This window comes from Aythya fuligula, chromosome 9, assembly GCF_009819795.1.
Source record: "Aythya fuligula isolate bAytFul2 chromosome 9, bAytFul2.pri, whole genome shotgun sequence".
NCBI lineage: Eukaryota > Metazoa > Chordata > Aves > Anseriformes > Anatidae > Aythya > Aythya fuligula.
In genome coordinates, this window is record NC_045567.1 from 23,755,191 (window position 1) to 23,827,279 (window position 72,089).

General features: G+C 38.3%; 2 long non-coding RNA genes across 4 annotated transcripts in view; both read right to left on the reverse strand.

The window, feature by feature from the left end:
- The window catches only part of LOC116492730, a 10,946-nt gene extending 8,511 nt beyond the window's left edge, over positions 1-2,435 (reverse strand). For both annotated transcript variants that reach the window (XR_004253619.1, XR_004253618.1), the window contains exons 1-2: positions 2,321-2,435; positions 1-163 (exon numbers count right to left, since the gene is read on the reverse strand). The exon at positions 1-163 is cut by the window's left edge and continues 41 nt beyond it. This is a non-coding gene — a long non-coding RNA (uncharacterized LOC116492730). The remainder of the gene's footprint in view (positions 164-2,320) is intronic.
- Positions 2,436-12,572: 10,137 nt separating this feature from the next.
- LOC116492731 lies at positions 12,573-31,636 on the reverse strand. 2 transcript variants are annotated; one of them, XR_004253621.1, is made up of 4 exons: positions 31,576-31,636; positions 26,942-27,068; positions 20,297-20,351; positions 12,573-12,748 (listed from the first exon to the last, which is right to left on the reverse strand). It is a non-coding gene; the product is annotated as an uncharacterized LOC116492731 (long non-coding RNA). The 2 variants fall into 2 exon arrangements; XR_004253620.1 differs by lacking the exon at positions 31,576-31,636 and adding an exon at positions 30,752-30,905.
- Between the last annotated feature and the right edge of the window lie 40,453 nt (positions 31,637-72,089).

Genomic DNA, 72,089 nt, shown 5'->3' on the forward strand with positions numbered 1-72,089 from the left:
GCTTGAGAACTGTACTCCAAAATATGAGAGAAACCTTTCTTTTAGTTATGCAACTTCTTTTGACTTGAGACAAATGCTTGCAGATCTTATTTTAGTGGCTTCAGGCAGTAAGATCTGGAAATCGCCACTCTGAAGGTGTGCCTGTCTACAGTTACTCGATCCACTGGAAAATACAGAAAAAAAAATATTAAGAAACAATTTTGAATATTTCCATTGTGTTTTATATTAATACTTTTTTTTTTTTTAACACAAAGTGAGTCTCAACAGTCCCAAAACACAGACTCACGTAGACACTTCTCAGTGCATGACATTCTACTGAATTTTGCTATCTCCTGCTCATGTTAACTTGTTGTACAGATGAATAATATGGCTGCTGTGATCTACATCATATTTACCATATGGAGAAAAATGATGTAACATTTGGCAAGATGCTCTTCTTACTAGCTTATTTTAAAAACTGTACCTTTAAAAAGAATACCTAAAGTGAATCTGTAAGGAAGCTAAATGACTGGATTTTACAGAAGTCTTTGGCTACAGCCCTATTTTATCAGGAGATGGTTCATGACATACAATATTAATGGAATTTAAAGATAAACCATTTGGTGATGCATGGAGGAGTTGTTGCATCTGCAGAGGATGTAACTCTGCGTCTGATTATAGGGAGCTTTTGATGAAGTATTAATACAAGAGAAGAAGTGAATACTTCTTTCCCCCCTTTGGAGTAAAATCTACCTTGTATGAAGGGAAAAAAAAAAAAAAAAAAAAAAAAAAAAGGTTTATATATATTTCTATTTTGAAATCACAGTTGGCAAATTAGATCCACATTTCTATGAGAGAAATTGCTTTAGCAAGAAGCATCACAAATGAGATTTCAAACACCTTGTGTTTCAAAGTTTTTCATGGTTGCTTATATAATACATTTACTGTATAGGAAGAGTTATTCTCTGTACTATATCTGTTGACATAATCTAGAGGTATCTTAGTAGCATATTTCACATTTTCAAAGATATTTTGACTACATGTGGTTATTTGGTGCACTTTGGGGACTTGAGATGTTGTATTTGACATGTAAACAGCTATGACTGATGACCAACCTTTAAAACAAGAGATATACAAAAATAATTACATTTTCCTTTGCTGGTGGACACTGGGAAACAAGAACCTTTTACCAAACTCAGTAATATTTGAGAAGATGCAGGCACCTTGGTTTACAAAGATTATAACAACACTACTAGAAATGCTTATCATTTTAATGTATGAGATAGAGAGAATGCTTGGTGCTGTCCAGAATCCTTGAGATGCTTGGAAAGTGTCACAGCAACACAGCAGAGAAGCAGCAGGAGTAAGCAGTTCACCCAAAGCCACACTTATGTCACTTACAGTGGGATCTCTCAGGATACAGCCATTAAATTTCACAGGCATGGATGAGTAATTAAAAACTCGGTATCACTTGGGGTCTGTTCTCCTGTGAGATCGTTTTGAGCAGCTATGGAACTATGCAGCTGCTGAATTTAATAGGTTTACACCTTAAAAAATAAATTCCTTTCATTTTCTTTTGATGAGTGAGCGGGAAGGTACCACGCAGAACAACCTGGGGGAAGAAACATCAGTTTGGCACTACCACTACCACTGGCAGACTGGTCACAGCAACAAAATGCAGTGGTTTACATGAGCCCTACAAACTTGAAATGCAGCCTGAACAACAGTTTGGCAACATATTTAATTATAAAGTCCTTCTTTTCTCCCTACTGCTGTAAATGGCCACAGCTGTGCAAGAGACCTTGGTGATGGCATGCTCTCTACACCTTCAGGGCTCCTCCACTTGCAGAAGATGAGCATCTGCACTGACACTAGACTGCAACCCCAGGCTTGGGTAGTTTGGGTTTAATATGCAAGATGAGAGGGAGGAGAAGGCTCAGACAGTTTTGGAGCTCATTCGGTTATCTGCAATGGTACGTGCTCATCGGTGTCCCTGGTGTTCTGCTTGTAAATGACTGGCATTAAACCTTGATCTGTCCCCATGGTACAGGGTCAGAGCCAGGAATTTATTCAGAGAGAGAATTACAGCTCTTGCCTGTGGGGACCATACAGAGGAAAGGGTTTGATTTTCCTTTTGCGGGCATGGGGAGAGGCTGCAGACAGCCGCCTCATTACTGCTAATGGGCCCTGCAGACGGGCAGGGAGTGCAGCACACTCATCGGAGAGCAGGCCCTCAGTCTGCATTGCACTCCGGGACGAAATCTGCAAAAGCAAGGGAAGGTGTGGAGGTAAGTGCCATGGTTTGGAGCTGCATTAAATGACCTGAGAAATTCTCGCTCACCAAGGACTCTGAGGAGCGTTCATCCTGAAGGAGGTTGGCAGCACTCTCATTCCCTCCGTTCCAGCTGGTGCTCCTCGGTCTTTTGCGTAAATGACACGACCATTATATGGTTATATTCAATTTACTGGGAAAGCAGATAAGGTCAGTTATAGTTACATCATTAACTACAACCAAATTAACATCCTGTATCTATAAAGACCTAAATGAGGGAAGTGACTAAATATCTTCATTTTATTTATAAAAACAAAGCGTACGTTTTCATTTCAATATCAAACTAATCGAAGAATGAATATCTTTTGATGTTTGCATCAGAAAACTTTCTTCACTGATATCTTAGGCTGAGATGTACATTTGCTGAAAGCCAATCTATTTCACAATGGGTTTTATTAAAATGATTTCACATAATTTAGAGACAAGGAAGATAAGTGACTAAAAGGCTGACAACACAGCTATGCTGTCTTCTATGGGATGTATTGGGAGCAACTTCTTGAACCATCAAGTAATGTTTTATAGCTTCCAAGATTATATTACTTCTGCTTGTCAGTCACAAGTACGGGTTAGAAAAAAAAAAAAAAAAAAAAAAAAAAAAAAGAGAGACACAGAGAGCACTAGTAAAGATAACAGGGATTTATAGGGTGATGCAGTGAATATATATACAGGGAATGCAGTATTGTATATGTGTATACTAATATTTCAGAAAAGATTTTTAGATATTTTATTGGTATCACTAAATATTATTTAGTAGCATCCCCCTAAGTATGCTGTTTATCTTTCTGAACATCCCCTCCCATCTGGTTGCTCCTCTTTTAGGTTGTTTATTAGCCCAATATGTTGGCCTAGAAAGCTACATGTCCTTCCCCTATCATTACACCATTTTCTTTTTACATGGATGTTATTTCCAAACCTTTTTTAGAAAAAAAAAAAAAAAAAAAAAAAAAAAGAGTTTCTGAAATATCATCAAAGCAGTAAAATATGTCATGCAGCCAGAATGTGTCGCCAGCCTCCCAGGAAGAAGCAAAACCTGCCTGCTTGGTTTAGTTGGCCAAGGTGAAATGGCACCATAAAATTACTGCTGCATCTTCTTCACACCATGCATGTTGGACTTGTTTTAATCCTCATTCATCTTGTATTTCAGAAACTGTGCAAAGCTCACTCAGGAGATACTTTGGTGTACTCCAAGGCAAAAGGAGACAAAGATTTTCTTTGGTTGTGCAGACATTTTCAGAGACCTTCTGCTTCCTCACCCATGAGCACCTCAAACTTGTGGGCTGCATCATTTATTGTGATCTTATCCCCTTGTGATCTGCTACAGTAATTTCCTGGGTTGTGCAGTCAGTACATAAAACTGGTCTGATACCAAGAGGGACCTAAAGAGTAAGAGAGCAGAGGTGGTTCAAAGCATTCTTCCACCCACCTCATTCTTTCTTGGATGCATGAATATGGAATAATTGTTACAGGAGAAAAAGCTCAGAATTTCACAGGTCAGCTCAGCAAATATTTCTTGTTCTCATAAACAATTTTTGAGGAGTGTACTGCATGTGAAGAGTTGTAAATGCCTCTGCTGTAAATCAATGCCTCTCAGGCATAAAAGGATATATTGTCACAGGATAATATCTCTCCCTTTTTCTGTGTTTTGTTGTTTCTCTTTCTTTCTTTTTTTTTTTTTTTCCTTTCTCAATACTGTCAAAACAAATGCTTTGCTTGAAAATAATTCTTACAATATTTTGGATTCCCATTTGTTTGATGAATATGAACAAGTCAAAATTAAAGGAATTTGTCATCACAGAATCAACTCCAGAAACTAAACGTGAGGCACATCTGACAGGAGTGCTTTGTGTTCTGAAGAACCATTTCCTACTCAGGGAATAATTGCCCATTTGGGGATGCTACAGGTGACACATTAGACATAAGCATTCAGACTGGGTATAATAACAGCATCCCTGCTAAGTGTGAAAACATTTTTTCTGCTTGTAAAAGTTAAGAGGAATCAATATCAATAAGCGTCATTACTGTGATTCCCTTTCCTGGCTGGATTTGAGTGCCCTCCTACCTCATGTTGCAGAGGCTAACCTCCCCAGCAGAAATGAGCCTGTTACATCTCCAGAGCAGAGCTGGCAAGGGGGATTTACAGGGTCTGCTCCTTCCCCGGCGTATATGTTACATGCAGGATTATCAGGTTTCCCTGTACCAGACCTGCTTGAAAGAGAACAGATTTATTGCACAATCAAAGTGCAATCTAAGAGTCTAGTCTAGTACATCAAACAATGGTCTCCTATAACGGAAGGCTTCTGGCCTTTCATGATTAATAAATTTATCAGAAAAAAAGTAAAAGCTGAGGAAAATGGATGTACGTCCAGAAGAAGGTTTAAGTGTGAGTGATAACAAGGAATAAAAGCAGGAACCATAAACAAGTAGAAAAACAGAGACTTGCACAAGAAATTATGTTGCCCTAGAAGTTCTAAATATTAGGAGGCCTGCCAACTGTTTAAAAGTAGTCCTTTGGTGTAAAAACAAGTTGCAAACAAAAGAAAATGCTTAATTAAATTTGCCTACACAAGGTCATTAAAAAAAATGTATTAAAATAGACTAATCATAACAGAAACAAAAGTCTGTAATTTTAGAAGATGATTACTAACTGCACTAATTAAGTGGCTTTAATTGACTCCATCGAAGTCAAGAGACAATTCATATGTATATTGCTGCAAGACTCAGTAATCATAATTTCTGCAAAGTAACTTTTAAATGAGTCCTGCAGCTTTTATTAGCTAGATAGCTGTTTTCAATCCATGATTTTCAGATCCCCAGGGGGCCACGGATTACTACCGAGGCTCTGGAGGTAACTAAGAAAAGCATGTTTACTGTCAATACGCTTCCCTGGAAGCTTTGAAGGATCCAAAAATTGAGAAAGATAAAGAAGAAAAAGGGGGAAAGAGGGAAAACATTTTTTTCTGCTTTATTACTGCTTCCTAACTTTCTGAGCACTTTCAAAATATGGAAAGATATCTTCTTGATTTCCCCTAAAGAATTGTTATTTTTTTGCCTTTCTTAATTAAACAGAAAGAATATTACAAATAATTTTAAGGCACACATCCAACACATTTTAATATGTGCAGCCACTGCTTCTAAAGAATAGCTTCTCCCTCCTTTAACTTCTTACCTAATCATTACTGAAAATGGGCTACTTCATCTAAAACTTACTGTTTAAATATCTTGAACCATACAATACAGTTACATCAGAAAATAATCTAATGCATGGTGTAACTATTCAGCAAAGCTCTTAATAACTGAAAACTCACTACTGTAGCAGGAAGCATCAATGCTTCTTGTTTGGCATTGCCAGGCTGCCAAGGTCTTCCCGGTGGCTCTCATGCTTCCTATTTAGAAGGACCTCATCATGTATTTTCGGCAGATATTTCCTATGAAACTCCCAGTTTCTCCACCTTGTTTGCCCAGAGCTAACCTCTTGAATATGGAGGAGCAGCAGGGAAAAGTCCCACACAGAATTAGGTTTTATGTTCTCTCTTTTAGTCCCATAATGCCTTTGTTTAACCTTGAAGACTGATGAGAACAATTAGTCTCTCTCCTCCCCGTGAAATCACTTTATGTATGTGCAGCCTGTTGATTTCTTGTCATTCCTCTTCCCTAAATTGAATATGTTCAGCTTTCCCACAGTCTGACATTATAAACCCTTCACTCTTTTATTTGCACTCTTCCAAACTCTCTTATTTATCTTTCTTTTTAGAAATATCATGCTCAAAAGCTTTATGTAGCATTTTAAATGTTGCCTACCCAGTTCAAAATTGAAAGGGCTATATTTTTTTCATTTATAGCTGATGTTTTACAGGCGATCAAAACCTCAAAAGGTGGAGAACTGATCTAAAGATGTATAAAAGTCTTTGTACTATAGCAACTACTTCAAGACTATTTTAACTCAGATGTAAGAAAAAGCTGAATTAAAAGTACATGTATATAAAAGTAGCTCAGCCATCTCTGAATCTTTGAACATTTGCCATGACAACCTTAGAATTTAACATACTTATTTATATTTATTTCTTGTGTGGTCTCCCCTAAAAGAAGGGAGAAAAGTAGGTTGTTTAAAAATAAATAAATAAAATAGTTATTGCTTGTTCTCACTTATCTTTTGATCTGTATCTGTAGATTTTTTTCTTTGTTTATTTAAAAGATCTGAGAAAATAGTTTGTTGCCAATATCCTGTGGCAGGTTCCATTTGTCCTTTTCCAGATAAATGGAGGAAATAACTTACTCTGAAGCCTATTCCCTTCCTGCCCCCTGCAGCATGCACTCCTCTTCAACTCCACAATGCCCTTTTTCCTTGATCATTCTTTCCATGGTGGGGGAATCAAACACATGAAATTACATTATCATCTGTTCTTACATCTAGATGAATTTTAACACTTTTTTTTATCATATCTTAATTTTTACCTTGGATACAAATACGCATAATCATTTGTGAAAATAAAACACTATCATACATTGCAGCTTACATGTGTTTTTCACTGAGCTATCAAAGTATCCCCCATTGAGCACAGAGTATGACACGTGCTGCTGTACAAGACATGGAAGCAGGGTAAGCCCAAAGGGAGCTGCTGCACCCCATCCGTCCAGAAGCATTGGCCCTATCATGAGTCTGGACATGAGCTTAAAGGTCTCTCCTTTTTCCTTTTTTTTTTTTTTTTTGTTTTGTTTTGTTTTGTATCTCCTTTGGTTGCTGGGTTGTTCTTTTTCTTATACATATAGAGAAAATTTACATGGATCAGGATTGACAACACTGCCAACATTTTCTCATTTTTATTTACTGTTTCTGTCAAGAGAAAATATTAGTTACAGACTTAGCCGTGAGCTTGGCAGTATAGCTGCTCTTGTAGGGTAAAAATAAAACTACTACCACCAACAAAAAAACAACAGAGATACCAAACATGAGATATCAAACAAGGGAAGGAAAATACAGCATCACAGAGACATGACAATGAGGCAGTATTTGTGGTGACTCCAACTGCCTGGTAAATTAAGATGTTCTATGCCCAATGGCTTGCTTTCCAGCTCTTCCTACAAGATATTGTTGGAGAAATATTAAAACTGTTGTATGTCTGAAAAAGTAATGGATTTAAAATCAGAAGTAACTGACAGAAGTTTATTCCCTTCATCCCAAGAGACTCAGGGTGGGCTTTCAGCAGCAGATCCAACTCCAGGCAACACTGGCAGATTGTCTACATGGCATTTCCCCCAACCAGTTTTTCACAGCTAAGAATTAAGATTTGCAGAAATTACAAAGAAACACAAGACCTCTAGACCTGAGAACTGTGCATGTCCCCTTCACCAAAGAGCTACACCAGGGCCCCACAAATTCAAGGACATGAATAACTTGGAGAAGTTGGACTGCTCAGCAGAGGGCTGTGTGCAGCTTAGGTGCCAATGAAGTCAATAAGAAAGATTTCCTCTAAAAGGTTTTGAATAAGCTGGAGCACAGTACAAGGGTGCCATGCTCAAAATACAGAAAGAACAATTAAAATTGGCATCAAAGAACAATTTTATAATATATAAAATATAAAACATATGCATTTCTCTTTCTAACTGCAGCAAAAAAGAACAGAAAAAATATTAATGCAAAGTTGTGCAATATACTAGTTACTACCAATTACTCCTTTATCCTTGACCCTCTCTCTCAGCAAGTAGCTCCACTGCTCTACTATCCTTATGTCCATACATGTCCATACAAAGATATTTATGTACAAATCTGTGTGCACGTCTTTCGGTCAACACCACTGTGGGGTTAACCTGGCAGGCAGCGAGCACCACACAACTGCTCACTCACCCCCCACATTAGAGAAAATTAATTCTATCTCAGCCAAAATCAGGATGACCACAGACCAGCCATACTTCTCTGCCACTTCAGTAACCAAAAAACGAAGAAGGAATATGCCTGTGCAAAGCCACAGTATTCTGCCTCACTGCTTTTTGCTATTTTTCAGCTGGGTGTCACTTCAGATTACCAAGTGCTGTCCAAATTGCAATACAAGCCCTACAGACCAATTTTTGTACTTATTTAATACTTCCAAATTCACTAACATTGCATGAGGTATAAATAAGTGCAGATATTGCCCTAATACATTTAGGGTAATATATTTATTTTTTTTTTAAAGCAATCAAATCATATTTTAAGCTAAAATAAACGTTTATGAAAAATACTCAAACACTGGAAAATGGGCTAAGTATGTATAATTTGGCTAAGTAATGAGTAAGAAGGTACACTATGTGCGTACAAATATTTGATGAATGAGCTAAGTAGAAAAAAGATATGTAGGGTAACCTAAGGGTGTATAGCTTAAAGCGATGTGAGAAATCTCCCTGACAGTGAGACATATTAGATTGTGGAATAGTCTCTCAAGGGAAGAAGTGTCAGCCCTAAAATTTAGATAACTTAATCTATGATTAGGAAAAAAAAAAAAAAAGAAAAAAAAATATTACAACATGTACCAAATTCTGGGGTTAGAAGATTATCCAGAAGATAAACACTGGCAAAAGTCATATCTCTGCTTTTAACTTGCAGGTTTTTTAGCCCTTATCAAATTAGCAGAAGACAGAGCTTTTGTGTTCACGAAGGACACACAGGTGGAGCAGAGGACCCTGCCACCTGTAGTAAATGGGACTCCAAGCACTGCTCAAGGTACACAGGCGCTGCACAATGTAAGGGCATGAAGATGCACCGAGCAGAACACTGCAGAACCAGCAGTGAGGTCACTCTTTGAGACTGGACCACAGCTCTCCAAAAGTCCCCTCCTACCCAATTTGTATGGCTCTGCAAGTCAGCTAGAGGAATCAACATTTACAGTACATGCTCTACAGCTCTCTTTCCACATTGGTGATAATTTATAAAGGATGATCTGCGTAAACAAGTCATAAAACTTGTCTGTTTGCTGCCTCTCATTTGGTATCTTTTTCCCCCTCCAGCAGTAAACAATAATGGCTCCAGTTCATGAATAAATATCTTTAGCCAGAGAATGTCTACTGAACTCAAGAAAGGGTTTGTACATACCCATTACATAGCAGTGAACAGCAAATATTCTCTAGGTACTTCACTGGTCTTTCTATAGAATACATGACTCATCATCATAGGCTCACATCATTTTTCATCTCCTAAGTGGGTAGCCTATGTTTACCAAGTGCAGATGCATAAATAAAGTGAGAACTAGTACGTGTCCCGGGCTAATGTCCAGGTTTTCACCTAGTTGCAAAATTTCATGTGTTATATCTTTTCTACCTTTTAGAATGGTCTATTTATATACATTTAAAATGGTGACTTGTAAATAGATATCATGTCTACATTTAAAATATATGATTTGTATAAGTATACTATTTATATATTCATATACATAATTTGAAGTGTGCAGAGGAGACAGTTCTCAAGCCAGGCTTACTGAGATTCAAAGTACAGCAGGCATTTTTTTCTCATCCTATGATATACTATTTTGAGGCAAATTAGCATCTCATAGCCAGGGGCATCATTTGCAGGTGACTAAACAATCAATTAAAATTGCTTAAGGATGTTATCTGTAAGTTTTTCAATATAGCCAGGTTACTGCTACTTCCTCACATGGTTAGGGGCATTTTAGCCATTAGTAACAGAGTTTTCCTAAGGGTTTCTGGTACTGTCTTGCAGATTTGCATCATCTTTTCCCTGACCTGAAGGAGGACTGAACATGCAGCTTTTGAGGCTCTGTGACATTGGTCAGTCTTAGCAGTATTATAAATCTGTCCTGCTATAATATTTATATATATCAAACTTCAATTAAAACTTAATTAAAATTCCCAAATTTAACAATGATGACATAATCACAAAACCTGCATCAATGGCTCCTCCATAGTCTCAGACCTTTGAGTCTTTGGAGTTTGAATTCAAAGGAAGACAAGTCAGCTGAACTGAATTCAGGATTAGTAGTGGATAAGTTTGAGGACAGTCCAGTTTGCCTGGAGCAGTTTCAAAAGCAAACACTTTTTAGTCTCCATGTTGTTTATAGCCAGTTTGCTGTGATTGTTTGCAATTTCTCTTTTCAGTTATACAGTCTGATGGGCACCAGCCTTTTATTTCACTTCCAAGCTGCTCTACGCTGTGAGCATGTTCACAGAGGTCATGAACTCCATAGCTGTGATTATGATGGCTCTTTATTTCATTAGTGTTTGACAACTGTTTTTTCATAAGATAAATATTTTTAGTTGTCTGAACAAAGGCACTTATGCATAACAGGGTTCAACATTTCTGTGACTAAGCTGCTTTTTTTTTTTTTTTTTTTTTAGGTTAGCTGTTCAGTTATGGAAAAACAACAATTTTTCACTGGTGGTGAGTCAATCATACCACAAAATGCATAGTTAATGTTTAGGATTTTTTCATAAACTGTTCATCAAACACTTGTGAATAATGAATGCATAAGCTAGGATTAGACATGATATGTAAATTTAGGGCTCAATTCATCCAATAACTTATTTATCAAGAACAATTTGAGCAGTACTACCTAAAAGCATCAGTTTAGTTCTCCATTAATAGACAGTTGAACTTTCTGACTTTGTGCATAAGCATATGCAAAACACAGGCATGAACATACAACCCTACCCCAGCCCTGCTGCTGAGCCTTGCACCCACCTCCTACAGCCGCAGAAAACAAAGGGCACCTAGCCTCATATTTCCACCCCAAAATTGTCCAGAAACAATCACATTACTGCTAGTGGAAATGAAATGGCACATTTTGCATACTCCTTACAACTATGTTCGGTATGCATCTTGTTTTCTTAAGATATAATCTATCACAGTGTATTTGCACCACCATATCCAATATTGCTCCAGTGTAGCTAAGGTTCAGTTATCATTTTCATTATAAACATTTGCAGTGGGTTGGAATAATTTGTTCTAGAGCATATCAAGCTGTCTGCTCGGACGCATTAAATTTTTCCTCCTTGAGATTGATTTAAATCCTATAAGATATTTTTGTAGAGCAGCCAAAAATAAAAATGCATAATTCCCAACTTTTTTTTTTTTAATAGTTACACTTCAGAAGAGAAACCAAAAAACTTATACATAAATTATTAATTGGCAATTCTCACAAAGGAAATGCAAAATAAACAAACAGTGGCTTCCTGTTCAGCTGATTTCAGGAAACTGTCAAACTTCTGAATATTGTAATGCAGATGGTCTGCACCACTTCAAAATTTTCAATAATTAAAATATTGTTATTGCATTTAGAAAAACTGAACAATTAAAACTACATGATCTAGTTAAGTTATATATTGCACGTGTAAAGTGATCATGTGAATCACTGTTCACTTAGGCAGCAACATGTCTAAAACTATTTTGTTTGCAGTTCATAAGAAAAAGTTGAAACTGAGAACATTTCTACAAATCAAACATCTTGTTTAAAATGTCAGTCTGCATCAAATGAAATATTTTGTCCAGAATTTGACAAGTTTAAGTAAGATTTGTATCTCTGTTGGGTTGTATTTGAAACCAAAATTAATTTTGAACCAGAAAACCAGATTACTTTGCTTTGTAAAATGTCAGAGTATTGCTTTTTTTGCAACTGTGCTGCCAAAAAAATAAAAATAAAGAAAACAAGAAAAAAAAAAAAAAAGAAAACTAAAAAGGTTGCCGAAGTAGAGTCTTTTGTGAAAAGAGGCTGCAGTTCTGTTTTTTACTTTTTTTTTTTTTTTTAATGAAAAGAAAAGTGACTGTTTGATGTGTTTCACCTTACTACATTGTTTTACCTGTAAGGCTCAATAAAGTTGTGGAGTCACCTCAGGTAGCCAGCTCCAACAGTCACTTCTCCTCATTAGCTGACCTACGCTCAAAGTACAACCTGTAGCTCCAAGAAGTGAGAACTAATACGTTCACACTGCGAGGTGGTGTGGGCAACATTACCTCCATCCTTCTTTGGGGGAGGGAAGGAGGAAGTTAAAGTCACTTGAGAGTTAACGTTGCTATCATTAATTTTCTGTGTGTGCACTTTACTCATACAGTCAATTTGTCATTGAAGGGTATAATTTACTCTTCTCTTCACAGACTTTTGAACAGCAAAGGAAAAGACTTCAGCTATTGCAAAGTGTGCAATACTGATGATAAGGCAGAAAAATCAGAGTTCTTCCAACCCTCCCATCACTTTGAGCCCTTTATTCCAGCCAGGCTCTAAAGGAACTTTCCATCAAAGCCAGAAGAAACCTATATACAATTTCAAACCTTCATCTGACCTCTTCTTTCCAAAGGGTTATACCTTAAACCTCTGGGTCCTTCCAGCTTTCTTTTTTCCTGTTGGAACGTTTTCAGGTGTCCTCTGTACCCCCATGCAGCTCGGAGCGGTGGCTTTCACGTCAGCCATCTCCTGCTCTGCTGGGAGCCCTTGCAGACAGGCGGCTTGCTGACCTTGCCTTCAAACACAAAAGACAAAAGAGAAGGGATAAAACTAGCTGAAGCAAGAGAAAGAGTTGTACAAGACAGCAGAGGAGAGAGTGAAAGACCGCAGCGACCAAGTATCGGTGAAAACTGCAAGTTACAGCAAAACACACTGCACAAAGAGCATTTTAACCCTATCTCTGCAGCACAAGCAAGGAGAGCTTTTCTCCTTGTGATAACCTAGAATAGATTTTTATACACCAATGAATTATAAATGTATTATATTATACTCTAATTATTGTGAAGTGCAGGCAAAACTGGGCTAGAATAAAGATGTTATTTCCATTAAGAGGAAAACAAAAAAACTCCCAAATCGATAGCCTGTTAGGAGAGGCTTTAGAAAGTTTGGTTCTCTAAATATGGAGAAAACTGACCTTGAAAGTAGTAGAATCAAGGAAAATTGCTTAAAAGTATTGCCACTCAAAAAAAAAAAAAAAAAAAAAAAAAAAAAGAGTATTTTTTTAATACCTACTCAGCCTTACAGCTGAACCACACTGATTCCAGAAGACAACTTTCTGATATCATATTTAGCATAGACACATTTCTCCCATATCTCAGAAGACATAAAAAATAAATAAATAAATAAATAAAAAAATCTTATGAGTAAAAATCTTTGTGAACTGTTGTGGCCATATATCTGTCTTAGTGTCTTCTAAAAGTAAATCCATCTCTAAGAGCACAGGCTTATGGACATGTTTAGAAATTGCATCTAAATTTGAGCATTGATAATGTTCAAATATGAGCATAATAATCGAGTTCATAATGATGAGCTCTCTGTATTATTGACTGTCTTTTCCTTTTACCACCAGAGTTAAGTACCATTTTTGAGTCTGAATGCAGTTTGATTCTCTGCAAAGTTTATTTCCACAGTTATAATCCACATTTTTCATTTGTAAAATCAGTCCATGGCTGATTATATTCCCATTAGGGAATATAATAAAAAGAGGATACACAGAGGTGAATTTTAGCTTTCAATTTATTTAAACATTTTATTATCATTATTTCTCTGAAATTCACATTGAGAGAAGACTTTTGAGGGTGAATCTAGTTTTCCTGACATAGCAGTTACTCTGAGTTCTGTATTATTTACCCCATCCTTTGAGCCATCACACTCATATTGTGGTTTCTGGAGTCACTCTGCCTTATTTTTACCTTGTATGACTTGAATTGGAGATGCTGCATAGTACAGTCTTTGCTGAATGCTGCCAGAGGAGCAAACACTGGGATCATGAGGAGCCCCAAGAAGGGTGAAAAGGGGTTTGTCTCCCTCAGCACAGCAGAGCTGTGTGCAGAAACACCTGTGGTTAAGGGTGGAAATTCATCTGGAATAGTTCCTGGACTACATGCATGTGTACAGATATGTGCACGCACATGCAAGCTTATATCTGTCTGGTTTCTGCCATCTTGTCATAGGCATGCAAATTTTTCGTCTTATTTAATGAACACATAGGTTGGCTAGTCACCCAAAACCCTTTTAAGTCAACAGGAGAATGTTTGCATTTAAAATTGAATGTTGTCCTTTCAGAGCTTTTACTGAAAATTAAGAGACACCATTCATAGAAAAAAAATAATAATATAGCTTCAGAACAAATAAATAAATTTACTGAAACAAAGGTGAACAAAGTTGTCCAACATGTAAGTATTCAGATGAAGTTTTCTAACCTCCTTGAATGCTGACCTTCAAAATTACATGTAACCATCTGCTCCTGAAATCTATATATTTCTCGAGATGAGGGAATGGGAGTTCAGAGCATGAATTTCCTAGGGGCTAGATTCTGGGGGGAAGCATAACTAGGGAAGCATGACCAATAATTTCCCAGCCTGAAAATCTCTGGAGTTATCAGCAAAGATAGTGAGGAGAGGCTTTATGATGTGGAGGGCATAGCTGATTAGAAAACTCACTTTAAATGGATGCTAAAACAAGGAGAGAAGGATCTTGGCTGGCACTCAAAATTTAAATAGAGCATAAAAAGCTGTTACTTTATTATTTCACGAGAAACTAAAGGAAAGTAATCAAGAATACTTGTGTACAACTTATTGTAGTAAAGAAAAATAGAGGGACTGTAATTCAGATTTTGGAATCCAGCAGTTTTATGAACTAAAGCAGTAATAAATCCAAAAATAACAAAATGGAACAGAATTTAGGAAGCTATTTTAAAACAATTTGAATTACACAGTGTATTAGTGAATGTTGGAAAAAAAATTATGTATTTTTACATTGCTGCAGTTTTTGGTTGAGTATAAAAAATAATACAATAATAATTTAAAAAAAAATAAAAAACAGGAGAAAACAAGAAAGTATAACTCCTGGAAATCACAATTACTACATTTTGTAATGGCAGCGTATATTTACAGTATTCATTACACAATGATAAAATTGTTGCAGGTCTGTAACTACTGTCTCTTTTGAACCTGTTTTTTGAACTATACACGCATTTCCTGAAGGCTAATAACAACCCGTGGTAAACGTATCACACACAGATGGCCCTGATGTTTTATCAAGACACAGTTTTGTTCCTTTTTTCTAAGTACAACTGTATATTTTGCTATTTCCTGCCTCTGTTGTGCCGCAGGATGTTATGTTCCAAGGGGAAACGTCTTATACAGGATCACCTTTGTTATTATTTATTATTTATGCAGAAGTGCAGACAGGCATAAAGAGTGCTTAAATAAAAGGTCCCTCACAGAGGAACGTACAAGCTGGAGTCCCAAGACTGCTGACTGTGCTTACCTCCAACACCACAAGCAGCGTGGGGAGGCAGTATACACTGAAATCAGTGGAAAAAAAAATGTTAAGCTTGCCTTAAAAGGTTTTCTCTTTCTACCACCCCTTGTGCTAAAGGAACAAAGGAATATCCCAACTGTAACTCAACTGAACTCACACACTGCCTTTGGGTAAATGCTGTGTGTGCATCTGACCTCTCTTCACAGAGGTGGATTGGAACAGGAGGAGTTAACTAACTTGCCTTACTTTATGACAACAGCATGTCAAAAGCAAGGAGTGTATCCCAGGTGCATTGTTTTGCTCTCATGTTTTAATCAGAAAGCTCTCAATCAAGATAAACATGCGGGTGGATAGGCAGGTCTTGCACCTCTGGCGGTATTTCAGTCTGTGCAGGGAAGGTGTAAGACTTCAAACAAAATTCTCCTCTGATGTTGGTGGTAGCAGTCCACACCTCATTTGACATGTGTAATTAGTACCTCAAGGTGCAAGGTAGCGAAGAATATTAGCTACAGCCTTTATAAGAGAGAACAAAAGACCTAGAAATATGCTTATATTTAGCCTTGATGTACTTTCATTTTTTAAAGCAAACAGAAGTAAATCACTATGAATAGATTTGGAAAAAAAAAAAAAAAAAAAAAAAAAAAGTAGACCAACCAGAGCTAGCAAATCTTAAGTAAAGGAGCAAAAAGGATAGATATTTTCCTTGTACTTTGATATCTTACCTTTCATCCCTTACTCCTTATTAACCTCTTCAACTCCTATTTGACCTATGTTTCCACTATACAGCTGTCCATGCACAAGGTTTTACTTTTCAGCCTGTAACTGGGTCTATCTATCCTCCTGCACTGGAGGAACGTCTTGCAAGGCATCCCTGCTCCTTCCTAAAGTGACTCAGCTGGAAGGCACATGGCTGCGGGTATATTCCACAACCTTGTTTTCCAAAAGCTTCCACAAGCTTTCAACATAAAAAGGACCTGTCCTGTCTTACACGTGGGGTAGGCAGCTGCTTTTCCCAAAAATGCCAGTGAAAGGGGCAAGCACAATTGTCTAGATTCCTCCTCCTCTTCTTGTTTTTGTACCGTATCACTAGTTTTGCTATAACCAAAAGAGGACAACAAATGATAATCTCACGCAAACAGAAAGTGAACCCTACAAAACCCATCAAGAAGCCAAAAGTTGTAAGATTGATTTGTCTTACATTGCTCAGCCAGACAAAATGGCTTAGAGACATTCAAGGACCAGCAAGATCATAAGTCTGTACTTTGTTTCAGCAATCTTTTTTCATTCCTAGAAGGATATCTGCTGTATCTTAAGATTTAGAAATAAACTTTTACAAATTTTATACTTCAAAAATAAACCTTTACAAATTTAATACTTCACAAACTGTGTGAGACTTCCACTAATAGTTATTTCTTTCTGGAAAAACAACATTCCTGTATTAATGGTGTTTGATTCTCTACTTTCAAGTTGCAAGTGAAAATGGGAAAAAAAATAAATAAATAAAGTGATGAAATAAGGACAAAGAAAATTTAGGCTGAAAACCAGCTTCTATCTCTTAACAGACAGCTATAATAAAATTTGAAATAACAGAGTGGTCAAAACACTGGAAATAAGCTACAGAGAACAACTTTTGCACTGACAGGAGATGAACTTGAAACTGAATAGCTTTCATCCATTTCTAACTTCTGATCATACCAATAGAACAAGGAGAGGGTGTGGATATCAAAGAAAATTGCTTTGGGGAATTTAGTCTCACTATTAGTTCTTTATCCCCAAGGAAGTTGTTATGAAATGAAAAACACCTCCTACAGCTGCCATAATGATAAAATGAAAAAGAAATACTTATTTGGAAGAAAATGTATGTCAGATGTTTATACAACAGTAGACAATAACGTAAGAAAGCCAGATTTGTGTAGATAGAAATGACTCTTGTGCAACTGGGGACCAGCAGGAACCTGTTACAAGCCATATATCTTTGTTTAAGGATTAATTGCCACCTTTCAGCAATGCAGGGCTTCCATCAGTAGGAAGCTTGAAAAGAGAGACTCCTGAAAGGGAGTATTATCCTTGTGATGTCCCAGCTGTTTCGGAAAGGTAATTGAGCCTTCTTGAAAGAAAAGGAGCTTCTGCAAGTGGCACTGCAAGTAACAGCCTTTCATGCATCAGTAGTTCATTTCCGTTGAAGTATCGTGCCATTAGCATATAGGGATATTTATTATATACAGAATATCAAAACAAGGCGACTTCTAAGAGCTTACCTTGGAAAAAAGGAGCTCAGATTATCTGGAGGGGAAAAGGAGTGTTGGCTTCTGTATTAAAGTGCATACTAAAATATAATGGGGTTTGGAGAAAGGCAGAAAATCACTGAGAAGATGTTCCTGAACATTTTTTGGGTATTCAATAGTTTTTCCTACCTTAGGGCTAGATTGTGCCACCCGGGGCCAGGCTTTTATAGGGCATGATACTAATTGTCCCAGATTTCCACTGTGTGACCATACAATAAACTGGCTGACGACACTGGAGCTTTTACAATGACAGTCTGGTCCCCTTGCAAAGCTATGGCAGTGACATTATTGTCAGCATATTTTTCCATATCCACATCCCTGTTGTGCAAGGGGAGCATACCCTGAAAAGCTGCAGGACAACAGGAATACACTCCCTGTAAAAAAGGATAAGCAAACAAAAATAAAAATCTTTCTTGTTCTCCTAACCTCTCATATTTTTAAGAAACAGACCTCCCATGGACATGGTGCAGAAGACAAAAAAGCAGCAAATGCTTCAAACATAGCTAATTTACCTAAGCCAAAGACAGAAAACTTGAAGTTAAATAAGGGACTGAAAAGGAAATATATTTTTAGCATTTCACAGTTTGGTGCTTTCATTTAGAAGAACACCCCTTTCAGAAATATCTCGAAGATTTATCTGGCTAAGAAGTGAAGTCACTCAGGCTCCCAGCGATTTTTACAGCAGTAAAACTGCAATCTCTTTCCTGACACTTTTATGACCAGAACCATCTCCTTTTCACCTTCTTTTTGATCCTTTCTGCTCCTTCACTGACCTCAGCTCAGTACTCACTTAAGATGGAAGCAAAGGTATGACTGTACAGGTCTGAGCTCCACCAACTCCTTCACCTTCCTGCTGCTGTCTCCAGTATTCTTGCTGCTTGGATCTCCAGTCTGAGAGTATTTTTGGATGAAATCTAAGTGTCAACTGTGTCAACTTCCTAGACCTTGAAAATGCTGTATGTATTGGGTTGAGATTAATCTCTCTCGCTTGACTCCCCAGGGAAGGCAATTTAAACCTCACATCACAACAGATGTGTATTGGATTCCTCACTATCCATGCCAGCTTCCTGTATAAGTACCTTAATTCACTTTCCATATGCACTCCTCCCTGCTGAAATGAAAGACAAGATAAAAGGCATAGAGATGACATGTGGTTTTGTGACCCCAGCTCCTGTGAAGAGCTAAGAACTGGACCACGACCATAAACGCAGTTAACATGAGCAACTGAACAGCAGTCATATTATTTACACAGCTGCTAAGAGCCTTGGCCTTCAGATGGTATATTGAATTTAATATTCCCTTATGCAGATATGTAATCAATTTTTAAGCTCAGAAATTTAATATCTCCCCACACCGGAGTAAATTTCCTGTGTTGCGAAGACTGCAAGGATGAAATTTGCAGCCCATATTCCAGGCACTCAACTGTCATTCTATGGCCCACTTTATTGAGTTTTACTTATACCCAAATTGAACTAAAGCCTGAAACCAAGTGACTTTTAGTATCCTGTTGACAGTGAAGCAGAATTTTTCCTTAGCCCCATCTTAAATCATGGAGTAGCTTTGGTTGGAAGAGATCACCTAGTTCCAACTCCCCTGCCATGGGCAGGGATGCCACCCACTAGGTCAGGTTGCCCAGGCCCTCATCCTACCTGGTCTTGAAAACCTCCGGGGATCGGGCATTCACAGTTTCTCTAGGCCACACATTCCAGTGCCTCACCATCTTTACAGTGAAGAATTTCCTCCTTATATCCAATCTAAACCTGCCCTCTTTTAGTTCAAAGCCATTACTCACTACAAATGTACCATAATTATCAGTTGACATATATTTATAAAAAAATATTAACAGTGCATTACATTTTTATAGTAATTTAAAATCATGCTGTTGTAAGTGAATAAGCAATCAGTTTGTCACTCCACAAAAAGCCAATATGCACTAATATTGCTCATCTCCCTGAAGAGAAACATCTATTAAATTCTTCACTTTTTCTGTGCAAAAACAATTCTGGAAACATGTACAAATGTTCTTAAATACAAGTCCTGTGATTCTTCTAAGCACTGCATATCATTTTGAGAAACATTTATCTATCACCCTCCCATATTTAGTTACAGTTATCTTCAGAATAGTGATTTGGAGTGAATGAGTTATACATGCCCTATGGAAAAAAAGAATTTTTCAGAAATGTGTTGCGGAGAACTGAAGTGTAGGATATAAAACACTAAAGCTATGAGATATTGCACTGCACCTTTAGAATATGGAGCAACGAAGCAGTAATTTAGAATTAAATACCACATTTAGCATGCAGTGTATTCAGAGTAACAACTCAATAGTATAATGCAATAATAACTCAATAGTGTAATATCCAATACATTTCTCAGTAATGAATGTTAATGATTAACCTGTTTATAAATGGTTGAAAAAGAAACCACTATAAACTTTGGCTGTGGTAGTCAGCAATGATGCATTACTCATATTATTTCCCACAAAGAAAGTTAATTGTTATTGTGCATTGTACCTGAAGTCCTCAGCAGAATATTTTTGTCCTCAGTATTTTGTAGGAGTAGAAATTTCTGGAAAAAATAAAAAAATAAAAAATTTTGCTGTATTCTGATTTCATACATGGCGCTGCTTTGTTTTAGAGAAAGTTATTTCCAATACTGCTTACCACCCACATGGGAACCAACTATTCAAAAACAGCTCCCTGGCTGTTTGCAGCCTGATTCTGCTCCCTCTGAAACCCTCTCTGTATCCAGATTTAGGATAAAATTTGCAAAAATTTTTTTTAGAAATCATTTTATTAAAGTGGTAAAATTCCAGTTTATCCTCATTACCAGAACACCCAACAGCCAAACAGACAGTTTAGCAATGACTAACATCTGCCCAGTGCTGTTATTTCAGCCTTTTGTCTTTTTAATTGGGAAATCGCTTTATGTATGAAATAGTTTTTCTGCAGCTGACTATGTACTTTCTGTATGTGGTGATCTTTGTGAAATTTGGGCTAAAATCTGTATATTGGTCTACGAGGAGCATCTGTTAAGCTTTTCAGTCATTTTCCAGCCCTGTTTTTCAATGTATACCTTTTCATATCTTATCTGTCTATACCATGCTGCATTGCCTGCAGGTCTTCCTGCCTCCCTCCCCTTACAACTTGTGAACACATTGACTTGTTTCAACCTAATTGATTGCTAAAGATTGCTTTTAGGTAAAGCCTAAAAATGATCCTAGTGAGGTCAAGACTGAAACTGTGAGAAAATGTTTACAAGAAAAAGTCTGTAGGACTTCATACATGCTCATGTTCATTTGGCATTTGGGAACCCCAGTATAGCTTTCCATGTGAACCATCCAGTATGATCACCAGCCTCCTGGTGGGGGGATGTGCCATGACAAGGGGGTTGTAGCACCCACTGCCCTTCTCCAGTCACTGTGAAATTTCCAAAACCTGGGTGCTTTTGCAGCTTTGGAGTGTTTTCTTATTTAGGCAAATAGGGTGTGTCATTATAGTGAGCCATTGTGTCAGAAGACTCAAACCTTTCCTCCCATTCCTTGTCTGCACCTAGTTAAACACTGGCATGGCCAATATCATATTATGGCTCATGTATATTTTGGAATGGAGAGGATCTAAATGATCATTTCTTGAACTATTCCTGCTTCGTTTTCTACAAATCAGTCCAGGCTTTTCATTTGAGATATGAGAAAATCAGTAAACAGCTACAATGCTACATTTCTTCAAGCTCCTGAGAGTAAAAACTTTTTCCTATTACATCTTTTTGTGTAACAATAAACTTATTTCTTAGGCAGAAGGTGAAGGGGAAACTGAAAGCAGAACATTTGGTCTTTAGACGAATATTTAAAAATAAATAAATAAATAAATAAAAACTAACAAGGATATTACCTGTTCTAATTTTTCTACAATGGGAGATTCTATTTACAGAGTGCTAGAAATGTAGTAAATCCAAAATCGAGTTTAGTACAAAGACAGTAATGTCAATGAAAGCTGAAGTTATGAGCACTTTTTTCACAACTGTTTCTTCTTGAAAGTCATATGAAGTACATAAATAAATACAATGATATAAGGAAAACAACCTAAAAGATAAAACTTTCCAATCATCTACATTACTTTGTTTGATCCAAAATGAAATGTGAAGATCTGATTATAAAAGGCAAAAACAATTATTTCAATTACTAGAAATGAAACCCTTTAGGGTAGGGAATCACTTACCTACAAGACAATTTCCACTGGTTTGCCATGGGAACACGAACACCATGGGCACATACCATGGGTATAGCAGTGTTGTTTCTTCTGCTGGTAGAACATTGGCAGAATACTGCCAATGCTTCCTAGTTAGCCAGAAGTACCACATCAGCCGCCTCCCCTGGGAATGGGTTATTACACTGCTTCATTGCTAGAAACATCCATACTGCACTACCACATTTTCTGAAAGTTTCTGTAATAGAAATCCTTATTCCTGTGAGCCTGCTCTTTTTTTTTTTTTTTTTTCTTTTACATCCTTACATTTAAATAAAGTCCTCGGATGATTCCATTGCAATAGCCTTACACTTCACACTTAATCCCTTGTCTTCCTGCCGACTGCTGCACAGGAGAAAGTATTTGGAATTCAATCTTTAAATTTTTATTTCCACAACCTCTTTTTTTTTTACTGAGCATGTCAGTCCATTGCTTCCAATTCACTGTGCTATTTCTGCAGTTGGCAATATTCATGTTTTTCAACAAGGGTATGGTCTCTGTACAAATAACTAAACACAACTCCAATGATAATGATGTTTTCCTCTTGCCATTTTTCACATGGGGTGAAGGTGAGCAAGTAAACCAGGTAGTTTTGGCAAAAACAAATTCCTAAACTCATGACCTAGCAAAAGCACGTCAGTGTATCTTAGCATAGCTGGAGGAAGATCCTGTGTGATTTATAATAACAGATACAGAACAACAAACAAAACATTATATAAAAAAAAAATGTTATCATTAATTTAATGTTGTTATTTATGAATACCTATGCAATGCTCATAACTGTTTATCTACTCAAAACAATATCTCTAATTACTTTAACTGCTCCACAGTTTTATTTCATTTTTTAAATTCAGGCATGAATTTCAATCAGGTTTTGTGATTCAAGTAGGTGGGAGGAAAACAGATAAACAGTCATTTTTCATGTGTTATTTATGCAAATATACTACTCTAACCAATAGACACACCGTTTACAGACAATGCCTTACTCTTCCAAGAATGCTAGGAAATGCTTATTTAACTCTATCTCATCTGCAGGTCAGATCTGCATCAGTGTTTAAAACAGCTTACTTAGCTCAATGAAACAAATTAAGTGTACAATTTCTGCACTAGTCTTATCCATGGCAAAATATAATAGCTTTTTACACAAGAGAATATAGAGAACACATATAAGTGCGAGGAAAAACATTGCCTTTTAAAGGGCTGTATTAATCTTTTTCTCGGTGCCCATGGATCAAAAAAGAAAGGATTAAAATACTCTCAGTGCTCCCTTTCACACTAGAAAAAGTATGGAAACATTGCAAATGACAGAGAGCCCAGCACAGGCCCTCGAGGCACTGCTTTGTGGTTGGCCAATGATTTTCTCCTCACTATTTTTCAGCACAATGCTGTCTCTTGGAAGGCCACTTGTAGAATTTGATTACATTCTTTTGGAATGGGAAACATTTCTCAGTAATAATGGAAAATGAAATAGAAAATGAAATTGCTGTTCTGAAGAGTTTATAATCTCAGGACTTAATTGTGTGATGGTAAATGCACATAAATAAATTACACACTTGTATTTAAAATCCCTTGAAATCATCAGACAAGAAATGAGTTTGTAGGTTATAAGTTTTGAGAAAATGTGGCAGACACATACACCTAAACAGTGACATTACTGCTGGTGGCAACCATCCAATATGTTCAGGAAATTTGCAGGAACTAAAGCAGCTGTTGGCCTTGAAGCAGGAGCTTTTTCTGACTGTCATCATTTACCTTGAAAATGACTGTTTTGGAAACCTTTTCAGTGAAAACTGCACAAAAATGTGTAAGCAAAAAATCAAGATGATCATGAAAGAAATATGTAGCAGTAATAACACATGCGATTTAAAACTAATAATAAATATCGTTTTTACTGTCTAGGATAAAACACTCTACCCCTAGCAGTAGATGTAAACCAATTACTAAAGAAACTGAGATTAAAGATGTTTCTCAAAAATAAGAAAAAGTCTCATGTGATAAGCAGCTCTTACTTAATTAAAATTCTTCTTCTGAGTCTTCTCTAATGTAGGAAATGCAAACATTTTTTGTTGATATTGCCAGGGGACAATCAAGGACATCATTTATTTCCCCCTTCATCCCCATTACAGAAATTGTACTGGTACCTCCGGGTAACATTTGTCTATCCTGATCTCTTCTGCCAATTGAAGGGGCTTCTGCAACCTGACTAAGAAGATTAAAAAAACCCTTATCTAATTCAAATGATGTGTTCTTATACTCAGAAAGGTCCAATTCCTGCCTGAAACATCAAAACCACCAAGGAGAAATGGCCTCAAAGGGCAGAGTTACACAAACAAGGATGCAAACTCCTTTAACAATTTTAGAAAATAATCAGAGGGACAGCTATCAAAAGGGTGCCTTGCTGGAGATAAAGAAATAAATTCATAATAATAATAATATTGACCTCTTTTCCATATATTTCTAATTTGTGTCCCCAAAGTTAACTATATTCAAGATACTGTCTTTCTCTCAGGGCTTCAGGACAGCTCTGCCCACAGAAGGCAAAAAAAAAACATACCTTAACCTTTACCTTTGAGAATGGCAAGATATAGGGCTAGGTGTCCAGGGGGGCTATTTCCCCTTCTTCCTAGACTGAATGCCTCCTTTACTTCCAGAGGATATGTAAGACTGCACAGGTTAGCAAATATTTCGGAATACCCGTCCCTTCCTCACTGTTTCCAGATTTTATACAAATGAGGCATGGCAGTTTCCCAATAACTAACACAACAGACTCAGAGGCTTTATGTTCTATTTTCTACCTTTCAAAAAAGATGAACTGCTGCCTTCCTTTTATGACCCCCGTGAAAGGGATGATTAACTGAATCAAAACATGTTTCATCAGGTGAGTCTTGGCAGCTGTAACAACGAGGGTTATTTAGGAGCATCTGAAAGTAACCTCATGGAACAATAAAACTCAGCATTTTGTCAGGTGTGTTACTTTACTATAGACAGCATGAATGACTGACACATGAAGGGGTCAAAACACTTATTTTTATGCAGCTGCATATTTGTCTTCACCCTTTAGGTTTTTCTCTCTCAGACTGGTGACATTCCAGATCGAAATGACAATCCCTTATAGTCTCTGCTTTTCTGTCTTACATGTTTCGAAAATTACAGAAATACAATGAGTAATCCACATTTTTAAATAACCATTTTAAACAAAGTGCATATAACAGAAAAATACATATAATGGCTTTATGCTTTACTCTGGTTATACTCTGTTTTATGCAACTGTATTTATAGCAGTTTTCAAGAGTTTATAAAGCCAGAGTGCACTGTACAAAAGAAAAAAAAAATTTGCATTCAAGGCATCAGTTTTCATCATTACTGAGTGCTGTTGAAAGCCCAAACAAATTTGTTTTACCAGTTCAGAAGCATGGCAATCTGCTAAATATAACTTTGTGAGTTGATTTATCTACAAAAAGAAAAAAAAAAAATGGGGAGGAGATACTAGAATAAAATTTATTCTACAGTTTTACATTCCTCCTGAAACATAGGATGCCTTTGAATGGAACACAAAGTGATTCAATTAAATAAATCAGATGAATGTCTTTTGAAATGTATCTCAAGGGGTAAGAGTATCAGTTCTTATGGCATGCATTCATGTAAATCTGAATGTTAGGATGGTCAAGGGGCCTTTTATTATCATTAATTGTTTCATTGTTTGTACTAAATTTTCACTTTGAAAGCCTCAAATGTGAGAAGATCTAATGAAGATCTAAATTTACTAAAACTATTCAGTGTGAATTCATTAATTCAATATCTGTATTCATAGCTCTACACATTAATTCATATTCCAAAGGGATCTGTCAGAATACAGAACAATACTGTGAATATTTTGATGTATATTAATACACTGACATAAAGTTATTTTATTTTGTTGGTAAGAGATGGGTCAACATGAGGCAAAGGTGAATATGACAGAAGTTTTGATGTATAGCTGCCCCCTTTCTATTGTTCTAAAACCAGTTGATTCTGCAATAACAATCAAAAATAACTAATACTAGCTGTCCAAGTAGCATTCAGGTGTTTATAATAAATGCACCCTTAGGAACAGTACCAGGAAATATGTGAAACCAGACAACAGAGTTTTCTCCAAAACTAAAGAATATCCACTCAGCATAGTTAAAATTAATAAATGACATGATCAAGACCTCTGGCTGAAAAGGTTATACAAAATGTATTAAATGTGGTTAATTCTGATATTGACAAATTAACTGTTTGGTTAAAGAATTCTTCTACACTACATTTATAAAGTGCAAACTAACATTTTCTATATTTGCTTCAATGAATCTCTATGGATGTTCCAGGATAAATCTTAAAGACTTTAGGAAGAGTCTCAAAACAGCAGATGAATATATTGGAAGACCTCAAGTTGTAGTATATCCGTGTTTGTTTTTTTTTTTTGTTTGTTTGTTTGTTTTTTGTTTTTTTTTACATGTATTTTAAGCCTGTTTTCTTTAAAGGGCTGATCTCAAATAGTAATGTTCATTCCAACCATTTCAAGAAATGGATTTTAAAAAGCCAATCTTTAAGCACAGTATGAGAAATTATAGTTCTGAAATAACAGAATATAGTCAGGAAAATACCAAGACATGAGTCATGACTCTTACTGGTTGTTAAGTCTACGATCCAGTAAGCTAGATCATAACAAAAATTTGATCCAATAGTAAGACTTCAGAAATCTCAGCTTTATCTGTTTTCACCAGCTCACTGGAGGAGGAGTCATTCCTTGAGATCAATTGCCATCATTGGGCCAAAGAATAGGAATACCTGTAGCAGCTCAAGAAACGTGGTATCTTTGCATTGCCATCAAAGCAAAGAGATCTTTTTGGGAAAAATATGAAATCAAAGTTTGTAAGAAATAGTCACACTCACAATAGCAGACGATCTTATGTCTTCATAGCAAAGCTCAAGCCAACTAGTATCTTCTCTTACTGGATACCAAAACAAGCTGATGTGCAGGTGGGAGTAACTTGCTCAAGGAAGGTGGTCATGACAACACCTGGAAGAGATGACAGAGACTAGAAAAGTGGAAAAAACAGAATATTTTACTGACCATCTCTGATATTACATGTGCTCCTGAGAATGATTGTCCTAGATTTGAGTGTAGCTTTTAGACACTAGGATTATGAGTTTGTTTCTGACCTAAATCTGTTACATTTCCCACTGCTGTAGCACAAATATATCCTTTAATCAATTTTACTTTTGCTGCCGTTCATATTGGGTCTCCCCTGACTCCTGAATTATAAAACATAGCGAGTATAAAAACTTTCCTTCTTTTTACCACAGATACCACCAAAATATATGCAGCTCATCTTTCTTAGTTGTTTGTGATTTGAACGTGCACATCCATTGATTCACAACTAATGTTATAATAATTGAGGTATAATAATTTAAAGTGCCTAAGCCTTTCTTAATTTTTCTGAGCCACACTAAAATAACCTTAATTATCCTTATTCAGTTGTGCATCCAACGCTACCAGATCATTTTCCCTTTCCAAATACATTAACCATTTGATAACCTTAATAAGATGACTGAATGCTTCAAACCAGTTGTTTACACTTACTCGTTAACATTTACTCACTAAAACATATCTTTAATGAGAGTTGAAGCATGTATGAATGTTTTCTATTAATAATCCGAAGCCAAGATGTTTCCGTGTCAAAACCATACCAAAAACCAATTGCTTTTAGTGTTCCTATGAAATATATGAGATACTTTACCCTTTTGGGATGTAACCCAAATGAAATTTTTTTGAGGACAAAAATAGTAAGTGACTTTAAATAAACCATTGTACAGCCATAAGCTAGCATATAAAGATATTGTTTTAATTTGATTTAAATGCTCTGGGAATCTGCTTTCAAATAAAGATTCAGATCTTCTGGTTTACACAATATAGTCTAACATAAGACTAAGCAAACAGTATCACTGCTAAGACAATTTTCCTGCCCTTTCATTGTGGGTTCTTTGGGTATCTTCAACTTTCAGTAGTTTAAATGAGCCATTTTACTATTTCTCAGTAGCCAGAAGCTTGGAGAAGTCCCTTCTGTTTCACACTTATCTGGTTGCTTTAACTCTAAGATCAACCATAACACTCTCTGACTCCAAAGAGCCTGGAAATGTATGTCAGTGTTTAGGGTGAATTTCAGAAATATTTTTTTAAAGTTTGCATACTATGGTTAATAGCTATTTCTGCAATTTCAGAAGAGTATGATTTTCAGGATAGCCTCTTTCTTCTCTGAGACAGCAGAGACAAAGTCCTGGAGAGCTAAGTTTGATCAAAAAAAGAAGCTTAATTGAAAAGCACCTTTTGCAAAATAGTATCTTCTTCCCACATTACAGATATTTTAAAAGACTTGCATAAGGCAAAAATGAAAAGTAAGTAGGGGGCAAGTGAAACATCATTTGGGGTGGGGGTGGGGGTAATTTATTTTTTTTAACCACATGTGTCTCATAGATGTAAGTGAAATTACCTAGCCTTCCAGCAAAAAGAGAGAAAGTTTACAACATATACACATACACACACAAATCAAAGCTAGATAAAGGAAAATCCTTCCAAGAATATTATAGAGTAACTTGAGCACTTATGTTCCACAGATACAGCACTGTAAATCTTTAAATATATGTATACATACATATAATGGATATTTCAGGGCTGTCCTACCTACAGCCCTACTTACAGGAACAAACTTTTATACAATTTTATATGTTCTCTGAACATCATAACGTATTGCACTTTTCACTGATGTTAAGACCAAATTCACATATAACATTGATTGATATATAAAGTATTTTTATGGAAGAGCAGTAGCCAGTCTTTCCTGCTCATGAAAAAGGAGGGGAGAGAAGGCAAGCAAGATACAACAAATTACAAGAGATAAAGTACATCAATCAAGGCAGGCAGCAGTACGCTGATGACTGACAAATACAAGGTACGTATTCTACTACAATCTCAGCACCAGAAAACTCTAAAATATAAAGTGGAAAGTTGCTATCTAATGGAATATGACAAATTTAACACCAGAAAAACTTGAAAGTTGTAGAAATTATCAAGTAGGAAAGGAATAGTGAAACCACATATTACAGGAAACTCTGGTATATAAGATGGCAAGTGCAAGAGGAGATGGGATTGGTATTTGCTGATAAAGTAGAAAAAATATATCAAATCCAGCATCAGCTGTCTTGCAGGAGTAACACACTGTTGTATCATTAGTTTTGTCATAGGCATCGTGTGGAATCAGAGCACCAGTCCGCAAGGCAGCAATATAGATATACACACTGAGAAATAGATGAGGATGGAGAATAGGGAGGAAATCATGGTTACAGGGAAGTCATGCAGCAGAAAGTCACTTTACAATTATATTTGAAGAATTTTTTTTCATCCCACTGCACCATTTTCACTCCCTTCTGAATAGCTAGGCTGAGCCCCTATACTCTTCCGTCAGAAAAATCCTCAGGAGAGCTCTGCTACAAATTAGATCTCACCCTTTAGAGTCAATATTATCTCTGTTTACAGAAAGATCATGTAATATCCCAAAGTCATTAATGTCAATTACTTACATCACACATCCTGAAATACAAAATCATGCTGGAAAGCTATGTCATCGGTGCACAGGAGTTTGTGCCTATGCCATTTCTGTCAGGGTAGTTAATATGTATACATGCACATCATTTCAGCCTTCATGCTATGCTTGTTCTTTGAGATTCAAAAGTGTATGCTCAGTTTCACATTATAAATTGAAATGATAATTGGAGGCGTTCCAAAATACATGCCTGACCAAGCTATCTCAGGGAAAAAGTCAGTGCTGATGAAGCAACAAAGATAATTAAGTCTTGCGAAGACCTCATGTACTAGAGTGGAGTTACTTCTGAGTGTCCTGAAGCTCATCCATGCCTAGCACACATGTACAAATCATACTGTACAATACATATTCCCCTGACACAGCGTTGTGCTGTTCCCATGTGTCCTCTCCTTGGATCCCAGGGAACAGAGACCGGCACCTCCCTGCCCATTTCCCCTCATCAGGAAGCTGCAGAGAAGAATGAGGCTGCCTCTCAGCCTCCTTTTCTCCAGACTGGACAACCCAAATGTCCTCAGCCTCTCACAGGATTTGCCCTCTAGCCCTTTTAACTGCTTTCTTGCCTTCCTCTGGAGGCTTTCAAGCTTCTTAACAGCCATTTTATGTTGGGAAGGCCATAACTGCGTACAATATTCAAGGTGAGACTGCACCAATGCTAAATTTAGTGGGAATGAAAATCAGATATTGTATTTTCCTTTGTTTTTCAGGCATTCACTTACTTATTAACTCATTGCAGGTAAACAAGAGTCAATAAAATTGTGAGTTTTTTTATTTGTTTTGTTTTTTTATTATTATTATTATTATTTTTTAATTGAAACTTCAAGCCTCATCTAATGAGACTAATTTTCTGCTTGTAATTACTAGTTGCTACTTGTCAGAGTGATGCCCCTTGTCTTGAGAGGAGGACTCCTCTGCTCCTCATGCATTGCAGCTTCTTCTTCCTCCATCTGTGGGAACATTCTGCTCATTTTGATGAATTTCAAAAGCTGGCATAAACAGCAATACCATTTACTGTCCTGGCAAAATTAGATTTCATGGTCCAGTTGTCAAAGGAATAACGGGAATCCATTTGTCACATGCAAAGATCTGTCAGTGTGGGAATTACCTGTGACTGTCACAGATGACAAGTGCTAATTAATGTTTTTTTCTGAAGGTGCAATCAGACTGATGGGACCCTCTACCTGTCGGCTTTACAAGAAAACCCCTTTCACTCCTGACAGGTTGCTTCCAGTCTTCAGCTTCTCTTTGGTCTGTAGGAGTCCTACACTTCCAGCCCCAATGGCTACGGCTTCAGAGAGAAATTAAAAAACAACAAAGCAATTCAATGCACCTTTATAAATCACATTGGCAGCAAAATAGAAATGAAATGAGACATACAACAGGATGTGCAAGAGTTCAAAGGACAAAGCACAATGCAATTACATTTGAAAGCATTTGCTGAACATCCCACATTAAAGCACAGACAAAACGCCTTTGCAGCCCCAGCATCTCCCAGTCAAGCCCAGGGAGATGACTGATAGATGAAACCAACATTTTCCTCACGTTTCCATGGCAGCTTTCCCATCAGCCCGATGATCAATGCAGGGAGTCCAATTTCCCAACGTTGTTAATCTTGTCAGAAGTGTTAGCATCCCTCAGGTTTGGCAGCACATTGTCTGCTCCAGCTTTTCAATGACACCTCAGCTATACCGACATGTCCCGTTGAGGACACAGCCCTGTGTGGGTTATGCAGCCCTATGGTACAAAGCCATCACTCTTACACGCACACTTGTCTGACAGATGTGCCTCTCATTTTGGGAAGGACTTATGAGCAATTTCCACGTTAGGAATGTGCAGCTGGGTGTGTTCCCTCACACATATATTGGTCCTACAGTATCCCGGGCTGTCACTTAGGGAACAGGTCTAATTCCTGGGCAGGGCTCAACTGACCTGAAATGGAGCCTGGAGGAGCAGAGTCCATACAGCTGCTGCGGGATCTTCTTGGAGCACCAAGGAGCTGCAGAATGGACAGAAAGCAAAGAGCTGCTGTAACCAATGGTACTAAACGTAAAAGGGAAATCTTTGGTCACAAAATCAGCTACAATATTCCTAGGAGTTTCATAAATGCTAAATTTTCACCTATCTTTAATAAAGCCTTTAAAGTGCCTGTGTGACTAAGGGCTTTATTTTCAAAGCTACTGAGGTGTGAGATTAGTTGTGAGATTTCCAGAAGAGTTTTGGCATCTTTCAGATGTGAGGTTCAGCTTCTGTTGTAATAAAAGTCTCAAGCTTCTGACATGGCTTCACGTGAGCTCACCACTCACTCATCCAATAGATATTTATGCCATGCATCTGTTGGCTAAAATAAATGATTGTGAACTATATCCAGCACCGTTAGGGTCAGCTCAAAACCTTTTTTCCTTTACAACCAGAGACCAAGATGCACAGGCTCATTTCCACTACCAGAGGAATAAGATACCTGGGCATGTTCAAATGAAATTCCAGTAAATTAAGTTCAAGTGTAGTTCACTGTGTAACTCAAAAACACTTTTTCCCCAAAAAAAATCCTTTAAAAGCACTGTTTATCAAAGCCTTCTTTACATGATTATTCGCTTTAATTTTATTTGTACTACCCAATTTATCAAAATCTGTATGTGATTAGATTTATATTTGTGGGAAAAGGCATATAAAAATCATTAAAGAGAGATATCCAATTAATTTGTACTAGATGTAGCTGTTTTAAAGTAAGAGCTTTGTAAGTAGCCAATAATTAAAACAGGAGTGCATTTATTTGCATATCATATTTATCTATAAAAATACCATACGTAAATGGATTTTCATGGTAGCTGAGTCACAAAAGTTTCTTAGCAACTTTATAGTTGCATTCAGATAAATAATCTGACCATGATTCTTTAAGTGAATATTTGATAGTGAGTTACAAAAATGGAGATAAATACAAGGTATGGGAAAATGTGTTGGGACAGATCCTTAACAAATCTGAAACAACATAGCTTGATTGAATTTGGGAGCTGTGCTTTACACCAGCTAAGTATGTTATCTATTAAACACGAGATTAAATCAGAGAAGTAAATAACAGCACAAAAAATTACTATCGACTGAAGTGTGGAGGCTGTCATTTGTAACCTCTTTCTAAGTTTGACCAAAGAATGAGGGACTTCCAGGGACAGAAGCAGATAGGGCACACACATGTAAACAGTATCACTGCTAACAGTGTTAGAAACCTAAAGGTCAACACATAAACATGCAGAAAATAAAGGTGTGCATGGTTTGAAAAGGGTATGTGGAGGAGCTTGGTATCTCATAGCACATTTCTTGGGGTTTTCAATCTGGGTGAAAAGATTCCTCCAGCCACCAGAGCTACCACATCACCTTCTGTAGCTTTTCTGGCAATGCTAATTATGAGCAGATTTTGTTCAGACAATACACTTGCAGGCTGTACTACAATAAAAACTGATAACTAACTCAAAAATTTGTAACAATGTCAGTAATGCTATCTAATGGGAGTTCGGAGTTCAAAATGTATGTTTTGCCTTGTGAAAGTTTCTCCAGATATATTTCTCTGGATATTTCATAGGTTCGAAATTCTGAGTTTCACAATGTCAAATGCATGGTTTAACCCCTCCTCAACACTGTCTCCTCACCACTTCCAGCTGAGCAAAGGAGCGGGGCCTAAGGTCTTTCCTGGTTCAATACTAGCTTTGATTGCCTTCTGTAAGCAGATACAGCTGAGAATTAAAAAAAAAAAAAAAAAAAAAAAAAAAAAAAAGAATTGAGAATGGACATAGAATACAAAATTAAGGAAAAAAAATGTTAATAATTGACTTTTTGAGAAAAAAAAAATTAACCAGGAAAGTTTTCAGCTTTAAAAGAAGGGAAACTTTTTGAATGAAATTTCAGAAAAATTTTGATAGATTTATGCTTAAAATTTGAGAAGATAACAGTCATTGGCATACGTCATGGCATGAATGCCTACTGTGGGCTGACTCAGTGTCTTGGCCATCACACTCCCTTACTTGCTAAACAAACACATCTGCAGTCTCTGTATGACCACAGTTACTGTGGCAGATAATTCAAAGACACATAATTCAGATGAAAAATTAGAGAGAAACCTCATGGCTCGTGACCACAAGTCAGACTTCACAAGTTACTGCTTGCAGCAGACAATACAATATGCATGAGCAAACTCAGCAGAGGAATCTTAAGCCCACTCAGGACATGCAGTAACGAAGATAACAAGATGCTCTTCCTGTTAACAAGATGCCATTAAATAAAAAGATTTGTCATGGTAATAAAAAATATAAGCAAGAATAGACACGGCCTCAAAATTGTACCCAAAATGAGCAATTCTTCTCAAGCAAAACAAGATAAAGGCAAGGTTGTAAGTGAAGATACATATAACAGCAAGCCTAAATAGAAAAGACAATAACAAAACAAAAGAGAAAGAAAACAAGGAGATTAGCTTAGGAAAACAACAGACAAGAAAATCAAACCATATATAACAACTCTCCTGGGGAAAAGAGTATGAAGTTGAAACAAAAGGAAGTGTCTTACCAAACACAAACAAAAGAAGATGAATGGATGGGAAAAAAATAAATAAATAAATAAATAAATAAAATGACTCCAAATGTGGAAATATTAGCTAGTTGCAAATATCTACCCAGTCAAAGTAATTTAGGAGGCACTTAAAATGAAAACATTATTGTGCAAGGATACGTACAAGAACAAAATGTCCCTCTCTTGCAAAAGTAGTCAGCCAGTTCCAGTGTCCTTTACCAAACTTTTCTAAGGGGTTTGAATGTACAGCTTTATTTTTCAGACACTATTATTTGCTCATGTTTCCCATCAATATCATTATCTACAATGCTTTTGTATTTTCCCCTGCAATGGCAATTTGTGAGTCAGCCAACGCAGCAGCCCAGAGAAAATTGACAGGCGTCACTCAGAAATAGTAAAGCAGACTACAGAGATGAGTGTGCGGGCAAGCGGACATTATGTTCTACCCTTCCTAACAATATTAGAAGCAAATCTACTTAATATTAAAGAACAGGTCACTTCTTTTTGTCTGAAAGATTTAAGAAAGTTGGTTTCACAATGTGAAAGTTCAAGAGCCTAAATCTAACATCTGTTGAAATCAATGGGTAAAAAAATAAAGTGGTATTTTTGCGTTGATTTCAGAGAGTTGTGAATCAGTTTCCAACGCATTAATCACAAAGCACAAATAGAAATTAGACTCCTTTTTTGTATTACAATATTTTTTTTATGAGTAGTTGTACAAAAGCCAAACAACAGGCTTAGCAGCAACATAAAGTTAACCTTCCAGAAAAATACCTTTCTCCTTTGTCCTAACCAGATACATGCAAAAATATAGCTCATAAAGTATTAAAGCTGACCAGAAAATTATCCTTTAAGCCAATCTTTGTTGTTTGAGCAAAAACTGGCTTTATTCAGCACTATATCAGAATATATCTGGAAGATATATCTGAATAGAATAATGTATATCTATATCTGGAAGAATATTGTATCCACATATCTAGTTTTAAAGAAAAAAAAACCTCAGCAGTTCAGCAAAGTGCATTCGTTCTGATGGTTCAATAGGAACAAGACAGAGAAAAGGAAGTTCAATCTTTAGCAGAAAGGATTGAACTTATTTTGTTGGGTGACTGCTGGACACCCTCCCTTGACCAGAGCCGTGGTGGGAAGCAGTTGCTGCAGACTGGCAAAGAATCAGCCCTTTGCACCTTTCTGGAGTTGGCCAGGCTAGCTGTGCTTCCTGCACCCCATTTGCGTGCAGATATTTGGAATATAAATGTATTTTCTGAACACTGTCTAGAAAGAAATTGAAGTATCCAAAAATTTCAAGCACTTACCTGAATTGAAGTTACAAAACCAACAAAAGTGGTAGAATTATAATAGTAGATAATAACCTTTCCTGACCCTCTCTATAGATCTCCACAGTAGGCATATAGTTTCTTCAATGCTTTCTCAAACAGAAAAAGAAAAGGGAAAAAAAAAAAAATGCTGTTTATCCTTCCAGAACAACAACATGAAGCACATCTTCATAATGATTTTTCCAAAGTATCTTAAAGACAGCTTTCTGGTATTTATTTTCTATGTATTTCTATCAGGCCACAAAACATTTTTGATTGCTGAAGGCAAGACACATTGTAATAAAATAGAGACTCCCCTCTCTGTACACATCAGGAGAGGATGTGCATGTGCCACACCTGGAAGGAATGCTCTGAGCTGCTGAGGCCAACCTCAACTGTCTGCAGACAAACTATTTCTTTCCAGGGCAATATGGAAACAAACATTCCTTAGAAGTATTTTTGGTGCCAAATTCCTTTTATAAGCCAAGAATTTTCACTTCTTTGAGGATGCCTGTTCTAAATAGCTGGGCAGTTCCAGAGAAGTTTAAAGGCTTTAACTTGAGCTCACAGCCTCCCCAGGAGCAGGAAGACAGAGGTCTCCCAGCCTCTCTTTGAGGCTCTGACATCTGCTCCATGGCTCGAGGCCCTTCAGGTCCTCTCTAATGGCTTTCCAGATGGCCAATGAACCACCTCCTCCCCAACAGATGCAAGCGAGAAATGGGGCTCTTTAATTTTGTTCAGCTGCCTATTTAGGCATTGAACAATAGCGGAAGTATTTTACGTTTACAAAAATATAACAAGGAGTCTCACATAAATCCTATATTTAAACACCTTCTGTCCCATGTAAGATAAATATACCAAAAATATTCTTCTGTGGAGCAGGCAAGTGAAATCAAGTTGTTCTCAGATTTGAAGACAAAGCCTTGGAACTAGAACTATGTGAATAATTTATTGTTTTGGTTCATTGCTTGATGCAAATCTTATCAGGCATTTTTGGTGAGCATCCCCACCTGTCCAGTTTTGCCTTCTTCTGCAACCAAATCTGCTCTTCTTATAAGCATCAGTACAAACAAAAGCACAGCATTACTTCAAACTATTGCAAAGGGATATAGGACCCCAAAAGCTGCTGCTGGCACATTCCTGGTCTCATTTCTAAGCTTTGATGACCACCATGGTCTGCTTTGGCATTTTGTCTCTTGTATGTGACCGAGGAAGAAGGACACAGGTTAGGAAAGAGGGATGGTAAACCCACTACCACGTTACTGACCTTATGGGGAAGGAGACAGCAGGGAGGTGGTCCCAGGAAAAGGACTTGCTATGTTCTCCCTTCCCTCTTTATACAGTTCTGTCCTGTGCAAGGACATCAGATTTCAAATATTTTATCTATTCTGAGGGTGGTTAATTTTCACTACCAGATCTAATAAATTACACATTAAAAGTTCTTAAAGACTAAGGTACAAAACACGTACAGAAAACTCACCATCCCTTCCTGGATGTAGTACCTGTCGTAGTCCATGAACATGTGCAGTCTGTTGGGACTGTGACTGTTTAGAGGTACATGGTTGAAATATTGTATATAAGACCAATGCTTCTGAAAGTTGCTTTAGGTTCTAAAAAGAAATGTGTACTTATCAGAGCTGACATCAAGAAAAAGATAGGGAAGAGCTGAGTTATCTTTAGAGTGATAACAGCAAAAGGAAAACATTATCTGCTGAATTTCAGAATGTGCATCAGGCATCCTTCACGCACTGGAAAAGCCTCAGGGTCTCCTGAGGCTGGTTTATTCTGGGTTTATTCTGTCCCACATTGATCTCAGTGTGAGAGCTAAATTTAGCCTCTATTTCTTTCTTCCCCCCCCCTTACTCTTTTGGGATCTTTCTCAGTGATGGTGATAACAAGTGTTGAATACCATGATGTTTCCACATTGGCTACTTTTAAACCCTGATGGCCTTCTTTAATCCTACTGCTCAATAGTGCTAGTGCCACACAGAAGAATGTAAGAACATTTCCTGGTCCAGAAAACTTTCTCTGCCATCTTACAGTAGGAGGTCTTGACAAGTAGTCATGTTTTAACAGTTATCACTATGATAACCTCAATTCTCTCCTTGTCTACTTTTCTATTCCTCCTCCCTCCCTCAGTCTTCTCCTTCCCTCCAGGCTTATCTATTTTTCCAGTTTTTACAAGAAAATCTTCCTATTCCATGCCCTATTATTTTTTTCCTCCATTTTTTATTACTTGTGCAGTACCCCGCTTCAATTAAGTGTCAAATCACTCTTCATTAATGATAATTTTGTTGACATCATTTTGTTTTGCTATGTCCTTGCATTGCACCATGTTACAGCTTCTACCTACAGCAATCCCCGTAAAGTATCTTTGTTCTCAACCTCTTTTAAAGGTTGCCTAAAAGGAGTAAATAGAAAGCCTGCTGGTTGACCTAATTGGCTACTGTGAGGTTGTCACTCAGCTTCACCTCCCACTAGCCATGAAGCTACAGGGCATCATTTCCTCTTATTTAATAGGCTCAGTTACAGTATTTTTAGCTGGGCTTCCTTCCTCCTCATTACAACCAAGCAAAACACAATGACAGACACAGACTCTTGACCACACCATGATCCTCAGCTTAGTTCACTTTATGACCTCCTCTAGTTTGTGGAGCTCTGTTCCTCAACACATTGAGGAACACATCCTTCTGAACAGCTTGCAAAAAAAACTTGGGAGAATTGTGCGTGCAGAACTGGTTGGTCAACACATTTGTTACTTCCATCCTAGTGTCCCAAATCACTGACTCATCATGAAAGTAGACAAGACAAAAGCAGACAGCCCCTTCCCTCCCTACCCCCCCCCCCCCACAAAAAAAAAAAAAAAAAAAAAATCAAGTTTGAGGTATATCTCCTCATTATGGCTAAGTAATTATAATGTGCAGGTGCTCACTGTGTAGAAAAAAAAAAAAAAAAAAAGACAAGAATGAACAGCACAGCATGAATAGCATTAGCCCATTTGTTGCTTCTCTCAGGAGCCAACCCCATCTATCCTTTTGTTCTTTTCTAGTGCAGCTTCAGACTATTCACAATCATGTGTTTTCTGTCTGCTGTCAGTGCACATTTCAAAAACAATTTGCTCTTTATTTTTTTACCATATCATTTCACTCAAAAACTTTATACAACAGGAGTAAACGCAGTCGATCACCATGAGTACAGTTTCATCTGAGAAATAAAGCATTTGGTCAAGGGTATGTCTGCATTAATGGATAGCACAGACTTTAATCCCAGATGACAAATGCGTCTGAAATGCTATTCCAATGCGATTGCCTTAAAGATGATGACAAAAGGAAACATGCATGCACAGACACCCACCTGCACGCTACGTGCAGCCTGACTGGCAAGTGGCATTGATAAACTACCTATTGACAGAGGTCAGGATGGATCAGGGAACGCTAACATGCCATAGTTGCAACAAGTCTCAATTTGTAACACATAGATTGCTGCAAAAATCAGGACTGCTGATTTTATTTATACTTTGTTCTCTGAAACAAGAACTGTGATCAGGAATCCTGACACCATGCAGCTGCCAGCAGCCTTATCCCCAGCAGCACAACCCTACAGCTACTGCATTTAGGTTTTTATCCCCAACTGTGTGCAAGTTTCAAAGACAGGAAAATTATCACCAAGGCAGACCCTGTGTTAAATAAACCTCACATACTTGCAATTTTCTGTCACGCTATGGCATTATTTAGGGTTTTGATGGGCAGTGACCATACGTGCTGACTCTGCCTCCAGGACACTCGTTCTCCAGCTGGAGCCACTGGGTGCTGCCATCAAGTCTGAAGAATGATGTCAACATACACAAGAGCTGGCTAAGCCAATTGGAAGAAAAGAGCATCACTGAAATAATTCAATCTGCATAAACCACTTTTTCTGGGACAGCAGTATAGCCACTTGTAGTTAATAATGACATCTTCAGCAATCCCCTCATTGATCTGAAGGAGGGCGCGCTACGTGTGGGGTTCACGATCAATTGTTCTCCTCTCGGTACATTTAACTGCCGCAGAAGGCAGCAGTATTTCATACCCCTATTTTGCTGCTCACAGAGAAACGTTCCTTGAAAAACATCTCAGACTTCAATTTATTTCAAGTCATTAGACCAAAATCTCTCACACGGACAATATGATTTATAAACTCAGAGAGATACTTTTATGAACTATCTTCTGAATTCTAAACCTTCAATATTTGCTATAGCTCTTTACTCATTTGGTCTCTGAAAGGAAAGAAAAAAGCTCACCAGTGAATAAAGAGGAAAATGATTCTCAGATTTCAAAGAATAAGCACATCAAATTAAAAAATCGTTTATTTCAGTGCTTCTCATGCGGCTGAGTCACAAACGCGTACAATTGTCTAGCCAGGCTCCCCAGCCTGCATGCAGCCATTCTGTCTTTGCGGCACAAATTGAAAGTAAGGAACTGACACAGAGCTGAGAGGAACACACAGACTCTGAAGTGGGATTAAAACAGCAAACTTCACATTTTGCTTAACTCCCCTACTCAAATATACACAGTTTGCATTCAGTGCATGGATACCAGCCACCTCCGTCCTCTTAGAGGCACCAAAATCTTCACCCATTTGGGTGAAAAAAGCAAAAGAGCAAGGCCAACTCATATCCAACCCCCTCTCAAGCGCAGCATCCATCAGCCCAGATATTTCAATGATAGATCCTGGCTACCCAATTGCACTGACACTTGTCTTTGGGCAAAGCCTCAAGGAGCACAGCCCCATGCCCTGAAATGTGCCACCCTGCTGAGACAACTCTTCAACCACAATGGCCCTGATAGCACTAGAGGCATAACCCTGGGCTAACGAAGCTCTGCAGCAATCCCTGCCCTGGGCTAGGTAATCCTGCAGCTTGCGTGCATTTTGTGAGCAGCTCAGGGATGCTCCTGCAGCCTCACAGCAATGCCTGCAAACCCAGGAGGATGCAGGCTCTTGGTGCTTCACACCATGCTAGCGCTCATTTCCCTAAGGGAAGAGTCATTGAAATGGAAAAGCAGGAAAAAGGAAAGGGTGGGAAGGAATATAAAGTGAAAATAGTATATATCCTCTTAGTAAGAGCTCTGCATTCAATACATTACAGCTAGCATTTGCAAACTCTAAAAATTAAATTATACAGCTGAACAAGGGATGCTGTTTCACAAGTCATTGCTTTTACATTGGTGGCCTCTAGGCTTGACCTGTGTGATTACACAGACCTTCTGACATAAAGCCTGCTGGGAAAATGTGAGGTGTTCAACCCTGTTGAAGTACATACATTGACTTCAGTTTTGTCCTCCTTAAATTACAGCACTTATTCCTTGCAATGCATCACTCTGGGAAACTGATCAAAACACATTTTTGATAGAAAGCAAAAACGGTCTCAAGCATTGGGCTGTCCATTGCTGTGGAAAGTTCAAGTACTGTGTGATCTTCTATTTACATTTTCATCATGGCGTGACTCCAGTAGAACAGCTCCAAAATCCTAAACAATGGCCATATTCTCTGGGAAAGAGAGCACGGCTACACAGCATGCCTTGCTACCCAAATTCTCGCATTTGTTCTGAGTCCAGGCTGCTCTCTGCAGTTTACTTTTTGTTCTTTGCCATTCATCCTGTTCCCTATTTCTCCCCTTTCATTTACCAGGTAACTTGCATTCATCCTTTTTCATCCACCCACAGTCGTGACTTTCTGGTGTTTTCTATCTAAGCTGTTTGAATATAACCTTTCATGGGCTTGCTGGCTCAGAATGATAGCTCTCCTTTCAGACCTCATTTATCATGTTACCATATGGCAATATTATTTGATTATTGGTAAGGATTCAAATTTTCCCTTTATTGTTATAAAAATGTGTTATGAACCTCTAGACTCTCCTATACTATGTGAAGAAAAATAATTATAAAAAAGACCCACTCTCTTTAATACCAATAATTTGTCATCTGCAGAGAATTCTTTTCTAGGTATAATGGTAGTCTAACTCATTAGCTTTATGCTAAATAACAGAGATTTTGCTGTCTCCTTGCCAAATATTTTTAAAATGAAATACAATTTAGATATAATGATTTAAAAGTGCACATGTAATTTATTATCATTGCATAACACAAATGAATATCAAAGTTTTTAACTCTAATTTTTCACTTTCAATAATGTTTTAATACTTCTGATGATCATTCTGTAACAGCTTTGTTTTGTAAATTTCACGATCTAGCTGGACTTTAAACCACTCCCGACTGAAAAGCAAAAAGGAGAAATATGCCAGGGAACACACTCACCTCTGCAGACAGAAGCAGCAAGTTGCGATGTGGAAATAGGTTAAGAGATTGCTGCGATTACAGGGGGTGCCAGGAAAAAAGTCTATGTGTACTGTATACAAAAGAGCAGTATTTCATATTTTTTGAGAAAAAAAAAAAATAAAATAAAAAAAAGTATGCAGCTGCACACAAGCACAGGGAAAGTGGCTCCTGGTTGATTGCAAGGGGCCTGGGGAGGATGCACAGCATCCCAGGCAACGAAATGCTCTCTGACACATCCTACCCTGCACATCTCACCTTCTGGGCAACACAATAGGGGCTAGCAAGGCTATCTTCTCACCTCAAAGCTCTTGCCTTCCTTTGTTGGGCAAGGATAGAGGCCTCCCATCCTTCTAACTGCACAAACTGGCAGTGCTCAAGCTCTTCTTTGCCTGTCTGCGCCTCAGAGCCAACCTGGGAAAAGCACCAGGCATGGACATCAGCTCTGTCAGGCTGCAGAGAGTTACAGAGTTGTGGGCAAACCCACAGCAGCAACACACCTTCCTTCTTCAGGTGTGATGTAGCACGTTGCAGGTTTTAAAGATACTCACTTCATAATGACATCCAGATTTAAACCAAAAAAAAAAAAAAAAAAAAAAACCAAACAAAAAAAAACACTAAAAAACACTATATATTATCAAGAAAAATGGCCTATTACAGAATTTTCTTATTATCCAATTCAAACACAGCTATAAACAGGACACTGCTCTTTGCCCTCACTGATAACTTATCTGGAATATTTGCAACTGTTCCCTTATTATTAATTATTACTTATTGCTTGGTCCGGAGTTATTTGCTCATCTGGAGATGGGATTGGGGACACAAAGAGAAGTCCTGGTCTCAAGTCATCTTGGGCTCAATCAGAAACTGCTGCACTAAATTCTGTGAAAAACAGGAATGTTCACAAAATCTTGACAACTCATTCTACTTAAAAAAAAAAAAAAAAAAAAAAAAAAAAAAAAAAAAAAGAGGAAAATTGTATTAATATATTGTGATTAAATTTCAAGAGATGGTCTTAAATCTTATATATACACCCCCATAAAATTAAAACCTTCAATAAATCATCATAGACTAAAACTCTAAGTGGTGTTTGTCTTCAGTAAGTCTCCCACACACATTACCCACAGTGTGCTAAGTGATAACAGACCAAGACAATTGCACAATATTTAGAACTTATGCTAGACTTTACTCAGTGCTCAACAGGGATGAAGAGTATATTTACAGCTCACTTAATTCATTTTAAAAGCTGAAGTTCTCTAGCACGTTTTGCATATGAAGTAAAATAAAAGGAGCATTAATAAGTGCAGGTGATGAGCACTAATCTTAGCCTTCAACCTCAGGATCTCTGGATGTTTTCCCTCCTGCCTGAACAACACATGTTCAGAATAGATCCAATTTTTCCATTTTTTATTTACATAGGTAGGGACAGTTTATTCAAGCCAATTATCTCAGCAAGATTCATCATCATGATGCTCTAAAATAAAAGCAATCATGCTAGATTGGTGGCAATTAAAAATGTATTTTTACATTTGAAGAAAAATTACTTGTTGAACCAGAAACTTTTCTCCAAACAAAATCAGGATACCTGTTGAACTGTTGAGTATGCTGTGTTTTTTAACTCTCCCTGAAGCTCAAGATCATGGTGCCCACTCTGTGTTTTCCCTTGATAAGCTATCTGTAAAAATGAAGTGAAAAGCTCTGGTCCGTCCACTAAGCGAGTATAAATTTTTATCGACTCATTTTAATCAATAAAACTGCCCCTATTTTGTAACATCACAAAGCAGTGCTCAGAAAGCACTGCCAGTGATGAAACTAAAGGAATGGGGTCATCTCCCATAAATAAATAAATTGCTCCACTAAAAAAAAAAAAAAAAAAAAAAAAAGGAATGACTTTCCTCATAGAAGGCTTTTCTCATAGTCTCTGTCCTTCATGCAGTTCCAACTGGTAATTAAACATTGCCTAATTAAGGTGTTGAAGCTCTGGCAGATTGGATCATGCTTATAGGTGGAAGCTCAGAACAGTACCAAACCCTACATTTCTATTTAGGTGTAGGGCCATGGGTCTCCCCTCATCCCCATCACAAGGAGTGGTGCGACCCCCAGCATCAAGCCCCACGCTCTCATCACCACAGCTCCTCAGCTTGACTGTGACTGTGTCTGTGTCTTCAGTGTTTCTCTTTCAGCCCCTCAGGAAAACCCCTGCTCACTGCTTTTGAAGAGGAAGTGTTCAAATCTTTCAGAAATAATCTAAAGACTTAACTAATTTCTACCAGCCTCGGTCAGTGCATGCAAAAATAGTGATAAGGACTAAGTAACTATGGAAATTACAGATTAAGCTACTTTTAGAGTTTATGGCTATAGCAATACACCTCATCTTTATTCTTAGTGATGGGAGAGGGATTATATATGTATATATACATATGCATGTATCTATATGCACATACATATTGTTGGCAGCTCCCTGTGGCTACAGACAAGCACTTTTACATTCTTCACAGGAAAGACATTGCAAGTGTGACACCCAGAGAGGGCCACAGACCTTAAGGCTGTAAATAGAAAAATCATTGCTCAGATTTCACTTTGATTTCCAGTGAAAGCAATTTGTAGAGGCACTGGGCAGAAGGAAATGCAGACAACCACCCGTACACACTGAAAAGAGAGCCTGCAACCACCGAGCAGCAGTGTGCAGTGCATGGCAACTGAGCAACACCAACGGCAGCTCATGTAAAAATTCCTGAGGTGGAAACATGTTTACAGCCTGGGCAATATGCTTCAAACAGGAGCTGCTTCTCTGGTTATGAAGAAATGAGACTGTCTTCAGATAGACCCCCAGCTGCATCATCTTTAAATACCTGAAAAGTTCAGGTACCTGATGTGTGTTTTTTTTTTAAAGTGTCTCTCAGTCTTTGATCTTTGTAGACTATGAAACTCATTATCATTCCACAGTTGCTCCTTCACACTATTCATTTCTTCTTTAAAAGACCTGTTTTCTAGCAGAGCCAAAATAACTTTTAAGGGAAGATAAAAGCCCAGTTCTGCAGGCTACCCCCACAAAGCAGGACGCTGTGCTGCCGCGGTGCTGGCCCCCTGCAGCCGGGCAGGCTGCTGCAGCAGCGAGCATCCCTGCAGCCCTGAGCGTGGGGGCACTGAGCCACCCACCCACTGCCCCGCGGAACAGAAGCACTTGGCCAACGTGACAGCAAAGAACTCTTGCACTAGGGAATAAAGTAAAAAACTGCCTTGGTATTTCTCCATGGCATTCACAGGGACTGGATCAATTTTTTATTTACACATATCTATTTGCTGTCTCTTTTAACCACGCTAGTTGTAGAAACAAGTTCAGGACATACCCACATGGTGGCTTACGCCCTTTGCCCATGTTGATCTCATACACCAAAGCACTGAGTGGAGCTGTGAGGGACAGCTGAGCACAGCCGGCTCAGGTCTGGAAGGCATAGGGCCACATACAAGCACCCCACAGGCTCACACCATACCTCTGGAGGTTTCATGCTCCAAGCACAGCAAGCATTAACAGAAGGATCTGTGTTCCCTCTCCCACCTGGTCAGCCCTGCTCTGTACATCAGCAGCTGCGACCCACCTCCCCGTGGCTGTCAGGCACTCCTGGGTCAAGGTCTAACTCCCAATCTCCTTTTGCTGTGCCTGTCAAATTAGTTTGGATCTTGGCTCTGAAAGAGAGCATGACAGAAGTCCTGAAAACAAGGAATTTCTCCCCAAAAGAGCCATAAGCAAGTCCTTGTGGAAGCTCTGCTGCCTGGCTGCAGGCTGGGCATGTACAGAGCCCTGAGCTCAGCCACAGATCTGGGCACATTCCTCACACCCCAGTGCAGGATGAGCATGCAGAAAATTATGCAGGACAAGCATCAGTTCTTGGTTGAGTTCCTTGCATTTCTCCCTTTCTGTTCCCAATCAGGCTGAACAAGAAAAGAAAGCTTAAAAATTAATGCTCCCATTTCCACTTGCCCCCCTCCCCACCTTGTTTGTTCTTTGGAGCTGGAGAGAAAGCAAAGCTACTTTATTATTTACTACCACCTTAAATTTTTGATAGTAGTCAACGTCAGCTGCACCAAATTAAAGGGTACCAACTTGCCTTATCTAACAGCAAAGTTAATTGCAGGAACATTGCAGTGTGTCAGACTTGCATGTAAGCATATGGACACGCTCAGGTCTGAGATGAAGCCTCTGCCGCAGCAAGGCTGAGCTTGTCAAATGAATTACTGAGGCAGTGACTGCAAATTAACACAAATTACACACAGTTATCAGAAGGAAACTTTATACTTTTTTTTTTTTTTTCCCTCAAAGCTTCCAGGAAAAAAAAAAAAAAAAAAAGTATAGGAAAAAGACTAGGAAAGGTTTACCTCCCAAGAAGGAAATGCCAGCACGTGCAAGCAGTGAAAGTTAAAAGACACAGCTGAAGAAGGAAAACATACTTCAGAGCTACAATTATCAAGCGGTATTATGCAGAAGGACCAGCACAGGCTGGCTGTGGGTATCTTGCCAGGCTGAGCTCAGGTACAGCTCCTGCCTCTCGCTGGAAGTGCAAAGCCAGCACTTTTTTCAACCAAACTGCAGTTCTTGAAGAGTGATGCCTACCTGTCCCCAGCTCCAACTTTACCAGTGCTCACAGAGAAAACAGAGGAGTCCAAGGTAAATTCACCATGAACAGAGAAGCTTCCCGAGCATCATGTAGAAATGAATTTCCACCACGGCCCTTCAAAACAGAAGATTAAAAACAATGTGCTTTGCTATTATTCTGGAATGCACAATTCTTCAAAGCTGCTTGGATTAGCAGGCAGGAACTGCTCCAGTCACTACAAAATCCTGTTTACAAACAAAAGGTTCTTGGAAGTAATTCAGTTATATTCATTACAATAGAAATTTCTTTGTTTGCCTTATGTATATCACTTGGGCCAACTCGAGAATTTATGGGTATTTCCTACATTAATGAGCCCCCCAAGTTTTGAAGAACTGTTTCATCGAGCTGAACTTCTCAGAAATACCTTTGAAGTCTCATGAGAAACAATTTTCTCTTCCAGCCTGAGAAATACTTTCTGAATTTTCATTTATTCCTTCCAATGAAAGCTCATGCCTTTTTCACATCGCATTGCACACAATTTGCTCTTTATTCCACTGGCCGGGCTGTTCCCCCCCCAACTCTGCTAGCACAGAATCTGTCACCTTGGGACGACGTCTGAAGGTTGCCATCCCATCCGGGGTGCTGCAGCTGACCTTTTCACTCAGAGGCTCCCTCCTCTGGGGCAGCTTTTCAAAGTCCGTGGTTCTCAATGCCTGAGCATGATGTGATTGATGTAGACATCTAAGCCCTGGTGTTATAGTAATTGCCATTTCTGTCACTGTATCTGCAGGGTTTCCTCTCCATTATCTCAAAAGAGCTCTGGATGTCTGCAACTGTAGTACCGTAAACAACAGATACCAAAAAGAATAAAGAAAAAAGGAAAAGGAAAAGAAAAAAAAAAAAAAAAAAAAAAAAAAAAAAAAAAAGGAAACAAAAAGTCTGCATCTCCAGACACAGAAATTGTTTCTTATTGCGCAGTTGTAAATTGTTCAAGTTTACACCGCAATCTTCAAGATTAATAGAAAAACCTCAAGAATAAGTTTCCTTAACTTTTCTGGTTAGATCTCTTGTTTTCTCTGGAAGAGAAAGCTCTGGCTGGAAGGGAAACCTGCAGCCCCAGCACCTCAGACCCTTACAGCTCTGACACTTTTCATATTTTTTCCTAGAAATTCCTTGCTCTAAGGTGTCTACAGTTTGTACCGTAACTTGTTGCTTCAACCTAAAACTTATCAGAAAACTTAAAGTTATCATCACTTTTTCATAATAAAATTGAGAAAAAATAGTGTAGATTAACATTTTAAGATGTCAGAAAGAAAAAAAAAAAAACACATACTATAATAATATTACTAAGACAACACATAAACAAATGCATTTGAAATCTTAGCACAAGAAGTAGTATCAGGTCTTATTTGTTTAACATTGATATACATGGAAATAGTGATTTACACATCAGATGAGTAAATCAGGAACAACAATCCCAGCAATTACTACAGCACTTAACACACTTTCATTACAAATAAATCACAAAGCCTCCTGGATCAGTTTCCACCTTGTCCTAGTTCTTGTGCACAACTTGACCCAAGACTCTTACGTATCATTTAAGCACCAACACTGAGACGATGTCCCTGTCTCTTCACTAAATCTTCCCATGAATGAGACAGCATTTAATCTTACTTTACCTGAGATGTTAACCTGGGACCAAACGAGTTTTTTTAGCAGAGCCCCCCCACCTGTATGCTCTCTCCCCTCCAAGATGTCTCTTGCTTCCAGTAAGATAGCTATACCCTTAAAATTCACTTCCCAATAGCTTTAGTTTTTTGTTGTTCTTTTTACAGTGATTTTAAAAGTAATACAGCAGTGGATGCTTGTAAATCAATGTTCACGGTACAAGGCAGAGGACAGGCCCTTACAGACATGGGTGCTAATACTTTTTTTTTTTTGCACCATCATTCTTCCAGCTACCATGGAGTATGAGTACAGATTTTATAACTTATTTTCTACTTTTTTTTTTTTTTTTTAATGAATGCATTATGATGTAAATATATGTAGAAGGGCATAAACAGCTAATAATAATAATAATAATAGGGAAGTAAATGTTAAATTCCCTAATAAGGTTTCTGAAATTACTTCTGTGATCTTAGTGTAGTGGATGAAGGAGCAACTTCTCCCCCTTTTTCAGGGAATACAGTCACCAGAAGAGGACAGCCCAGTAACAGCCTGGTGTTTTGGTGACACCAAAGGGTCAAAGCTGCTAACCACGGCTTTGTGCAGTCCCCTTTGGAACATGCCAGGGCAATGTTCCTTTATCACCTCCTGGGGAAGCAAACTGTGATGGTCACTGTGCACACCTAATAACAAGCCCAGTGCATTTATTGCTCCCTGGTTCTTAACTGCAGGGTTTGGTGAAAAGCAACCCATGCACCACTACCTGCCAGACCATTGTCTCTGCTGCAACAGTGACAAATCATGGCAATTAGTTAGTCTGGAGCCAAGCAATACTTTGCAGTGCAACAGGATCGGGCTGCTAAATTACTGCAGGCACCACCTGACCCCTGCCTATCTACTGCAGTCTCAGGAGAATTAAATTTGAAATCATCCTAATTGTCTGGAAGACATGAGGATCAAGTCTGAAATCAATTCATTCGGCTTCCCCTTCCGTGTTTCTAATACTGTTTCTCAAGCATCATGACAATTTAAAATAATTACATTTTAATTAGTGCTGATTTTCACTGGAAGTTGTGCACAGCCACTTAACAACTTCCACACTATATGAAATAAGTTCCCCATGAGAATCTGGAGACTCAAAAGGAAAAATAATGAGATAGCTTTGTTGAGTCCTTTCAAGAGAGGTATCTAACAGGCTATGAGCAGTACGTATATGTCAGACAGAAAACTAAGCAAAACCATTGTAGAGAACACAAATTAAACACAAGGAATTCACAGTTGTCTAAAATATCTACCTTAACTTTATTATTTTTAGTAAGAAATAACAATGGTTTAAAGGGTAACAATATAGAGCAGAACAAGTATTTCAGCTCTTTTTGTCAACACACACTTAAAGGTTTGGTTTCAGTTCCTGGGAGTAATTTAGAGGAGGTGCCAATTCAACACCTGCTCTTTTAACTTTGCATTTCCCCTGTGGGTCCCTGAACACCCAGCTCTCAAGCAGGTTTACCATTCCTGCCTTCTTCACTGAAATGCAGCTGGGACAAATGGGGTTTAAAGTGTTTTTAACTATGAATCCCGAAGCAGTTTTAGCAACCCCTTTGTGAGTTCCTTGGTTATGGCTGCATTCATTTCACAGATGCAGGGTCATGGGCGTTCGCTGGGAATGAAAGTCAACTGTCCTAATTAGTTGCATAGTCCACTAATCACCTGATTATCTTCCTTTCCTGAAGCCAAAACAGTTAATTTTAAGTTTGGGGGGATTGCGCACAGCAGGATATTTGCTTGAATTAGAATATGTAGTTAAAAAGGAAGTGCATTCATTTCCTTAGGAAAGGGATTCAGGTTGAACACAGAGCCATTCTGTATCAGGAGTACATAAAAAAAAAAAAAAAAAAACCATAGCTAAGTAGCAGTGGTACATCGCTGACATACCCACATACATTTTTTGTCAACCTGAATCATGGAGGTGCTTTGGCACCCAAAAGGAAGAAAAGTCAATTTGCTACTGGGCTAAAACTGTCTCTGAGCAATACATTTTTCAGAAAGAGAGAGGAGCTTGAGAGAGTGGGTATTTAAACGACATGGCATTACTCCTAAAGGAAATATCACTGACAACAGCATGCAAATGTTTGGTATAGTGTTTGGCACAAAGAGAGAACATATGGTATTTAATGCAAGCAAATTAAACAGTTCTATGCTACAGTCAACTGGAGCTGCAGCGTATAGCAGCCCCAAATCCAGTATAAACTATCTCCCTCCAGATTTGCACCTGTATGAAATCGGTTGAACATATGCATGGTTCAACCAAGTATGCATTGTTAAATTTCATCAAGGCTCTCCAGATGCATACAAATGATGGATTACACGTAAAATTTATGGTAAAGTACTTCTATCAGTAATTCGGTGTTTATCCATCCCTGTTCTTGTACTCAGGTGGCTGATGTGCAATCTCAGACTGGCCATCCACACAAGAACTACTGTCTCCTCTTGCATCATCAGTAAATTTTTTCATTTTTTATTCAATCTCAGTTGAATCATTTTAAATTAGTCTCATTCAAATGCACCAGCAACTATCTACAGAAGTACCCCAAACTGTATGCCGCCAGATACAGAAGTCTCAAAGAACCTCCTAAGCATGGCCTCTTGTCATCACCAGCACCAAGGCTGCTCAGCACCACCCCATGCACCAAGGTACTAGGACAGCCCCATCAGGCAGCACTGCAGCCCTCTGACCCTCTGCAGAGGAGACTTTCCTCCCCCAAGCACTGCTCAATCCCTGTGCATGGGATGATGTGTTACTGCATCCCTGTTATCACCTTCTGATGGCATCACCACGCTGCAGGGTTCATTTCATCCCCTACCAAGTTAGAGAAGTTCTTTATCCTTTAATTTTAACTTATGGATTTCCTTCAGCTTACTATTCCAGTTCTACCTTGCTAAAATCTACCATGAAATGCAAATAACCCAAACTAAATTTCCTGTGTAATGACATTATAATCACTGAATCTTCAGTTTCACCAGCGTTCATCAGATTTGGCTCCTCTTTTAGGATGAAGCCCAAAAAATCTCTCTGTTCTCATCGGCTGCTCAGTAGACTGTTCAGGGAGATAATCTTGTTTCACCTCTAGAAACACCTTAAGCTATTCTGAAAATATTCCTGCAGTCAGTGCCAATAATACAAACTGACCAAAATCAATGCTTCTAACTTCTTCCACAAAATTCAAACATCTACATTAACTTGCATTTTCTCTCCCCTTGCCCTAGCCTTCAGGTCTATAAACATCTAACCCATTTGAGGAAATTTGCATTAAAATATTCATTTTAACCCACCTTTGTTGTAACAAGCTAAGATACATATTACAATTTGTAGACAAGTCTTATTATTTTAAATTAGAGCTAATTTTTGTTACCTTTACATATTTCATTACACGAGTTGTCCTATTGAAATGAAGGATTTATTTCTATACTTTGGTATTGCCGAGGGTGAGTAATAGTAGTAAAATAAGATGTTATGAACTACAGTCTCAGAATCAATGTCAAAATGTTTCAGCTATTTTTATGCTAAACATCATCTCTATGGAAACACTGCAGTTAAATTTAATATGAATTACCATAGATTTTTCTAGTAACACAGACTAGAATTACAGGGTCTGGACCAGTTTTTAAGGGAACAAACCAGGAATTTAGGCAGCTGGACTGACTGGATTCCTTAACCTAACCAGTTTTATCTCATTGCATTGACTTTATCTCCTCCAAAATGAATCTATTGCTCAGATATGAACAACTCACCGTGGCTATGAGATGAACTAGCAGTGCAAGTTTCTTTGGGCTCTCCACAAAAAAATCTCAGACAATATTAATACCACCAATCAACAACCTTTTTGATTAGAGAATTAACTGCTCCTACAAGCACTTTAATTTTGAAGGACAACTCATAATGGCAAATACTATTATTTCTAGCTCTCCATACTAAAATTGTATATATATATATATTTATTATTATTATTATTTATTTTTACATACATTTATGTGGAGAATTTCGGAATCATGGCAAAGAGAATGGACTGGTTCCACACTCTTATTACCTTCATATGGAAAGAGGGAAGATGTATAACAAACAATTTTTGATCCAATCCAGTCTTGAAACCTTGAAGAATATTTTCCCATCACAAATTCTGTGGACACTAAGCCATTTCCATTTGCAAGTTCATGCTGGACATGACTTAAGTTGTAGGTGCAGAGTACTGCAGTAGAGCGGGTGGCACTGTTCTGCCCCCATGAAGTCTGGTCCAGTTTAGTGCATTCTGTGACTTCCTCTTTTTTTCTTTTTTTTTTTAATTTTAAGAAACTTTAGCTTGAATGCTTTAAACAATTCTGTTACTATTTCTTATTTTTCTCCTACTTTAAACAGTGTCAGACTTGTGTACAAAGATGAGATAAAAATTGCAGATTATTACTTTACCATCAAATGTTCTTGCCCGCAAATCAAAAATTATATGACTCTACAAAAAGGTGTGTACAAAGGCTCAGTACCAGGATACCTGAAACCATGTACGTTAAAGAGAACAACTGTAACTACATAGGGAGATCTGAAATAAAACTAACAAACAAACATTAATTTGAAATTATGGAAATCTGAAAATCAAATCACAGAGTTAATGTTATTAGAAGTAATAATATTCTTATTTAGATTTATGTTAATACAATGAAAGGCAGCTTTCACCTGCTTGCATTAAAGGAAAGACAACTAATTTGTGATTAGCTTCCGAACTCAAGAAATTTCAGACCAGACAAGAGTTTAAATGGATAAAGGCAAGTATCAGGAACGGTTTTCAATCTTTGTCTGAGAAAATACATACTTTCTCTCAATTTTCTAGTGTTCTTCTCAGGTATAATAGACATTGCGTTGAAGGTCATTCATCTCTGACTTCTACATTAACAATTTCGCTATCATGCAATCTGCAAGTGGGATTTGAGTGTGCCTTTCATGGAGTTCCAAAGAAAAATGCCATTAAAAAGTATTCAAAAATGATAATAAACAGTCATATTTTTAAATGAGTACGGAGCAATAATTCATCCATTTGAAATACCTGAAAGAAATACTTACTGGAGTTCCCTTACATTTTGCTAAAAGTCAAAAAATCAACACCAGTTTCTGCAGGGGCACCCTGGCCACAGCCTGGCAGATCCCCTTTCACCAGGCCCCTAGCACAGCTCCAAATCTTTCAGATGCCATATTTTGAAAAAAGAAAAATGGCACAGGTGTGCCATGTTTTGTTTTCAGAATTAAATTAGGATGAATGGCCTCACAGAGCAAGAAAAGATGGTATCTATCTGTATATTCATATACAGATAGTGAAGAGTTTTACACAAGAGGAAGAGCTGCCGAAATAAATGGCAGCTTCTCACTCCATTTACAGACTGCTTCTCCTAGAAAAACCCCTTTTATCACAATAAATCTGCCTTGCTAGTTTAACTCACCACTTTGCTTCCCAGGTGTGAGAAAACCCAGGGGTGTTACTGGAGGAAGGCAGACATACAGAAAGGTTGGGGCTGAGCCATGCATGGGCCATACAGACTTAATGGACAATGTAAAACCTCAAGGATTTTTGTGGATGTAGAAACTTTGGTGGGATGCATAGTCTAGATCTCCTTAAGTTAACTTGATCAGTGGGCATCACTGCACCCAAATTAATTATTAGGCTACTGTGAACTATCCAGCAAGAGCTTTAATGGCCCAGGAACGTGGCTGATGACATGGGTAATGTTTTAGCAATGGACATTGCTGTGATTCCTGTGGGTTCTCAGTTCCTGCCTGAAACAGCTCTCCCCTTTGGAGAAACTGGAAGCAGAAGCAGGAGAAACAGATATGTCTGTGGTCTGCAGCAAAAAAAAAAAAAAAAAAAAAAAAAAAGCTCCATCCCAACAAGTGCAGGAGGGAGCAGTAAATCCCTCTCAACCATAGGGAATGTTAGCATTAACTATTTTAGTGTTAAGGTTAACTTTATTAAAAAGAACATTAATCACTCAAAACATCCTGAGCACCACTTAGAGTGAGCATAAGAGAACACAAGCTATTTATTAGGCATTGAAGTAATTGGGGATTCAGTCAGAGGACCAAGATCTCAGCCACTCAGCAGCTGTGACCCAGGAGAGCTGAACAATAAGGTATTTGGGCCTCAGGTGCTTCCCCTGACTTGGTTTGGGTCTGCTTCAGTAAGTTTGGATTCATTTAACCAGGAAGGAAGCTGAGAGCTACTTTGTACTGGCAACTAAAAGGCACATTTCAGAATATTTCTAAAAGTTTAACCTGCCTGAGTACTGAAGAGGCCCCCAAATCTTGGGCTTCCTAACAAATAAGATTATGATCTTATTAATTAAGATTAAGTTTGTGATGCCAGCGTCGTGGTCACAGAACAGACTAACCCACTTTTTACATTGCTTTAAAATGTTATTGAATTCCTGCACCGAGAAATAGAAGTTGGCCTCAGTGCCTTATTACAGCGGTAGGACAAATAGCTAAAACTGGAAAATACATTGAAATGCCCTTAAAATTACTGACATTCTAATGAATCATGGAAAACGGGAAGAGAAAGCATATGCAAAACCCCAAAACGTGTATCTCAATATTTTGAGAGCTTCTGCAGAGCCAGGTGAGCATCCAGCTCTGGCCCATCCTGGGGGCACGTTGATTTGCGCATTATCATCGGAGCCGTCTCTCGCTGATTTAATCAATAGACATATTATATGCTGGGAGTCAGCACCTCTGTGTCAGAAGCAACAATAAATCAGATCAGCAGCACAAATATGCTGAAGATGATACAGGCCTGCCCAGTTTTTGCTGCCAAGATAACAGTCCCAGCAGTGACAGCTAAGGCACCGCAGTTTGCCAGAGGCACAGCATCAGCGATGCGAGTCCTGGGGAATGGAATTAGCCAGTCTTTATAAAATATTGAAATACACGAGGACTGGAAGGAAGAAAAAATAATATAAGAAAAAAAAAGTCTGCTAACTTACAGGTATGTCAGTGGACCTGAAAATGTCATTAACCAGTACAAAAGCAGAAGGCTTCAGGACAGGAAAGCACATTCTGGAGAGCAGAGCATCAATGCCAATAATCAAAGCAAAAGATTTCAAGAAATATTAGCATATTACAATAATAGTCGTTCCTTGGTTACAGAAGAGTCATTCCAATAATTTCAGCTCTGATTTTTCAAATTAACAGGTGAGTTGCAAGATGGGATCTTCAGATTAACAGAAAGGTGATTTCTTACACTGGCATGATGCTTTGTTTTCACTGGATGAGTATATAAAGAAAGCAATAGTCCTTCTTGTTGTTATCACCAGATACCACTATGTGGACCCTGAGAGAGACAGAAGAAAAAGCTCAACACCAAAATAGTTTTGACATGTTTTTTTTCCCCCTATAACGAGGAACAGTAAGTTCTACAGAAACTAGTTTTTCAAACCATAAATCATAGCAACAGAAAGTCTCTAGGAATTGCTATTCTTCACTTGCCAACTTTCAACACCGATATTTCTCTTCACTCAATAAATATCGTATTTATATAAGTATCATCACGCTAAAAGAGAAAAAAAAAATCATTTAAAAGAAAAAATATCCAAACTGTGAGAATCAATTTGGAAATCCAACAGGCACAGAGCCCTGCATCCCTGCATGACAGCATCACCATGCACCCCAGCCGGCAGAAATGGGGAAAAGGAACCATGGTAACAGTGGTGTTAACCAGAGGGGTGTGTTCCCCCATTAAATCCAGAATTATAAAAAGTTTGCTCCGTTTATTAAAAAAAAAAAAAAACTCAGGTGGGAAAGTACTATAGCTTACCGACACATCTTGTATTTACAGAAAACTAGAGGCTTCTGCAAATATCTTATGCAGTTTAGGTTTTCACTTCATAAAAAAAACACATCTCCTCCCTCCAGGACTATTCATTGCAAGTGTTATTTTTAAAGCGACTGCTACTATTCACCTAATAAGACACCTACACATCCAGCTAATGCAAGAAGCCTGGTGACATAAGATTACAACATTAGCATACAAGGCCTCTCATGTATAATTTATAGGTACCAGGGTTTAAGCTATTTTTTCCCCTCCTTGGACGCTAGGCATAGTGTGCAATTCCAGCTAATCCTTTCATCTTTTTCAATCTAGATTGTGAAGGTCAGGCTGAATGCAATATTCCTTATAAAATTCGAACCAAGGTCAGCCTTTGAATTTTATGATCAGAATTTCCCCCAGGAGGATGAAGTAGGAAGTAGCAATCAGTTCACCTCCTGAAACCTACCCTAGCTAATTACTGAACCTTTCCATATGGAAATGCTTGTGTTGAAAAATAAAATAACATTGTACTTTTTTTTTTGCTTTCTTTTCTTTAAACAGGGTGAAGGGCAAAGTTAAAGGAATTGCACAAAGTATGTAATGGGAGCTTCCCTTGGCACTGTGTACAGTACGATTTGAACTCACAGCTCTCATACCATAAAACCAGGCTTTTTGCCTTTATGTGATTGCCTTTTCCTGAAGGATAGATTGATACACCCATGGGCCACACGAGGCAATACATCTGCAGCAATGCTTTGTGGACAAATCCAGCATTATAGGTCTTCTCAGTGGTTTCTTCGAAGAGAAAGGCATTCCTCCCTGCATTTTTCTCCCTCTCAGAGTTGAGAGGGTTTGAGGTGAAGGATCAAAGCACTCATGATGTCTGGGAATTTCACTCAAATGGCTTCTTTTAATTCACAGCCTGCAGCTACAGCCAGATGCACAGGCGATGAGAGGGACAAGAGCTGCCCAGCTGCAGCCCCAGACACCTGCCAGGAGGAGACAGAGGAGCCAACGTGGCTCTAACACCTCACATCTCCCAAATCTGCCTGCACCGAGCTGCCCTTGGCTCTTAGTTGTGTGCTGCTTAAACACCGTGTGAACCCAGCAGTGAATAATCAGAGAGGTGTGCTCTTCAGTCCCCTGCCTACACCTGGTCATGCTCACAACACCCAAAGATGCTTAGCTGACATTTTTGTTCGTTAAACCTCTGCGGAGGTGTCCATAACTCCAGCAAGCGTGAACCAGCACAGCCCCAGGCACTACACTTCCCAGGAAATGGGGAGGCCACGCAGCAGGCCCTGGCACAAATATCATGGGTTAGTTGGCAAGCAACCCTCTTCTCCACCAAAACTCACATTCAAGCAGCTATAAAATTGTTGTTCAAAGAAACCAGAAAAAAGAAACAGGTTGTATCTGCAGCATCCTATTTCACTAAGCAAAGCACAGCAGAACAAAAATCTAAAGCCTAGCCAAGGCTTTCAGGAGGTAAACAAGTGGAAATCACAAAATTACCCCAAACCTGCGTTTTTCTCATCTCACAAACAGACAAGTGCTATCAGGATGAGTGTTCTTCAAAGCATGCTGCAAAAAGGGACATCCGCTCAACACACCACACCCGATACACCCCAGCTCCTTTCCAGTGGGCTAGGTCATCCCAGTGAGCTGCCAAAAAACATTTTAAACTAAACTACAGTGCAGAAGCCATAGGAAATATGAGCAACAGTGATCAATGCCAGCTGAGCTACTACAGCAGGTAGTCAAAAACGTGCATAGGTCCTACTAACATTTTAGATAATCTTGGTCATAAGCGTAATACTCACACATCACATGTCCTAAGAGTAATTTGCATTAGGTTGTGGGTTTTTTTTGTGTGTGTGGGGGGGGGGGGGTTGTTTGTTTGTTTTGTTTTTTACTTTAATGACTGCAATATACTCCTGGTGCAGGCTGCTCAGTCATTTCTTTCCCTTTGTTATATAGTATGTCTTCCAGAAGTATGTTTTGTTTGTATATACACATGTGCATTCATTTATATCTACCAGTATACACACATATATATGTATTATAGATATAAGAGGGTCAATGTTAATTCCCATCCACTTGTCATATGCTCAAAATGGAAACACTTCATTTGGACACAATGGATATTGTGGGATAAAAAAGACACATTATTATAAGGAAAAAACAAATCTCAGTTTGACTGAAACAAAAAGTTTTGTTTTACTCAATATATTTATTTTTCTGTGTAGTCAGAACTGGAGAAAAAAAAAATCAGTTGAGAGGTTTTTATTTTAAACCAATAAAAAAGATTTTTATGTTAGTAAGGCTTTTAATCAAAACCAAAATTTACTGCAGATTAGAGACAGCATGTGGAGTAGAAGAGCTTCAGATAGTGCGTAAATTGTTGTGTAATATTTCTGAAATGTTCTGATTGAAAGGCTAGAGGTTTTTTTTCCCCTTTTTTAAGGACAGAATCTTTTAAACTATAATCGGTCTCTGTCACTGTGCAGGTCCATAATACTGTGTCTTTCACTAATCTTATTTACCTGTCTCCCTGTTTCGCCTTGCTTTTGAAATGTTATCTTCTTGAGGATAATAAAGATATACCTCCTGAAGGCCTTTTTCTTCTCTTTTTCTAACATTTAGTTTATGGCAAAGTTCTGGAATGGAAAAATAATCTCATGAGAACAAGCGTGGCACAAAGAATCACAGAGTAACTGGGGGGGGGGATGTTGGGCACGTCCCACTCCTACGACACTGCTACTTGGGGAATTCAATGTTTATCAGGAAGGTTTTTCCTGAAGGTCAGGAGATCCTCAGTTTCCTTGTGAAAATTCAGCCTACAGGAGCTGAGACTTGAGTTGGAGGAGTTGAACCCCAAATGAGCAACATGCGTCTGAGTGTGTTTATATAAAGACAAACAGATAAGACACGTATGACCACATTACATATCTTATGAACAAAGACATCTCTTCATTTTCAGGAAGTCTGAAGACTTTTGTTTCCTGTTCGTAAGCTCTCCCTGTTTTAGAGCTCTAAGAAAATCAGGTCAACCAGTACATCCCTTCCTCTCTTCAGTTTCCCCTGCACTTGGGCTATAAACCAAGAACCTCTCTAACCCAAAATAGTCAATAGCGTCACGCTGGTTTTAATTACCTCTGCACTTTCCGTGCATGCAGTCCCTTCCCAACAAGCATTTTAGCTACTCAGTTTCTACACTTCTGCAGCCCTTTTTGGAAGCACACAGGGCAGTTTAAAGGTTTAAATGATCTTTTACCTATACATAAAACTTACTGCCCTTGCTCATGCTCAACAGCTGAATCCTGTCCATACATTAAGGTTTTACAGCTTCTATAATAATAGACCCAAATTGTTTAATTTGCAATTGCCAGCCCTGGAGGAGAAGGATGGAGATGGGAGCTGGAGGAACACAGCCGGCCACTCTTGATGCTCAGGGCAGAGGATCACATCTAGTCTCCCCCAGCCCACACACTTTACTCCTCTTTTCCAAGAAGCAGGCAGGAGATTTATTGCAGCAGACTTTCAGAGCCGCAGGCACTGCGCATCCCTCCCCAGCCTAGGTGGTTTCTGCCTAGGAAGCAAAGCACTAAAGGCTGTATTAGTTCTCATTTGCTTAATGTATCCCTTTACCGCTACACTGGCAGCATCTATCATCCTTCCATCTCCTGAAGCCCTCCACTTCCTGCTGTCTCCCCACCACCACCTGCCTGCCATAGTCTTTTATTTTCCTTTTTTTTTTTTCTCCCCCTCATTTAATTCTTTTTCTGTTTGAATTGGCTTTGTTTTCTGCCATCTCAGTAGCCACAAGAGAAGTTCCCTGGCCTTCAGCAGATCTGAGTCAAAACTTGTCTGTGGATGGTCTCCATTGAAGCTCAGGTTTCAGAATTAACTGTTTTGCCTATTTTTATGCTCCTACATCGTTTTTGTTCAGTTCTAGGTCTAGTTTAGTAGGAAAAATGTTCACAGGAAAAAATCCTAACTGCACAAAATATCTTTCATTTCTTTTTAAATGTGATAAATTTCTCCATGAAAAGGAGTGGCCAATTTTAAAGGCAAGTCCCATGAACTCCAAGCCTCATATACACAGCCATCAGTCCCTTCATCCTAGTTTACCCCAATTTATGCCATTACATTCAAAATACTTCCTGGCTATAAGTCTGACCTGACAAAGAAAGAGTGTTAATACTTAATGCTGCCTTTTTCTCACAAGTTTACATATTTTGTTTTCAAACATCAGGTACCCCACCAGACACCGCAGGCACAGGAGAGGGAACAGCACAGGAGGCTGCAGAGCGGATTTCTTTCCCAGTCACCTCCTAAAGCATCACACTGCCATATTACTGGCACCGTGGGTTATTACTGAAAATACATTAGATTATTTCATTAGTTTGAATAAACAGATTATTAAGGCTAAGATTTGTGCCAGCTGAAAAAAGCTTCCTTCTCTGTAGTACTAAGAGCAGCCAAGCTATTGCTAGAGGACAAAAGGCAGGGAAGTGCCACACATAACTCAGTTTAAGCACACTATTACTCTGCAGTACTTCTCATAAGGTGGCTGTGTGCATTCTCATTACATATTTACTTGCTATTCCCCTTAATAAAATAAGTAATTTTAAAAATGACACTATGGTAAGCAAGATGGAAGGAAAGCTCATTTACAGTGTTTCTATGTTCCTTTCAAGCACAATTGTCATCAGTGATTTATTGCATTATTAATAAAATCAATTTAGTTACATCCTTCTGTCAGGATGCTTAGTGCTAATATAAATATTATCGGTACTAAGATTATTTTTATGAGCTAAGAACATTACAAAACAAGATCACTCCATCAACCAGTATAGTCCATTATTAATGTACAATGATAGTATCTACCTCACACCAGGTTTTCAAATACTAATTTACCAAGGCAATATACCCAGCTTTCACTTAGACAAAACTAGAAAACACAATTTGTCATTTCTGCAATAAATGTAGATGGGGAGACATTATTCTTATATTGAAAATGTGTAGTACTCCATTATGTGGAACTTGGAGAGGAGAGAATCGCAAGCAGTCATTACTCCTCAGTGTTTTAACGAGTGCCTCTTTCATGGGGGAAAATATAGCTGGAGCTATTTCTGTAAATGTGTATTATCAGTCTAATACTTGTGTGATGATACCATGAATATACATATGGTAGATATATTTGGCATTAACCTGCATTCACTTTATGGCAGAAGTTATCTAGCATGCTCACTACCACCATATGCTTTAAGTAAAAATAAAAAATAAAAAAATAAAATAAAATAAAGAAGGATTTAAAAATCACAAGTTTTGAAACAGTATTGAAGCCATATGGCACAATTATTATCTTACCAGCTATTTACTCCGTGTGTGCCTACACTGACAATCAGTCTTGGAAACACAGAGCAAAGCATATGTTGTAGCACAGAGGAGCTGGACAATGCATGACATCTTCATGAAGAGGTACAAAAGAAGATTGCATTATGTAGTGCAATTATTACACGTTTCAAAGAAACCATGAAAAAGGGAGAGAGACTAAGTAGTATTGTAGACTACACACAGTTCAGGAAAATAAGAGTTCCCTTGATAACATAAGTAGGCATCAGGGATACCTGCTTAGCTATTTGGCCTCATTGGTGGAGACTGATGACTTTAAGAGGGACTTAATAATACATGTGGAAAGATATTTAGATGAAAACTTTCCATAACAGCAATAAGATTTTGAGGAAATAAATAATAAATACGCCTTCACCCAATTCTGTTAGGAACAAACAGAAAAAAAAAATCATACATCAATGGAAAGTTGGTGCCGGCAGCATGATTGAAAAATCTGTTTTATTTGTATGTAAACAAGTGTAATTAATATTTCCAAGCAGTTTCACACACATGTGGTGGCCAGAAAGCAGAGAAAATGGAAAATTAGTTCTCAGGTTTGTTGATACTTTCAGGGGCACCCAGAAACAGTCACATTTTCTACTGCACTCACTCCTGTCCCTGTAAGGCCAGCAGCAAGTCACACCTCTGACTAATTTATGCATGAGTAAATAAATGCTTTGACAATAAAACCCACAAGAGATCATTAAAATAGATTTATTTCTACCAAGAAACAATGTTTAGAGATACCAGTGTATAGATTAGGCCACTGAGTCATTCATCAGCTGTTTTATAAAAGCAGGTACTGGCCAGCAGGGCTTTCTCCAGCCCCTGACATGGAGTAGGGTTGGGTGTGCCCAACGCTTCCAGACTTCAATCTTCTGATGAGCATAAATACACTAATAGGATGCTTTAGCATAAAGCTAACACAGAGGGTTTTTGTTTGTTTGTTTAATCTATTGGAATTGACATTTTATCCATACTGCAACACCCAGAGCCTCACAAAATTTTTAGGCAGAAGAGGAAATCAGGAAACTAACTCTCCGGGAACATAAAGAAATACATAGATAAATGAAAACCACTTTGTGGCTCCTCGGTTTTCTGTTTGAGTTTTTTCCATTATTTGTGATCTAATCAGATGTTTGTCTTGACATCAGCTGGTCAAATTGAACTTAACAAAGACACAAAACATTTCAAATGTCAATTCCTTCAATTTAGCAAAAACATCAGATGCATGTCTAAGTAGAAATACCACATATGGTCTACAGCCAGATGTAAAACCACATAAATACCACAAACACAATCTTATATTTGTGCTTTCATGCCATATGAAGGAGGTCCAGTGCTTGCTGGGAATGGCATCTCAGCACCACTCAGATTATTGCACCTCTGTGCAGCATCACCTCATGCTATCAGCTCTGTAATGGGGGGTTTCTGGTTTCCCTAGCTTCATAAGGTGAAAACACTGATTCTGGCTGGCATTGAAAGAATAAATAAATAAATAAGTTCACAAACAAAATAAGAGAACGCAAGTTGTTTTAGGAAATTATTATGGGAAAAAAAAAAAGTAATCTTTGTATAGCTGTGCACTAAGATTGAACTATACACCATGGGCTTTGTTTAGATAAATGTTGCTTTGAAAACTGTTGGATTTATTCTGAAGAAAAAGGAAGTGTCTGAAAAGCCTAGAAAAACAGTCAGACAGCTTTTGAGCTACAAGCCACCTACAACGCTGACTTCTGATGTTGACTCTTGTCTGTCGGTTGTCTGTTATCCCACCAAACTGTCCCTGAGCTAAGCCTCTCTCAAAATGAGTTGGCTCCCTCTCAGAAACACATATGCTGCAGATAGGCAGAGTTAATTGTTTTTGGTATGAATTATCCAGGGCCTGTATCTATTTCCCACGAACAAGATTAGATCGTGTCCACAGCTTCCATCAGTGGGGATGGAAGTTTGATGTTGCAGGCCAACAGCAGCCAGGGTAGGGACATGAGGGAAAGGTACTGTGTATATACCAAGCAAGAGAAACAAGACATCAATTTAATTTATTACTGTCGTGATAAAAGATAATTAGCATGCTTATTCACACTCTCTTCAGAAAGAATGTGAACAAAAGGGTCTAATGACCAAATTATCATCTTTTTGGGTCACTTCCAAAAGGACCAGTAGGAATTTAAGCGCAGCAGCTCACACAGTGCTGAAGCCCCACACAGCTTGGCCACAGTTCCACAGCTCTCCCACAACCGGGAGCTCAGCTTCCACCCGCACAAGGGCCTGTCCCAGCCATTCTGACCTCAGCACGAGCACAGGCACACACTTGATCAAGAACTGCACACAGAAATGTTCAAAAGGGCTTAGAATATCAGGCATTTGCAGACAGCACCCATCAGGAGGAAAAAGCAAGAGTTTCCATTCTCCATTAGGTGTTTACTGGGACAGACCATCTGCAAGTTGTGAAATATGGCCAGGCAAAGGGAGAAATTGAACACAGGACTTCAACAAAGTGGGCACACATTTTGGCTGCAGAAAACACAGCTCACCTTCCAGCTCTGTCACCCTTATCCCTTGCAAAAGGAAATAAAAATCACTGGTGACACTTCAACTAGATATCTACAGTGTTAGTAGCACTAACAGCTACTGCGGATTTATTATTTTTTTTTCCAGGAACCCAAGCTCAGTCTTCTTCACCAAGACCCCCAATTTCCAGTGGTAAGAATCAGCACAAGAAAAAGCATTGCAAATAACTTCTGGCCCAGCCTCAACCACCCAGATATATGTGCATACAATCGGAGCCTCCTCATTCCCCCTGCCGCTACAGAAGAAAGCGTGTACAGTTTGAAACTAACCCAGTGTGTGTACTTCCAAATACCAACCACCTCTTTCTGTGCTGCATGAGAAATGCAGACCTTCCAGTGAAAAGGATTCATTTACTTATGATAATCCCGCATCAGAAAAACTGAAGCTGCTCGTGAGCAGAAGCTGCTAAAATGACACAGCAGAACCAGGTGACAGTGGTGACAAAAGGCTGAAAGGGATGGTTTGGCCATTCGTAAAATAAATAAATAAATAAATCAAGTAATAAGATGATGCAGTTTGGTAATGATAAGTGAAAGCCTTTCCTTTATGTACACATTCAGAGAGGAAGAACCGCAAACAAGGACAAACAGCACACTCAAGGGCTGAACGTCCCCCTGCCGTCTCCTGTTGGAGGGCTTTTGCTAAGTGCAGGCCTGCTGGATACAGATGCTGTCTCGGGCATCATGCTAAGCTCTGCTTTTAGGCAGCTCTGCTGCGTGGAAAAGGTCACCTTCGGTTTTCTTTTAAACAATTGTTAAGTAGCAAGTAAATGGTTGTGACTACACTGAATTCCCTGGAAGGAGGAAAACGGAGCTCTCGCCACGGGGATGTGCTGGAGGAGCAGAGTTAAAAGCTGCTGCAGGCTTTCCCACAGTGACTTTTTCTTGATTTTTTTCCCTTTCAAAAGCCAGCATTTGGAGGAAGAAACTAATAAATAAGAGCAACAACAACATATTATCACAGCTAGCTCTGTCTCTGAGCAAGGTGCGCAGGACCCAGCCACATGCCTTTTCCTATGGTGCCTTGGAGAAACATGTTAATTTTGGCTCTTGTGCTCAAAATTCAATCACAGAAGATGATCCCAAAAGGAAAGGTTCTGTTCCAAAAAGCCATAGCAACTAATTCACTTCATTCCCCCCACAAAAATCAAACTAAAACAAGGGAAAGCCAAAAGGGCCACAGAGCTGTCAGAAGGTTTTCAGCTCTTGAAGGATTGAGAAGAATTCAAGAAGAGGAAAATAAAACAGACCCTAGAACAGCTCATGTAATAGTTGTGCATTTCACATGCCCCTGGTTCTTATAGAAAAATCAACACAAGTGTGAAATAACATTCAGGAAGTTATTTTATACCTGTACTCAGATCCTATTAAAAGTTTACTGCAGGTAAGATGATACCATTACCTGGCTATATCAGCAAATTCAGATAAAGAAAACAAATAATTCACCTATGACCAAAATTAAAAAAAAAAAAAAAAAAAAACACCCATAGGAGAAATTTTAGTAACTTCAACATAAATCATTTTAATGAAAATTCATGATGTGGACTACAGCTATGTGAAAACAAAAATAAAGAAGCTTTGCAACCTCACTTTATTAATAGTTATACTATGCTAATTCATTATAGGACTGAAACAGAGCTGAAACCTACAGATAGAGTAAGAAGTCCTCTTTCACAAACCTAAAGAATATTTCTATATAGGAAAACAGGAATTTAGCCACAATAGACACACTAGCATTTTCATAGCTAGATTGAAAGAATGACAGATTAACTAAATAAATAAAAAATACAGAAAACCACACAAAACCTTATCTGTGAAACAGAACTGCCACCTTGTGATTAAACATTGCAATTCAGGTAGCATTTTGGGGGTACAAAACTCTTGGGCTATAGTTTCCTCCCCCCCCTTCAAAAGCATCTTCAACCTTTGCAGAAAAAGTCTGAAGGCAAATCAGTGAGTCTTTTCCACAGACCTTCCCAAATTACAGGCACAAGATCCCAAACCACACCAAGAAAACCATAAATGTTTTTGTCCTTAGGGATCTTATGTTTAAGCAACTTCTGAATTAGGACTACATTTTCTACTTCACTATTCTGTTATTCAGCAAATAGCAATTACCATTACTACATTAAAATAAAAAGTTATTTTCAGAATGCTGCTTTTCACATCACCCATGAATGTTACATGGCTACATGTGGGAAGGAACAGTCCTACAGAAAAAGAGCACTAACAGGATGCTGATGTGGCCAAATATAGAATTCAAGATGCATTTAAGCTCCTTCATTTGGGGCTCAGCAGCAGGTAGGGGGGAGCACGGAGGGCTGTCTCACCAACAAAGCAGGGTGGAGGGCAAAGTGGGACACCAATGATTTGCCACGGTAGCTTAAGGTAAAGCCTTTCAAAATGCTGAAGGTGAATTCCACATACAAGATGAGCAGTATTGCAAAATGTTTAATAAAGGCTAATAAGATGTTAAAAAAATATATATTTTATGTATATATATATACACACACACACACCCTCCAAAAAATCACAGATGACCACGATGGCAATGTGACTCCTTTGGATTCTGCAGGGCAGCACTCAACATTGCTAGTGGGACACAGTCTTTTCCATTATTTTCTCTGCACCCGCTTCCTCATTTTCATCACTATTTGGTTTTGCATCTTTTACTCCCGGGAAACAGGAGGGGCAGGGCGGACACTCTTGACATCATTCCCATGGTGGCTAACACCATGGGGCAGAAGGCAGCTGGCTCCAATCTCTCCATGGCTCTTTGCTAGGTGGGAACCAAGCAGGCACTATGCTCCCACAGTAACAACCCTGTCCTCCCTGCCACATAGCATGGGGAGCCAGGGCTACATCCCTGCTGTAGTCACTGGAAATGCTCCCACTCTGGGAACTGAATCAGGCTCAGGAGGAGTTTCAGAAGAGAGCTTGAATAAGTAAACGAGTAACCTAGGAACATGGAGCATGACGACTTGAGTAGGCCACACGTTCGGTGCGACGTTAGCAGTGCATTTGATGGATGCTTCCTGACTGTCAGACTTTAAATAGTAGGATATTTAAAGTTATCTCTATCAAATAAGTGATTGCTAATTTGATACATCAGCTTTGTTAAATCCAAATTAAATGCCTGTACAAGCCCATGAAAACTCAAAGTAATGCAATTATCATTTTAGACTTTATATAAAGGTGTGCTATTACCACAGCATTCAAATGTATCTTTCACGTATTAAAATAGACATGTTCAGGTAGTTTGTGCATCAAAATACAACTTTCACTCTTTGTCTATATATAAGTTTTAAGCTTGTCATACATACACGTGTATACCCACATACATACCCACGTGCCCTTTTTTTCCCCTCTCATGAAAAATTCTGCACGGAAATATTTGAAAGTCTGATTTCAAGTGTGATTGCATATGTCTCATTGACACGTTACCTTTTAAATAGCTATCCTGAACTAAGAGCTAAAAATATATATACATAATTACTTTTAAAGACATTTACATGTTATGAGGAAGCATTAACTGCATGAGTGAATACTGCACAAAGGCTCCTTCCACCCTGGGGAGGGAAGCAGCAATGCCCACTGAAGGGAAACACTCTCCAGATCTTACATTCTTACATTACTTTTTTTTTTTTTTTTTTTTTTTTTTTGCACCCAAATCTGTGGCCAAAGTGCAATTTATTGCCCATTAACATTATTACCCTGATGAAATAAGTATTTATTTTACTCCTGGGAGTTCATCACAACAGCATCCGAGTGCTTTGTAAACACACATTTGTTTTACAACACAGCTGTGAGATGAGCAGATATTTTCTAGAGAAAGAGCCAAAACAGAGCGACATTAAGGTCACGAGGACCTCTGAATCCTGGGTGCCAGGTGGAGCCAGAGAACACAAACCTCTTGGGATATTTGGTATTTCATGTAATCCTAGGCACTGCTTGGATCTCTGGAAGGGCTGTTCAGTGAGTAAATCTTCCCTTTGCGTGGACAACAGAGGGATCCCATCAAAGAAAAGATATCATTGCACAGAAAGAGCCCAACAGTGGAAGTTCCTTATTTTTCACTTCGAAATTTGGTGACAGCTAGGAACCTGAGTGTTCTCCATATGAGTTGTCAATAATTTCTTGAACAAAACAAATAAGCAAACTAAAAACAAATGCCAAGAAATCAAAAGACAGGAATTCTGTGAAGGGCCATTAATGGGGCTGCAAGCCTGGATCCATATACCAAGGTCTAAGCATTAAATAATGATACCAATAATAGCTTTCATTGGCAGTTGTGTTGCCAGAAGGAAGCAAGCAAGCAGACACAAATGTCTGATTTCCAGTCACAGCTTTTGAGATCTGCTGGGGCAAGATGGTTTTCTGCTCATTTTCCCCATTTATGTTTGCTGTGCCAGCTGACCTATTTTACTCCTTGCCCACGACATTGACCAGACAGGATCAGGCTCCTCCAGATTTTTGATGTCCCCATGTCAGCTCTCGTTCTAAGGCTCTTTAGTGAAGCTGCCAGAATGGGTCCTACTGTTTTCTATAACCCCTCGTACAGAGGGTTTCAAAAATGTCTTAGGTTTTTTTGTGTGTTTTTTTTTCCTTTCCAAATTCAAACTACAGATTTTCAAAGGTGAGTACTTTGAAATGCTTCCTTAGCAAAACAGGAATTTTGCTTTACCAATCCATACTTGGTAAAACAGCAGGGATTTTCAAACAAGGGCAGAACAAAACAAAAACCTCCTGTTTGTAAAAGAAAACAAAACTCCTTTTCTCAAAAGCATGAGAGAGGGTTTGTTTTGCGTGATTTCTACAGAAATTTTCTTTAATGGGCAAAGCAATTGGCACCTTCAGAAAGGGCTGAAATTTTCCCAAGAGACTGCAGTAATACTAACCACACTTTTTGCTTAAGAGAAAACATTTTTGCAGAGCCACATGCTACTCAAAATACAACCCAGTAAGTCAGGAGTACTATAAGGCATTTGACAATGTCGCAAAGTAAACATTGCTGCACAGACCGAGGATGTCAGGTCCTGCATCCTACTACAGAATGGGTTAGCCCAGTTCTGTAGTCTTGCACAAAAAAAAAGTAAATAAATAAAGTAAATGCAAGACTGATGAGGAAAGAAAAAAAGATGGAGGTACAGGGCTGAATAACATTTTGGCTTGTATCAGGACTGCATGGTCAAGCAGATCCCGCTTCTCCAGATGTGGCATGGGTAGGATGCTGCGAGTGATGGAAATTGTGCTTTGTTTGTGATGGGGTAAATCCCACACAATGGAAATAAAACAGAGACTCATTATATAAAAATAATCCCCAAGCAGCAAACATAGTTCTCTATCTGCTTCTTATCCTGAGGATTAAGTGACACCCGACAATCAAACGCATCATTTTTTTGGCTGGAGAGCATCAGCTAGCAAAAGTACCTTTAGAAACACCAGGCAGTAGTTTCAGCTGAACTGTGTGGTCCACGCTGATTAAGTTGCACCCATGTACAAGACAATTAGCAACTAAAACACTACATAAATGAAAGATCAGTTACGTCCTTTCTACATCTTCACAAACATAAAAAGGGGTTGAGATACTGACAACATGTTCTTAGTGCTCTCTTATGTAGAGCTGGAGCTGAAAGCCAAGTCTATTATTGCAGGTTACAAGTTCCCTTCTTCAATTCTGTCAACAAGTGCTGATAGCTATGTCATTTCCAGGAATCTGGGCTCTTATCTCGGCATGTCTGTGTTGATCTGGAAGTTCATCATTTTCCGTTTCATAATGCCTGACAGCCAGAAGTAAGATCGCTTTACTTCAAGCGCTGGGTGTTTCGGACTACTGCAAGTGCTACTGCACACTCAGAGTACAGTCATGTACAAGAACCTAGTAATTTTTATTCAAAAGTGGCCAAAAAAGACAAAGATGTGGTTAAAATTAATTTTGCCATCCCTGCCACAGGCATACTCTTATAGCAGACCAGGGTAGAAGGATATCTAAGGTTACCACACCAGCCCTTACAGAGAAAGGGACATGGTCTGAGCTCCAGAACTAACTACAGCCAGGCCCTCCATTCGGCTTTTTTGGCAGTACTTTGCCATACAAGATGCCAATGATTCAAGCTACTTTTAGAATACAAAAAAAAAAATCCACAATAAAAGTTTAAAAATATATATAATTACAATGACATTTTTGTTCAAGGACCCAGAACTGTGGTGGAACTGCATTTTAATAGGTGTTTTACGTATTGCCTTATCATAACAAAGACACATCCTGAGAAAGGAGAAAAAAATAAAAAAAAAAAAAAAGTGGAGAAGCTGTGCAAAAAATAAATAAATAAAATAAAGCTGTTTTAAGTAGTGGGAGTGATATAATGAATTACAGTTTCAAACTGATTCATCCTTACTGTATCACACTTATCCAAAACTGTCTCCTTTAATCTCCTTAAAAATAACATAACATGTTTTCATGCAGATATTCCTGTGATACTGCTAAGGTTACTTAGACAAATGGCAGGAATATTGATATACGATATATACTGCTACTCCATTTTGGATCAAAACCCTAAGGTCAAAGACCACACACTAATTAATCCAAGAATCACAATGATACAATTGGAAATGTGATTTCTGAAAAGCAAGAGGTGGTACTTTTTGCTTGCCAATACAGATATAGCACATGTGTATATGAACTCAGTATTGATGCTGCTGCAATTCCAAACTTCATAACAGCTGGAACTTTTTGACAGAGGATGAGAAGATTCTCTCCCCATTGCACAGAAGTTTAATAAGCAAAACCTACCCACATTAGACTCTTGTGAGTTGTCTGCTCTTCATTTTATGACTCCACAGCTGCAGCACTAAGTTGTTCAATTGAGCATAGGCTCAATTTAAAAAAAAAATTAAAAAAAAAAAATGTAAGTTTGATAAATACAGTCAATTTATTTTTTTTTTTTAATACATGTTAACGTTTAGGCTGCTTCATAACTATATGTTCAAAAGGTGTATAAATGAGCAGCCAACGAGGAACAAGCTTCTACTCTAACACAGATCGATGCGATACAGACAGCCCAAATATTACAGCTCCTATCAAGCTGGGCTTAAGAATAGATCGGTAATTCTCCCTAACCATCAGTATCCATTTGCAAAGCCTGCTGGGGTGTAAAATGGATAACGCTGAAGCTCACATAAAACTTGCAAGCTAGTTGAAGAAAGGAAGAATCAGAAGAATAATTGACTATAAATATCCCATATGGATTTTTCTTTTTTTTTTTTTCCCTGAGAATTTTTATGGGTTTTGTTGAGCTTTAACCATATAAAAGTGAGAAATATCCCCCTTACACTTTCTTTAACAGAAATATAAAACTGAAATTGTTCAGGAAGTAAATAGAACCAATATCTAAAAGCCATAACACCAGAAGTATTACTTAATATCATACATGCGTTTTCAATCTTTCCACATAACTTTGCCAGACAGCACAGCGCCGGGCCTTGCAACACTGCTGCTATTTCAGGCTGCACCTCTTCAGCCGAGATGGCAATTCATATCCAATTGCGTGGGCAGCTGGAGCCAGAGCGATTTTGATGTACAGTTTTCCTGTGCAGGTAAGACAGCCACAGTTTAAGAAATCACGGATCTTTCGTGCTTGTTCATGACCCAGCATCGCCACAGCACAAAGTTGGGTGTCTCAAATTAAGCACGCTTTGCTATTTTCATTAGATACAACCCCTGTGATTCTAATGACGTTTTTTAAACCTAGCAGATCCCCTGACCTCATGGCCATGAATTAGTCTTCTGCAAAGCCAGAGACTCTGCCCCAGACCCGAGGAGGTGGCAGCCGAGGTCCAGTGCTGAGCAGATAGGAGAGTGCCACCATAAGCAACTCTGGAAAATCTCATAAAGCTGAAGGAACAGCAGCTTTGTGCAGCATTCAATAAGAGAGTAGTAGAAAATACAAAGGACAGCATATAATAGAAACAGTGTCTCGTTAACCATGCTTAATTAGCAGTCAGGTTGGTCTACATTTATTCACTGTGATTCGGTCATTAGCTGAGTGTTTGCATAAAGGAAAAAAAGGAAATTCTTGCAAGTCAGAGGGCAAAGGAAGATCATTTGCAGGCTTCCCCCTCCCCAAAAACGATGTTAATGATCTCTGACCTCCAATTAACACTTTTCTGAAACCCTGTACAAGAGCCA